Raw genomic sequence first — 63,142 nt, 5'->3', positions numbered from 1 at the left:
TCCCCTATGACCCAGCAATAGCACTGCCAGGGGTTTACCCAAAGGATACAGAAGTGCTGATGCATAGGGGCACATGTACCCCAATGTTCATAGCAGCACTGTCAACAATAGTCAAATCATGGAAAGAGCCTGAATGTCCATCACTTGATGAATGGATCAAGAAGATGTGGTATATATACACAATGGAGTACTACATGGCAATGAGAAAGAATGAAATCTGGCCATTTGTAGCAAAGTGGATGGACCTCGAGGGTGTCATGCTAAGCGAAATAAGTCAAGTGGAGAAGGACAGATACCATATGTTTGCACTCATAGGTCTAACAGGAGAAACCTAACAGAGGACCATAGGGAGGGGAAGGCGGAAAGAGAGTTGGAGAGAGAGAGAGGGACACAAATCATGAGAGACTATTGAATACTGAGAAGGAACAGAGGGCTGAAGGGGGAGGGGGAGGGAGGAAGGGGGTGATGGTCATGGAGGGGGCACTTGTGGGGAGAGGCACTGGGTGTTATATGGAAACCAACTTGACAATAAACTATTAAAAAAAAAAAAAAACAGGAGCCCAGGGGGCACCTGGTGGGTGAGCTGGTTAAGTGTCCAACTTCAGCTCAGGTCATGATCTCACGGTTCGTGAGTTTGAGGCCCATGTTGGGCTCTGCGCTGAGAGAGGAGAGTCCTCTTCATATCCTCTGTCTGTCTGTCTGTCTCTCTCTCCTTCAAAAATAAACATTAAAAAATAAATAAATTCTCAGTATGGGCCGCCTGGGTGGCTCAATCAGTTGAGTGTCCCACTTTAGCTCAGGTCACGATCTCATGGTTCCTGATCTCATGATCCCACATTGGGCTCTGTGCTGTCCATGGAGAGCCTGCTTGGGATTCTGTCTCTGCCACTCCCGCCCCTCCCTCGCTTTTGCTCTCTCTCCCTCTCTTTCTCAAAAATAAAACATTAAAAAAAATTAAAACAGGAGCTCCGAATTAGGAAGGTGCCCCCCAGCTTTCCTAGACCCCAATGCTCTCTTGTTGGTCCTGCTGTCATTCCACTGGTGTCCCCTCTGAAGAAGCCAGACCTTGGGCAACTAGAATGGGCTGGTGCAGGGCTGAAGGCTCAGGAGGAGGAGGAAGAGGTCTCTATCCGCATGGCAACGACAGAGGCCGTCTGGGTCTAGGGCCAGCCCTGGAGGGAGGTGAGCTGGCAGGCTGGGCTGCACCCTGGGAAAGAGGGAGTGTGCCGGAGGGAGCCAGCTGTCAGTCCCGGCTGTGAATAACGGGGACCTCATCACCACCCCGGAGCTGCAGGGGCAGGAGGACCCAGCACGGGGACTGACTAACAGAGCAGGTCTGGACGAGTGGGTGACGAGTCAGGGCGCCGGGCTCCTACACACAAGGCACATCCCTTGGCCTGCTCTTTGGGGTCCTTCCTTCCCAGGCCCTTTACCCCACATGACTCTGCTTCTCCACCCTAACGTGTCCTCATCCACCCCACTGTTCTCCTCTGTCTTATCCCAAAAGTCGGGTCACTGGACTCTTCCCTGCCTGCCCCCAGGCTTCAGACATCCCTTGGCAGGATGCCTGGTCTCCTTTGTTACTCAACAGACTTTAGGCACACCCCTCCTGGGAACTCCTTGTCTTGACAGCTGTTGTCCTTCTCCCAGACCAGACCAGAGCCCTAAGGCCCCTCCAGGGCCAGACCCTTATCTGCAGCCCCAGCACCTTTACGTCCCCTGAGGGCAGAAAAGGCAATAAAAGCCTTTCTCCACAAATGCCTGCAGATCCTTCCTTCAGAACTAGCTCACAGGCCTGCTCCCAAAGGGGCCTCCGGAGCATTTCACCAGGTATGTCTCCCGGGCAGAGGCCAGTTCTGGCTCCTCTGGCTCTGAAGGTGAGGACGGTGCCTCCATGCCCTGGACCAGCTTCTCGTGTCCCCTCTGCCTTCTCCACCCATCTCAAAGTCGAGCCTGAAGTCCAAGGTCAACAGATAACCAATCCACAAATGTGAACAGGGCACAAATACTGCTAAGTGAGCATATGGGTCAAAGGGCAGTGTGGTCCGTCACCAGGCAACTTGGGCGCAGGGCCTCAGGTGGATTCTTTCTAGGGCCATGAGATCCCTGTCTCCAAAAGCCACCTGGGGGTGGGGGTAGGGTGGGAAGAAGCACAGGGGTCTGAAATTCCCCACCCTTAGCTAGGGTGGTCTGAGGTTATAATCCCAATCCCAGAGGGGACCTAAGAAAGATCAAACCAAACCAGCATCCTGGGATACTGATTCAAGACTCAAATCATCGGAGATGGGCCTAATGTGAAGCCACTGGACCAAGGCACAGAACATCACAACTCCCAAGTGAGCGTGGCCTGCGAGGGTATGAAACAGTCAATCATGACGGCTTGAGTCAGAATCAGTTCCTTACCTTCCTGCTCGGAGGGCAGCAAGGTTCTGAAGAAAGGAGTCAGGAATGGGATGGGGAGTCGTGGGACATACTGAGGGAGGAGCCTGGACCTATCCTGGGTAGGAGGGTTAGGGTACAGGCATGGAGGGGACACCACGGGGACAGCTGTGTCGCTGAAAAACAGAATGGAGGCTGCTTAAGAGCAAGGTTTGCTGGAGCCGGCTCCTCTCATTAGCTGAGTGACCTTGAGCATGAGATCCAGCCCATCTCTACGTTGGTTTCCTCATCTGTAGAATGGGACAGCACCATCCCCAACCTCTGAGCCAGATGAGAATGAACACAGGTAATGAGTGGACACACTTTAGTCCTGGGTACCGTAGCAGTTCTGGGAAAGGGAGCTATTATTCCCTGAAACTCTGAAGAAAAGGCATGCAGACCCCAGCACTTCAGGAATGAAGAGATGAGCAGATCAGCAACTGCCTAAATAGGGGCGCCTAGGGGGCTCAGCTGGCTGAGCGGCTGAGTTGGGCTCAGGCCATGATCTCATGGTTCGTGGACGCTAACCCCACATTGGGGTCACTGCTCTCAGTGCAAAGCCCGCTTTGGATTCTCTGTCCCCATCTCTCTCTCTGTCCCTCCCCAACTCGTGCTCATTCTGTCTCTATCAAAAGTAAATAAAACATTTAAAAAAGAAAAGAAACTACCTAAAGAAATCGACAGACAGAGGCAACCACAAATCCGGACAGCCCGAGGCGAGTTTTCAGAGGCTCAGCACGCCCCAGCCATCCCAGCCTGGGAGGTGGGGTGCACCCTGGGGAGCACTGCAGCCCTGGTGAGGCGTTTCTGTCTGTCTCTTCCAGATGTCAGCTTCTTCTGGGCTCCGAAAGAGGCAGGAACCTCTCACTTGTAGCCCTGCACACAGTGGGGGCGGGGGGGGGGGGCGGCCCTAGGCTGGCCTCCACACTGGCTTGGCCTGACCTCCTTCATCCTAAATGCAGCTCTCATAGGCCCCAACCTCCGCAAATCCTGCCCTAGAACCTAGACTTGCCTTTGACTTGGTTTCTGGTAGCTGACTGGCCATTTGGGGCCGGGGCGATCCCAGCTCCAGCATGACTGGCCTTGTTTGCCAGATGCTGCTTCAGTTCTGCCTTTGGGCTCCCTGTGATCCTTGTGACCTTGGCAGGAGACCCTGTTTTTCCCCTGTAGGAGCTCATCTGCCTTAGAAGGCCAGAAAGGGTGCAGGGGACCATTTCTCCATTGTCCCAAAGCAGGACCGAGGCCTCCGGCCTTCCACGGCAGCACCCATACCTGGAAGACAGATCATAACGGGGCTTCCCTAGGCTGGGGGTTGTTTACCTGCTTGGGGCCGGAAGTCCCCGACCCTTTCCTTGCCCCCGTGCTCCCCGGAGGGTGACTGCCTTCAGCACATTGTTTTCTTTCCGGTGGAATTTCTGCTCTTGAGGACTCAGTGTTCTCTGCTACTCCCGCCGCCACCATCGCCAGACCTCATATCCTGGTTTCCTCCTGTCCAGACAGTGCTGGCCACTGGCCAGGACCCCGACCATTCGTGGAGAGGACAGGGGCTGAGGACAGCAAAGCAGAAAGCAGGAAGTGGGAAGCTGATGCTCCTCCTTGGTCAGAGCCTCAGGCTTCTTCCGGGGGGCCTGCAGAGCAGACACGGGGGGCGGTGTGCCCACTGTGGGTGGGTAAGCCTTACCCAGCCTTGCAGTGGGCAGTGTGAGCTCAGAGAGCAAGCCTGGGGTGGGCACATGAAGAAGTTTCCCACAGATGGGGACACCCCTTACAACCTGGAACTTCATGATCCCCAATCGGTTTCTCCTTAGATTTGGTGCAAGACCCGCTCTGGCTTTAAGGAAGACTGAGGCCAATCTCCAATATGGTCACAGGGCAGGGGATGGATGGTGGAGGTGACAGGCAAGACTGTCCCACCTGTGCCCACTTCCCCGCCCATGGCACTTCCCGTGCAGCTGCACAAGGTCGGGAGAAGGGGCAGGTGCAGGGGGTAGCTCATGCCTCCCCTTTCCTGCCCTAGATCCCAGCCCACACAGCAGCTCCAGCAAAGAGCCTAAGTCTGATTCCTGGGGTGTTAAATGTCCCATGGGGTCACCCTGCCCTGCCCCCACCCAGATCCCTTCTCAGGCCTGAACTGCCTCCTATTGCCTTCTCCGCTCCCCTCGCCCCAACAGACCCGGCTTCCTCCCCCAGCACCCCCACCCCCACGGCAGAGCTGCTATGTGAATAAGTTATTCGTTCTGCCTGCGTCAGCCTTACTCACAGTCCTGCTACTTCCTGACACACTTGTGGGGGCACGGCAGGGCCCCCCAGGCAAGGGACGAGGGAGGAGGGCATGTTATAATTCTGGGTCCTGGAACAGGATGGCCAGCAGACACTGATGGCCTGGAGCACCTGCATCAGATCCAAATTCTTTTTAAGTTTATTTATTTTGAAAGAGAGAATGAGCGACCATGAGGGAGGGGCAGGGAGAGAGGGAGAGAGAGAATCTCAAGCAGCATCTGCACTGTCACTGCAGAGCCTGACGTGGGACTCACTCCCCTGACCCAAAATCAAGAGTTGGACGCCCAACCACCCGGTGACCCCAAATTCTTAACATGGTGAGAATGCTTTCCTCTGGCATCCACAGGAAGCCTGGTCCTCTCCTGCCAGCGGCATATGTGGGTCAGAACCATTGGTGGCCTTCCTTGTCCCAATGGAGGACTTATCCAGCCCCACCCTGAGCTTCTGGGGTCCCCTACCTGAGGACCTGATTAGCTAACCCCCTCTGGCACTGGAGTCCCAGTCTACCCTCAGGAAGCCAAGGGGCTCAAGAGAGGAAGCATGGGGAAAAAAAAAAAAGAATGCAAGTTTTAAAGTCAACTGAGATAGTGGAGCCTGGGTGGCTCAGTCGGTTGAGTGTCCAACTTCGGCTCAGGTTGTGATCTCGTGGCTTGTGGGTGCGAGCCCCACATCGGGCTCTGTGCTGTGGCTGACAGCACAGAGCCCGCTTCAGATCTTTTGTCCCCCTCCATCTGCCCCTCTCCCACTTGCACTCTCCCCCAAAAAATAAATTTTAAAAAATACTAATAAAGTCAACTGAGACCTAGGGATCACCTTCTCTGTATAGACAGATGCACTCAGCCATTTTATCCATGCTGTCCTTTGAAATCCTAATAACACTATCATGAAAATGGCAACGTTTTCTCTCCAGAGGGAACAGACTCAGAGGAATGAAGGAAGCTGCCCAGAGGTTCCTGCTGGTCCTGGGGCCACATCTGCCTCTTTCTGCGGAAAAAGTCTCCTTCCAAGCCGTGGTGCCAGTCGTAGGGAGGTGGGGGCTCTGGGAAGGAAAAATGATAGCCAGAGCCAGGACTGTGCGGGGCACACTGACGACCATCAGAGGGTCCCGTGTTGAGAGCAGATACACTGGCCCCACCTTCCCTGGCCCTGACAGCTTCGAATCCTGGGGAGGTTATGTTGGAACCTGGTCTGTCTGGGCTCTGGGAGAGCAAAGAAGTACACGAGCAGCCGGAATGGATCACAGTTCATCAGGCCGGCTGCTCACCAAGCAGCCCAGGCTGACTCAGATGGAAAGACATGCAGAGAGCGCCTGCTTCCGTATGGCAAGGAAGTGAGGGAGAAGGAATGGTCAGTGACTCGGGAGGCCCCTCACTCTCCAGTGGCAAATTCCATCTGTATTGCATCACCCAGGCTGCTTCATCCCTGGGACCTCTGCCACCCACAGGCCCCCCACTGACCCAGGGTCACCATCTTTCTGGGCATTTGCTCAGCAGAACAGTGGTGTCCGGGTCCAGGACCCAGACAAGAGCAAGAACATCTGCAGCACAAAACCCGACAAGAGAACAAGGCAGAGACAACAAGCCTCAGCCAGAAGAGAAGTTGTTCCCTGGAGATGAAGACGTGGAGAGAAGATGGACACACTCTTCCCTTCCCCCCACACAGCTCTTCACCGCCTGGGCCCGCCCCATCCCTGCCAAGGCCATGCTGCCTCTCTCTCAGAACCCAGCACTCACTGTCCCTCTGCCTCTGGGAAGCCTTCCTTCCAACCCTGAGCCTAAGTCTCACAACTTAACATGCAGGCAGTTTTACGTTTTAATCTAATTGTCACATGTGTGTTGATCTTCTATTCCTGCCCATGTGTCTGTTCTCTCGGGGAGAGAGGAGTGTATATGTCTCTAGATCACACTATGGGGCATTCATCATCAACACTATTTGGCCGTCTTGGGGAAGCCAAGATTCATGCAACAGCCAGGGTAAAATAAGACAGGATGTGTTCTGGAGAAAGTTACAAAGGGAGATTCAGGAATTCAGAGAATGAGGAACAAGTTCTGGTAAAGATAAAAGAAGTGAATCAGAGTTGGACAATCTGCATTTGTGAGTAAAGAGAAATGGAAGGTGGCCCTGGGGTGTCCCTGGGGCGCCCCACAGGCGCCTCATTCTGGCTGACACCGTCAGACTCTGCGGTCACGGATCCCCCAGAAATTGCACACCCCACCCTTCCCTGCCCGCTAAACTTCCCCTTTTGGCCACACTGGGCCCCATTTGCTCTCTCTGCTTCTTTCCCCTAAGAGAGGAGGCTCATTCTTGCCTGGGGGCTGGAGGGGGCGGTCTTTGATGCTCACTGAACCCTGACATTATGAGAGAGCCCCCAAGGGGACACTGCCCCTCGAGCCCCCCAGACATAAAAATAAATGAGGTGTGACAATAGCACGATGAGTTTAGTAAGTATACACAGGACCATTGAGATTGGGAAAGTGTGTGTAAGCGGTGAAGGGTTATGGGGACTCAACAAGAGAGAGGGGACGCTAGTGGCAAAGAAGGGGTCAAGTGGGCCAGGACGAGAAGAACAGGTCAAACTCAGTTTGGTTTTTACCTTTTAGTAAAACAAGCCCTCTCCTTCCTGGTGTGCCGAGGGATTGGGATAAGTGTCAGATGCCAGCGAGGTCCACCTGTGAGCAGAGCCCAGAGAGGAGGGTCTTCCTAAAATCTAATCTGCCCGCCAGCTAGTGGAGCATTATCAGGCGGGGGTAGAGTGGAAAATCTGGCCTGAAGTGGACAAGAGGGGCTGGCAGCCATTCTCTCAGGTCACTGGCCACCCGGGGCCCCAGGCATTTGATGCCAACACTCAGTACAGGTCAAGGGAAGTGAAAAAGAACATCCACATCAAGGAACTTGCATTGTATCGAAATTAAGAGCTCAGGTCATCTGGGTTCCTTTTCTGGCTCTGTCCTGACCAAGAGTGGTTGCCACTTAGGAGACCCTAGAACATGCCATACACTTAGGGACAATATTTCATGTAACCCCAACAACCCTGAGGAATGAGGATCATTCTCAACCCACCCATAAATTGTCATCAGCATACCTAGCTGCAAAACAGCACTGAAGGGGGGTGCCTGGGTGGCTCAGTCGGTTAAGCATCCGACTTCAGCTCAGGTCATGATCTCACAATTGGTGGGTTCAAGCTCCACGTCGGGCTCTGCACTGTCAGAGCCTGGAGCCTGTTTCAGATTCTGTGTCTCCTTCTCTCTCTGCTCCTCCCCAACTCGTGCTCTGTCTCTGTCTCAAAAACAAATAAACTATAAATAAATAAATAGCAAGCCTGATTTAGTCAGGGAAGTTTGTTTAAAAAAAAAAAAAACCAGCACTGAAGGTTAGGTTTTACACAAAGATGCATGACCATCAAGGTGTCAGATCTGGGACCAGGTGGGTCCGTCCACTGCAGTGACCGCTGTTGCCCCTCACCGGATGGCACCGTGTGGCCTCAGACACAACATGAGGCTTCTGCGGACCTCAGGGCCCGTGCCTGCAAATTTGAAGGACTGCATTAAATGGTTCTTCGGGCCCTCCTGCTCTGAAACATGGGGATATAATTGCAGGAAAAAAGCAACTGTGGACAAGCAGGGCTGCGGGAGGGAGATGGGCTGGGGGCTGCCCGTCTGCCTTTTTCAAGCTGTCGTGTTACAGGCATTTAAGGAGAGAAGGCTGGTGGTGGCCGGGAAAGGAAGATGGGGGCTGTTATGCAGAGAGAGGAAGGGGGGACACTGGGAGTGGCATGAGAGTGAGGACAGATCCTGGACAGGCCAAGGTGGCCCATGTCTGTCGGGGTTCCGCGGTCAGGATCTTAAGCGAGGAGAGGCTGGGAGGGACACAGGGCATTCACCCCAGCTCACTCCTACGAGAGGGGCAGAGCCAGCCCAGCCTAAACACAGGCTATTTTTGGTGTTGTGTTGTTTGGAGAGCAACCAGGCCAGAAATAGTGCTGTGAGTTAGTAGGACCCTGTTCTGCTCCCACCCCCAGCTCTCCCAGTGAAATCACCAAGAATCGAGAGGCCGGCTCCAACATTCCAGGGAGCCTGTGTAACTGATAGGGGGAAGCGCTCTCCACCCCGCAGGAAGACTTGGAGCAGAGCATTTGACTGTAAAAGGGCTTCTTTAAGAGGGGAAGCCTGGGAAGAAGGACTGAGTCAGAAAGAGCGGAAGAGAGAGAGGGAAAGTGGGAGAGACCTCCCCTGGCTGGCCAAGGCTAGGGGAGTAGACCAGTTGACCATGGGTTGAACAGAGAAGTCAAGAAAAGGGAGTCTCGGAGACAGAGAGAGGGAAAGTGAAAAAGACAACAGGTAGTGGTGTTGGGAGAGCAAAGGAAAAGAGAAAGCAAAGAGGAAGAGAGGGGAGTAGGCAAGAGGGCAGCTGGAGGGCAGGAGGTGAAGGGTTGAAGGGAAGATAGGCAGCAGAGCACCAGGGCTGCTAGGGCCCATAGGCATGGGGTGTGGGACAGTCATGGAAAGTGTGAGTCTGGTCTAGTCACGAACCACCTGCTGGCGGACAGATGGAAACATCTTTCCCAGCTGGCCGGAACTGAAACTTTGCCGGGACTCCACAGTCTCGTAACTCATTCTCTTATCTCTGACCCTCTGGGAATCAGAGAGCCACAATTTCAAAAGCAGGGACTTTTCTCTTTCTGCTGTTTGACCCCTTACAAAAGAGCCACGGCTTGAGCAAGGTGATTGGATCAAGCCTTTGTTTGGGGATCGGGGAAAGGAGGGAAAGTGATGTGGCCCCTTGAGTCAGGCTGGATTCTGAGAAGGGCGTCTCAGGGAAGCCTGTCGGGGGCTGCGGGGCAGTCTGGCTGCACCGTGATGTGTGGAAGGTCTCCAGAGAGCAGACGGGGTGGAAGCAAGGCCTTACACACAGGAGCAACAGGCGACATGGTCACAGTCACGTCTGGGCTTTGATCATCTAGTGGCACTAGCTCACCAGGACATGAAAGGAAGAGTCGGAAATCCCAGCATGGGACCCAGTTACACTGGGCTTTGCCTCAATTTCTAATCTACACCCACCAGATACCTACATGTTGCCTCCAGTTTTGAGGGAAAAAACAACAACCACCCCTGATTAGGTCAGTCCTTTGTGTTTCCAAGGTAAACCGTGTCCCCTTTTCCCCCAACAGGACATAGAGCTGCTACCTTCCATGCCTGGGAACAGAGTGTCTTTCTGGAATGGCATCAAGATCATCCATCGGGTTGTCAACAACAGTTCCTGACTGGCCAACGGATGAAGGGAACGAGGGTCAGCTTAAGTGGCTGGGGAGGATGGGCAGTGGAACACCTCAAGGGAGCCCGTTCAGCCACGTCTGGACCCACTGCCCTTCTAACCCTAGGCGTGGCGCTCCCAACCTGGATGCCCATGTACCTGTCCCCCTGGGACCCCCAGGGGTGGAGGGCAGGGCGCTGGGGGCATTTTCAGGGGAGTAGGAGATGGGTTGGGGGCTGAACTTCTGTCTTCTCCACTTGAAAGAGATCAGAGGTAGCCGCCTTCCCATGCTTAATCACTCCCTCAGAAACTCCAAACGAGACCAAGAAAGGAAAAGGACATAAACAAGAAGTGGCTACATGGGAATAGTCCCGTAGTTGAAAAGAGTGGGTGATCCTAACTTTCCAACCGAGGTTTCCCCTTCTTTCCCTGCCACCCCCTCCCCACCTGACTCCCAGGGGCAACGGAGAAAACAAAGGCGGAGGCAGAGTAAAAAGTGGGAAAGCCGTCCAGCTGTGGTTACCCTCGGCATCTGCTTACTGAAAAAATCCAAAACAAATATCTCAATGCTTCCACCCACTTAAACTTCCTGTGATTCTGCTATCGGCTGTCTCCATGGATACTCTCAGTTGAACCCCACCACCTACACAAAACAAGACAGTGTGTGGAGCCCAGGGTCAAGTGCATCGTCTCCCCACCCAGCCACCGCTCTGTCCACAACACGCTAGGCACATGACCTGACCCCGCCAAGCCCCCAGATGCAGGAGTCTAGTCCCACACACCAGCCTCTGGCCAATTCCCATTTTCTGTAGAATTATTTGGTTGCTCCTCCACCTCCATGCCCGGTGTCCTGGAAGCACACCCCACAAACCTGCCACGAATCGACTCTCTCACTGGCTGCTCCCGCCCCCAGTGTCTGCGTCCCGAGAGAAGGATAAGGTGTAATTCCCCCAGGCACAGCGGGCGGCTTAAAGAAATGAAACTTACACATTGGGCTCCTAATTCCTTGCCAAGTCTTTACCCTGTTAACCCCTGGTTCCCTTTAGCCTCCATTCGGCATCACCCCATCCAACACACCCAAACCCCCTCCAGACATGGCTGTTGGCACAAAAGAGAGCCTCAAGGGCACCTCAAGAGTCTGGACCCGTGGGACAGTCAGCTGTGTATCATCAACCAGCGGTCGGGCGCGCACCTGGCAGGGAAGAGGGAAAAACGGAAGGGAGTCCTCTGCGTGCTCGTGTCCTAGACAGTCAAAACCCAGACAATCACATGGCACGCTCCGTGCCCTCTGGCCCCTGGAATGAGGCCAAGTGGAGGAAGGGGCGTTCTCCCTAGGCTGGTCAGCACGTACAGGCTGGCCAGCGCTGGTGGACAATAGTTCACAGCTTCTTTGGTAACTGTATGGTCACCCGTTTCTCCAAAAGAAGGATATGTAAACTTTTTCTCCAGCTGAGCACTCGGAAAAGTAATCCCAAACTCTGGGTATTTTGGGCCATCTGGCACTGCCAGGGGTCAAGCTGGCAGATCCTCCAAAACGACGGGGACACTGGCAGAGGGCAGCAAGTCCAAGGCAACCGGGGTTTGCTCAGTTGTTCCTGACCCCTCTGACACATGCACACACAGGGAGCAGCACGCGCACACGCCTCTGCAAGTTGGGCAGAGGGAGGTGCAGAGGGGGCCTGGCCAGCTGTTCAGAGGGAGGTGCAGAGGCAGAAGGTGGGTGGGGCTGAACCATGAGTTCATCTATTTCCTGCCCACATCGGGTATAAAGGGAGGCGGCAGCCTCTGGAAGAACACAGCTGCGACTGGCTACAGGGCCAAGAGCACTGTCAAGAGAGCCACGCCCCCTCTCCGGCAACAGAATCGCCTCCAATCAGCAACAGCAGGACAGACCACCAATCACAAGGCGCCTTGGAGAAGTTCAGGTAAGAGGGAAAAAAACTCCATCTCTTCCTAGAGTTAAGGCAAAGAACGCCCCTCCTGCAAAATGGTCTCTGTCCACGATCCCTACTTTTCTGCCTTTTCCCCCCTGGAGACCTGCAGACCTGAGTTGGTGGAAGGTGGCCAGACCCCACCATCAACCCCACCACACAGAAACAAGGGCTTCAAGTCTGTCTAGGACACCCGGCTCACTTCTGGGAAGGAGCTTTTCATGCCCACTCGCTTGAAAAAATGCACAATTGAGAAAGCATTACAAGAGAATTAAGAGCATTATGCAAATCAAAGTGCTATTACAGTTTAGTCTTCTTGGCCTCCTGGAAAGGAAGGGACATACACTGTAGGGTGCTGCCAGGGGTTCCTCAAAGTCCCACCAGGGAAATGCACTTAAGACTCCCTGGGGCTAATCGTGATCTCATGGTTGGTGGGTTCAAGCCCCGCGTCGGGTAGAGACAGGAGCTGCTTCAGTTCCTGTGTCTCCTTCTCTCTCTTTCTGTCCCTCCCCTCCTTAGGCTCTGTGTCTCTCTCTCTCAAAAATAAATACACCTTTAGAAATTAAAAAAAAAAAAAAGACTCCCTGGGGCTGTGACAGAGGGGAAAGGCTCAGAATCAGAGCCTATCAGGGTTTCTTAAGGACTCTGTCTTTGCGTTTACATATCACATGCCAGCAGTGATCCTGGGAGCCTGGCCTGAGGCTGCAGGAGATGCCTTCCAGAACTCTCCTCTGACCACATCCTTTTCCACTTGCTCTAGGATGCAGATGTCTCCAGTCTGTGCCTGCCTGGCCCTGGGCCTGGCCCTCATCTTTGGTGAAGGGTCTGCCTCCTACCACCGCCAGACTCGGGCAGCCCGACTGGCCACAGACTTTGGAGTGAAGGTCTTTCAGCAGGTGGCATGGGCCTCCAAGGACCGCAACATGGTTTTCTCACCCTACGGGGTGGCCTCGGTCCTGGCCATGTTGCAGCTGACGACAGGAGGAGAGACCCGGCAGCAGATCCAAGCGGCCATGCAGTTCCAGATTAACGGTGAGAGATGGGCGCTCATATCCTCTTCATGGGACAGGGGTGTAAGCAAATGGAAGCAAAAGGCAGGCCACCGCCAACTGAGCTGAGCTAACTCCTGTGCAGCCATGTCACAGGGCATCTTCACTGGGCTCTGGGTCAATCACAAGGGGCACAGGCGGGGGGATGTGGTGTAACACAGATGTGCCTCACCACTTACTATCTTAATGCCTCTGAACCTCAGCTTCTGCACCTGCAAAATGGGGACACTAGAAGTATCTACCACACAGAGCTGCTGTAAGGATTAAATAGGGTTATATGTGTGAAATGCTTAGCATAACTAGTCTTATGATAAGAAAAAACCTAGGGTTCCTAACTTAAAAGCAGACAGAACTTTTCTAACTCAAAAAGGGGTTAGATTTTTGAGAAAAAGAAGGAGATGCTGAAGAGATTAAGGTTTGGAAGGGAATCGCCCTACAGAGCCCCTGGGAGAAAAGAAGAGCCCCATCCACACGCGCAAGGCTGGGCCTCTCCTGGGGGAAGGCTGGGGGCCCTCGGCTCAACATAAGCTAATGTGTCCTCTCGGCCCTGCCTCGGCACAGATAAAGGCATGGCCCCTGCCCTCCGCCATCTGTACAAGGAGCTCATGGGGCCGTGGAACAAGGATGAGATCAGCACTGCAGATGCTATCTTCGTCCAGAGGGATCTGAAGCTGGTCGAGGGCTTCATGCCTCACTTCTTCAGGCTCTTCCGGACTACGGTCAAGCAAGTGGACTTCTCAGAGGTGGATAGAGCCAGGTTCATCGTCAACGACTGGGTGAAGAGACACACGAAAGGTGAGCAGGCAGGAACAGGAGGCCGGTCCCAAGGGCCTGCAGAGGAAGGGGATCTGGAAACAAATCCCCAGAATCCCAGGCTCTCTCCATCAGCAAGCTGTTCTCTGTAGACAGGGCAGGTGCTGTAAGGATCAGAGCATCTTAGTTTTCACCGGCAGGCCCTCTCATGAACCAGCTCTAGGGCCTCCCTACGAAGTGCTGTGAGATGTCTTGAGAGCAGTAACAACCACAAGAAACATCCACAGCTCTTCCAGACTGCTGCTGAGGGAGCAAAGTAAGGGAACACTTGAGTGTCCAGGTCTGATCCCAGAGTGTGTGATGAGCGGGAAGCTTTCCTGAGACTCTTAGGAAGACAGAACAGGCTGAACACAGCTAGACTGACTCACTTACACCCTCCCCTCCATCTGCCTCCTGACCAGATCCCCTCAAAGGACTGAAGGGAACCATCTAAAAGTATTAAAGCATACTTAGCCTCCCACTCATTGGCTTTCCTGTAGGCATGATTGGCGACTTACTGGGCCAGGGGGCCGTGGACCAGCTGACGCGCCTGATGCTGGTGAATGCCCTCTACTTCAATGGCCAGTGGAAGACGCCCTTCCCAGAGTCAGGCACCCACCACCGCCTCTTCCACAAATCTGATGGCAGCACCGTCTCTGTGCCCATGATGGCTCAGACCAATAAGTTCAACTATAGTAAGTACAAGACCTCCTTCCCCAAGTCCCACAACTACTGCACCTCATCCCCAGGGTGTTCTCCTCTCAGGGAGGAGAACCCCTCGAATATTGCCCATCTTTGACAAAGACTCCCTAAGTAGGAGCTACTGGGATAACTGGAGCAGCAGAAAGTAGCTTTAAATGACACGAGATGAAAGTGCAGGGCACCTGGGTGGCTCAGTTGGTTAAGTGTCTGACTTCAGCTCAGGTCATGATCTTGCAGTTTATGAGTTCGAGTCTCACATTGGGCTCTCTGTTGTCAGCTCAGGGCCTGGAGCCTGCTTGAAAAACTCTGTGTTTCCCTCTCTCTCTCTCTCTGCCCCTCTCCCGCTCATGCTGTCTCTCTCTCTCAAAAACATTTTTTAAAAAGTCCCTCTAGCCCAAATATGACCACGTGACCCATGTGTTTCTAGTGTGATTACTGGAGGCTCACAGATCCTGGTGGGGGAAGGCCTATGTGGAAGTTGAGATTTAGGAGACGATGAGACGCCTGGGTGGCTCAGTCGATTAAACATCCGACTTCGGCTCAGGTCATGATCTTACAGTTTGTGGGTTTGAGCCCTGCATCGGGCTCTGTGCTGACAGCTAGCTCAGAGCCTGGAGCCTGTCTTCGGATCCTGTGGCTCCTTCTCTCTCTGATCCTCCCCTGCTCATGCTGTCTCTCTCTCTCTCAAAAATAAAAGTAAAAATAAAACATTGAGATTTAGGAGACAAGAATTGGGATAAATTAGTGGCTGGGTGTGGGGGAGGAGGGTGAAGGCAAAGAAGGCCAAAAGGAGACAGTAACCAGAAGACACAGAACTGGCCAAAGAGGAGGGAAATGGGGATAAAAAACACTGACTAGGGAGCCTCAAAAGCCAGGGTAGAGAGGTGGCTTCCAGAAAGAATGGAGGAGACAGAACTAGTTGAAACCCCAGTGCTGGGTCAGAACCAATGAGAGCTGAAGCCATTTTCAGTGTGCCATCTTGGTGTCTTCACAGCTGAGTTTTCCACCCCCGACGGCCATTACTATGACATCCTGGAATTGCCCTACCACGGGGACACTCTCAGCATGTTCATTGCTGCTCCCTATGAAAAAGAAGTGCCTCTCTCTGCCCTCACCAATATCCTGGATGCCCAGCTCATCAGCCAATGGAAAGGGAATATGACCAGACAGCTCCGCCTCCTGGTTCTGCCCAAGTAAGCCACCCCCCTTGCTCGCCCCTCACTTGCCAATGCCCTACTCCCCTCTACCAACCCCTTCCCTCTCCCAGGGATCCCTGAAAGGACCACCCCCATGTTTCCCAAGTATGACATTTGCAGGGCAGGGACATGTGTGGGAAGCTGATGGGAAACACTCTGGCCTGGGTTTGATTAAGATTCCTCTCCTCATCTCTGCTCCTGTTTCTGCTGGAGGGCAGCAGGGAATTTTTCTAGACCATTCCCCCACACTTACCACCCTCAGAATATCCTCAGCCAAAGGAAGAGACACAGAAATGACGGGGGAGGAGGGAGGGGCTGGATCAGCCTTCTGGATGACCCTCTCCCACCCCCATCTGCTCAAGTCAACATCCAAACAAGGAGACAAAAGGAGACAAAGCAGCCAGATCTACAGCTTCTAGTTGGCTTTCAACACAGCAGATTTTAAAAATCCTTCCGCAGAAGTACAGAGGGCGGAGAAGGCCGAGGCTGGGTAATTCCAGAATTATAAGGAAGCCTCCCACCACTCTTACCCCAAATTTCCAGATACTGTAATGCCACGCTTGGGGAAAGAGGAAGATTTAGTTGATTAGGGTCCTCTTGGGTTCTCTACCCCGCCCACCCACAAAATGAAACCCAAGGTGACTTGTGCCCTGATGGGAAGGAGAAGGTGCTCAAGGCCTCTCTGCTGGAGTCCTCTTCAGAATTAGCTCCCAGTAACACAACCCACAGACAAGATTTTTGTTGAAATATCTTACAGGAGAACGTGCCCTCTGTCACTGCCCCCCCCCAAGATTCCAGGGGGTGGGGGAATGTTCATTTACATTAGACCTGACCCACAGATTTGAAAAAACAAGGCTCCCCCCTCCACTTTCACACCTGTCCCCATCCTGTCGGCTGAGGGGGATACGTGGACAGGGCCTGGCAGAGGCAGCAAGGGGCAACCTGAACTTGAGCTGTTTCCCACTCCCATTTACAGGTTCTCTTTGGAAAGTGAAATCAACCTCCGGAGGCCGCTGGAGAACTTGGGGATGACAGACATGTTTAGGCCAAACCAGGCGGACTTCTCGAGTCTCTCAGGTAAGAGATTTTCCTTCCACTTTCTTATGCTGGTGGACTGTGGGGGCCCCTGAGGGGACAAAGGAGTGTGTCTCTCAGAACCCCAGCTGATCTGCCCCCACTTGTTTCAGATCAAGAGGCGCTGTACGTGTCACAGGCGCTGCAAAAAGTCAAGATCGAGGTGAACGAGAGTGGCACAGTGGCGTCTTCCTCTACAGGTGAGTTCGAGCTCAAGTGGGCCTGGTGAGTCTCTCCCAGGACTTCCAAGGAGGGGCCCACATCTGGGACCACCCCGCGGACCTGCTCCAGTAGCCTCTCCTCGCAGAAGGGCACCCCCTACACTAGGTGCTCGGGGCATCACCCTTACCCCACCAGAGTTTCTCAGCCTGTTGTAGGCTCACTTTCCCTGGGACCCCAGTCCCCCACCCAATGGCTTCTGAGGTCCTGTGAAGGTGAAAAGGCCCCTCAAAGGAAGCCTGGCTTTGTGTTCATGGAGGCCCCTCAGCTTAAGGAACTTGCTTATCAAAACATTCTAAAAAGGGTTACATAAATAGCTGTTTGTGAGTAGCTGATAAATCTCTCTGAAATGCCTGGAGGCAGTCAGGCCTCAGAGAACTTCCCTAAACCCTTAAGGTTCTTGACTGGGAGAACGACCAACCCTCTTGGTTGCCCTCCAAAGCTGCCATCAGAAGGCTGGTGTCACTGGATCACTTACGATCAGTCCAGACACCAGGGCCCAGGCTGTCTGTTCTAATGTCGTTTCCTCTCTCTTAGCCATTATCGTGTCAGCCCGAATGGCCCCCGAAGAGATCATCATGGACAGACCCTTCCTCTTCGTGGTTCGGCACAACCCCACAGGTGAGCCAGGTCCGGGAGGCTCCACTGCCCCCTGCCCCGTCTGCTTGCCTCAGATGCCAGTCCAGACAGGTGTAGATGCTCCCGCCTGCCCCGGTCCATAACTCTGCCCCTCCTCCTCCCTTCAGGGATGACGCTCTGTCACAAACAGACCCTGGCCCTCGCTTAGTCACTCCAGCAGCTGGGACTTCAGACAGCTCACTCGCGTTCTCACATCTCGGCTCATCCATAAACATGGGGCTGGGCGAGCCAGGCCATTTCTCCCCTTCCTCATCTCCTGTGATTCTTCCGTCCACAGGAACGGTCCTCTTCATGGGCCAGGTGATGGAACCCTGACCACAGGGGAAAGCCGCCCTCATCTGGGACAGAACTGGAAAATGTATCCGAGAAGAAAGGACTCCAAAGGAAGAAAACTTTTATTTTAATTAATTTTTCTGGAGAAAGAGAAGGCCTTTGCCTTTAAAAAAAAAAAAAAAAAAAGAAAGAAAAGAAAAGAAAGAAAGAAAAAAAGAAAAGGGTAAATCTTTCGAATCTGCCTCCTAGACCTCAGCCTCTCCCAGGAGTGCTGAAGAGAACCTTTCAGTAAAACTCCCTTGTGGGGCCCCCTGGGGAGACCTCCGAAGCTCTGCTGAGTCTCCGGAGCAGACTGTAAAACACACGTGCGCAGCTGCTTGTGCCCATCTGGGGCTTCGGACCTGGACCTCACCGAGACCATGGCAGGATGGCACCAGGAGGCTTTACGGGGGCTTTTGTGTGCTTGGTAGACAGTATTTGTGTTCCAGTCACGTTGCTGTCACTCTTGCACTGTCTGCCACTGCCGAGGAGGCTGGCGGCGGGCCAAAGAAGGCCAGTGGAAGAGACACCCTTTCCTCTCGAGGCCTGTGCTCCCAGCTCGGCGGTCCTGCAGACAGGCAGAGCATCTGCCGAGACCCACCCTGACCTGGCCGCCTCCCTCCCCAGAAACAGTGCGCAGATATTATTTTGGAGTGTAGGTGACTTGTTTACTCATAGAGGCAGGCTTCTGCTTCCCACAAACTTTATTTTGCAGGAATAGAGGCGGGGCGGGAGTCAAGATGTGTGCCTGGCTCTCGGCCCTCATCTCCTGGTGGGGAGGGTGGGATGCTGGGGGTGTGCTTGAGTATTTATCACAGCCTTGTCCCTGTGTGCTTGTTAGAGAGTAGGACTCTCAAGAAAAACGTGCTGTCTGAACTTGCACGCAGTGTTCCTCGGTGGTCTTCGTCATTGCAGGAGTCTGGCCACTTGGCTGGCTACCCCTCTGGGTGGCTAGCGCGGTGGGGCCCACACTGCCACCTTGTGGCTGCCTGAGCCTTCTTTTCCTCATCCTTCTCCACTTGAGGGCTGAGACCCCCATAGGGCAAGATGGTCTAACTTCAGCCCACTTTAGGGACCAAAAGGATGTGGTGGGTAAGAGAGATGAGAGCGAGGACAGAGTGGTTTCAAAATTTTCCAATATATTTAGGAACAGGAGAGCCAGGGGCTGCACGACCTAGAAGGACAGAACTTTCCCCAATTACAGGGTGATTCATAGCCGCATTGGTGACTCACTTCAACGTGTCATTTCCGGCTGCTGTGTGTGAGCAGTGGACACGTGAGAGAGAGGGAGAGAGAGAGAGAGAGAGAGAGACTAAGAGAAAGGAGGAGGAGAGAGGAGAGAGACCATGAGCTTGGACTCAACTACCCCAGCTAGATAATCTTTCTGAAAACCAGCGAGCTAGGGGGCATGGCCTGAAGACCGATTAACTGAAGAACTGCACATGGATGTCAAATGAATGAATGTGAGCCAGGAGGACCTTAATCATTCCACCATGCTCTTCAGTGAAAAATCTTTGTTCTTTGTGTGTCTGTCTGTTTGTTTCTCATAATGCACTGGACAGTGAGAGCCGCACACAGTACCCATAAGGATACGCCAGTGTGGGGTCCAACAGTCTTGAAACTGTGTTGAATTATATGCTTTTTCACTTTTGATATATAAACGAGTAAAATATTTTAAAAAATAATAAATAAGTATATAAAAATAGTCCAAAAGAGTCCCTGCCTCTATTTCCAACATTTCGCACAGTGCAAAATCATCCCATCAGCTCACAGCCCTTTTCCGGTGAAGGGATCTTGATGAGACACATGCCTACAAGCCCAAGGACGAAGACCTGCCACGGACAGGTCCACAGGGCTGACCGCCAGCGACGTGGTGTGCAGGGCATAACTCCCCCCCCACCGGGTGCCACCCTCAAAAAGGAAAGGGGGGTCCCACAAACGCCTGCCACCTTCCCTGACAGGCCTGCTCATGCTTGCTGCCCCTGGGAATCCCCGTCTCTGCTCACGCCATCTCCTTCCCCACCAAACGCCCCCACCCCGCACCTAGCCCGCTCCCCACTTCTCCAAACCCCGACCCAGCCTGTTTCCTTCACCTGGCATCCTCCACGGGCCCAGTCCCCACCGCCCCTCTCTCCTTGGCGTTTACCAAGATTTCGTCTTCCTGGTGTGTAACAGTGCTTCTATTCACGGATGCTCTTTTAGCTCTGAGTGTGCGTTACACTCACCATCCCCGTCTACAGATCAGGTCCCTTCGAAAACCAGGCACTTTTGTTATACAGGCTCTTAATATCCTCCTTAAAATGGCATCCTGAAAAGTCTTTTACTCTCTCTCTCTGGTCTCTTGTGGGCTCTTGCCAGAGGACATATTTCCCTTGAGTAAGTTCTGTTCATATATTCAAAAAATAATATTTTAAAATGAAAACAATTCCTAGACTAGCTCTCGAAATTGTATGCTGTCCAGCCCCAGAACCCTAAAGATAGGATCGACAGATCCAGCCTCCTGGAAACCTAGGTCTTGTCTTAATAGGAACTAATTACCTTCTAGGAGCTCATGGTCAAAATGCTGCCAGTTAACAGGTAGTGATTCTCCATCACTGGAAGTGTTTAAGGACCGCCAGGATGACTTCTCGCTGGTGATGCTTCTGCAGTCAGGGTGTACTTTTTAAATGTGTATTTTAATCAAATTTAACTTATTTTTAAAGTTTACTTATTTGAGAGAGACAGTGGGAGCTGGAGAGGGACAGAGACAGAGGGATAGAGAGAGAGAATCTTGAGCAGACTCCACACTGCCAGCACAGAGCCCAATGCGGGGCTCAAACTCACAAACCATGAGATCATGACCTGAGTTGAAACTGAGAATCAGAAGGTTAACTGGGTGAGCCACCCGGCACCCCTTGCAAGCATATTTAAAATATTCTTTACTTTCACACAGATAAAATCATCTTTCTCTCTCTCTCTCTCTCTCTCTCTCTCTCTCTCTCTCTCTCTCTCTCACACACACACACACACACACACACACACACACACAGTTCTGAGGCTTGCTTTACTTTCTACACACCTGTCCCTCATTCTTTCTACCAGATGCATATATAGATATACTAGAATTTCTTTTATAGGATTTTAGATGCTTCATGGCTTTTTAAATTGTCATTGTCACCAACAATGCTGAGACGAACATCCTTGCACATGTGTCCCAGTGCACTTGTGCTTGTGTGTCCATAGGAACTAAGTCCTGAGGAACTAAGTATCTTTGAAGAACCTCCCAAGTCTGTGGTCATGGGACTCCAGTAATGCATTCTCTTTAAAAAAATTTTTTTTAAACATTTGTATTTATTTTTGAGGGACAGAGAGAGACAGATATTGCACAGGGGAGGGGCAGAGAGAAAGAGGGACACACAGAATCAGAAGCAGGCTCCAGGTTCTGAGCTATCAGCACAGAGCCTGACGCAGGGCTTGAACCCACAAACTGTGAGATCATGAGCTAAGCCGAAGTCAGATGCTCAACCGACTGGGCCACCCAGGTGCCCCAATACAAACATTTTCAAATGGCACAAAACAGCCAAAAGTGAGCATTCTGCCTGGTTAGAATCTTACCTTTTCTCAAGCTTAAATAAGCTCACTGCCATGGATAAAGATAGATTTGAGGTCTTGAACTATAAAGGAACCTTCACGTTATAATTTTCTCTAAATTGTGTTAGACTTCCTTGGAGCAATTTTAAATTATGACATAAATTCAGAGAGGGTATCCATTTGTCTACTCACCCCTCAATCACTCAACAAGTGCTAAAGGCCTTTTCACTGCCCCTGCCGTTCCTGTGTCCCTCTTGAGGGACAGTCAGGGACCTTGTTGGAAGCCTCCAACATGGTGCGCAAACATGCTCCAAGTGGATACTAGATGTCTGGCACCTTCTCTTTATGGATTCATCTCTTTGGATTCATCTTTTTTTTCAGGCTTTCAGGCTTTCTCTTCCCCCAAGAGGGTCAATATAGTAAGAGGGGCCCCAAAGCCCAATCAAACCTGGAAGGAAAGTCTTCTTCTCTCCTTAGAAAGCCAATGGATTAACTATACTGGAATTAAAATTTTAAATTTAGTGGAAAGAAGGAAAGAAGGAAGGAAGGAAGGAAAAGAGGGAGGAAGGGAGGAAGGAAGGAAGGGAGGAACCAGAGCAAGATCCAGAGGAAAGGAGAGCAGAATGCATAGCCCACTAAAGCTACTCCAGGCTTTAGAGAGATGCCTCAACCTCAGTGAGTGCTTCCTCTTCCCTTTCCAATTCTCTGGCAGCCCCTGAGGGACCAAGGTATGGTCACTGGACTAGAGAAAAGGAGCCACAGAGGCAACTTGGATTGCTTCTACCTGGCTCAGACCAGAGCTACCCAAACTAAACATGACCTGACCCAGTCCACGAGATCTCTGAGATTTGTAGCCAAAACTTCAGCTGGCACTAAAGTACTCCTCTTCCTGCAAGAATACTCCCTTCCTCTCTCATGGGTCTCCCTTTGGGCTCAGAGGGGTAGCTGGGTCATGAAGGCAATGGTCCAAGAATTCAGGGATACAGGGACCCAGATAGATCTCGTGTCCTCCTTACACCCCACAAATCTGACCAATTCCAGGCACTGAGCTAGCTGTTGAGGGTTTACCCATCTGTAACAGATTTGCTTAGAAACTTCAAGAGCCTCAAAAAGCAGAACAAGTTAGCCTGATTCGACAGCGGACAGTTCAGAAACCATCCATACATGCTGAGAAGTCTCAGAAGAAAAGGGTTCATCGCAAGGCCTCACCCCCGCAGAGAGTGTGCTCCAGGAAGTGCCCCATTTAGCGGTGCCCTCTGCTTTTCTTGGATATTTTGAGGACAGAGATGACGACACAGCCTCACAGCGGAAAGCCTGCCCAGCCCTGCTTGGCTTCGCCCGGGCCCCCTCCTTACCCTCCCAAATCTCTCTTCCTCTATTTCTTTAGAAATGAAAAGCCAACAAGATCTGCTTCCAGCCATCATTACATTTCTCATAAGCCTCACGCAGTAGGATTATTTATCTGCCCACGTGTGGGCAAGGGGTATGACTCATTCTGTAAATCCCTCAATGGTAAAAAATATTCCATCAGAGTGAAGCTTGTCAAGGAGACGCCATCTGTTTTCCAGGCCGCTTTCTTTGAGGTGGTTCCTCAAAGAAGTTTCGGGGTGAGCCTAGCAAAACTACGTATGTGGAGATGAGGAAACCAAGGCAGAGAGGGGCTGAGAAGCCGGCCGCTGGGATTACTGCTCTTCCACAACAGCCCCAGGCGCCTCTGCGCTCCTCGGGACACTGTGCCGCCTCTCCCGGTGGCGTTTGTGAACAGGGGTCTCACGTGCCAGTCACCAGAGGGTCCTGCGCTCACACCTCTGCCTTTCAGCCTGCACACCGGCGTCCTGCTGCCACATGGCCTTTTATTCCCCAGCCACCAGGTGTCGCTTTGACTCCAGTAGAAAGCTCTTCTTAAAGCACAGCAGCTGTGGCTTTTGCCCACATCTGTTTGAGCCCCATTCAATCAAACAACTGTTTATTTAAAAGCCTAACTTGCTACGGGGTGCTGTGAAGCACTTTTGCAAAGTGTAAGTGGTCTTTCTCACTCTCCAGTACCTAAGGAGGACAGACACCAAAGAGCTGAAATGCTATGTGAGTCGCTGCAAAAAGGGCCGAAGGAACATTGTCAACATGATGGCAATAGTTTGCACTAGAGCGTGAGGCTCACTAGGAGTGGGGTGTTTGCTGTAAATGTACAAGATAGAGAAGACGGATTTGGGTCTGTGGGGCAGGAATGCTAAGGCATTTCAGAAAACAATGTGCACAAAATGACAAAGGAAGAATAATATCAAGGCATGTTGAAGGGACACACCTGCGGAGGAAGTCCCAAGTCACCTTGAGACCATTGCCTCCCTCCTCTGATAACCCAGCCAGTCAACTCTCCCCCTCTCCTGATCTGGTCAGGCAAGTCTGGACTATGTCTCTTGAATAAGCCAGGCCTTCTTGTTATCCTTCATGTCCCAGGCTTATAGTTAGCAAGCCTAGGAAAAGGCAGTGATACTGCCTATGGTGGGAAACCGAAAGATGGGATGGTTTCAAGGGAGGGTGAGGTTTTAGCAAGTGAACTTTGAGATGACATTGGGATTTTCAAATGAGGGATCTAGTAGACACTTATTCAACCAATGATGGGTAGCTGCTGCCGTGTGTCAGGCACTGTGCCGGGCACAGGAGGGACAGCAAAAGAAGACAGTTCACCCTCTAGCAGAAACAATACATGTTGAATATGCTACCACTGCATACAAAATTAAAGTTGAGAATATTTTGGACTAGAAGACTTAAATATCTAGACTTGATAACCATGGATACCAATCATAATTGAAGGTGATCAACAAGCACTATGTTTGATGTTGTGAAGAAACAGAAGGTGAATAAGATACCATCCCTGAAGGGAGCACCTGGGTGGCTCAGTCAGTTAAGCATCTGACTCTTGATTTTGCCTCAGGTCATGATCTCATGGTTTGTAGGTTTGAACCCCGCCATCGGGCTGTGTGCTGACAGCATGGAGCCTGCTTGGGATTCTCTCTTCACCCACCTCTGGCCCTCCCCTGCCCAAGCTCGCTCTCTCTCTCTCTCTTAAAATAAATAAAGATACCACCCCTGAAGGAGCTTCCAATCCAGCTGAAGAGACAAGGACAACTCACACGTCCAGCCAATGGACAATACGGCGTGCTTAGTTACCAGGTTCTTAGTTACCAGGGATAGAAACCAACTCTAGCTAAGGGAAGCACCTCAGGAAACTGGGGAGCTCAGGGAATTGTCAGGAGGGCCAGAGGACCAGAGGGAGATCTCGCACTAGAGGCAGTGCCCCAAATCACATTGGTGCCCCTGCCCTAACCTTCACTCGGCCCAGGATACTGCCATTGGTGCTCCTGTACTGGCACCCCAGATTTTGACTCTCTGCCCCTCTGCCAGAGCCTTATTTCCCCTCCATCACCTCATTCCTTCCTGGATCAAAATCCCAACAGATGCACAGACCAGCGAGTGCAGCAGACATGCCAATGCTGTGGGCACAAAGAAGGCTACAAAAGTGAATGTCAGGAAACCTCTCTCTCTCTCTCTTTTCTTAATGTTTATTTATTTATTTTGAGAGAGAGAGAGAGTACAAGCAGGGTAGGGACAGAGAGAGACAGGGAGACACAGAATCCCAAGAAGGCCCCAGGGTCTGAGCTGTCAGCACAGAGACTGACGTGGGGCTTGAACTCACGAACCATGAGATTATGACCTGAGCTGAAGTTGGACACTTGACTGAGCCACCCAGATGCCACCCAGACACCCAGGAAACTTCTGATGTTTCACTGGGAGGTTGTTCTGTCTCCCCCTAGACCCATTAGGTGGGATTCCCAAACCCTAGGAAGTGGGGTTAGAGCCTGGGAAGTGAAAAAGAATGGCAAACATCTACCACAGAAGGTATTCTAATTGTCTGAACTATTACAGCACATGGTAAGGTGCCGACTACTCAGTTAAAAGAAAAGAAAAAGAAGAAGAAGAAGAGGAGAAAGAAGAGGAAGAAGAAATAAAGATAACTACAAATAACATCATCCAGGAACTATGTACTACTTAAATAATATGCAAAAAAAAAATGGGTGCACAGGGCATCACAAGAGCATAAACTCATAGAGATGAAAAGGCTTCAGCCCACCCTGCTACCACCAGATGACAGAAGGCTCAGGGAGTTGTCAGCATGGCATGCAGGGTGACAATACAAACACCATCTGCACCTGTGAAAGTGAACCTCCCCTCTAATCCTCCAGGCCTATCTTTGACTCTTCCTCCTTCTCCTTTACTTAGAGGAGTTATCAGCATCAGTTGACTGGCCCATTACAAGAACCTCTCCAATTTATAACTCTCCATTTCATCTTTGTGCCTGGATTCCCAAAGTGATCTTCCGGGTTTCCATTCATCCTTTCGAGTTGTCCCCCAGATGATTATAGATGAACCTTCTTAAACATGCCCTCACCAAGTTAGCCACCAGCTCAGGCAACCATAATGACTCCCAGCTGCCTATGCCTCAAATCTGAACTCTTCTGCAGACACAAGCCACACTGGGTCCGCTAATTCATAGCTTTGCTACATTCACCGTTTGCTAACAGTGAAGAAATCCAGTCTGCTGTCTTCAAAGTGATGTAAACCACTTAAAGTCTAGGACTCTACAATGAGCAAAACCCATATTTCTATCAATTCTGTCATGAATCTTCTCTTTTCTGCCGCGAGGCAATGCCACATTGCGACAAGGAATTCTAGAAAGTATCAGCTTTCCAAGGAGTGTAGGAGTTCACATCTCTAGAGCTTCCAAATTTCCACAGGCTGTTGCTCAGCTCTCTGCTTTACATCTTTGCCTCAAGGCTCATTACTTCCTTATCTACAACCTTCTCCTCTTCCCCCCAGGAGCACATTTCTTTCATTCCTTTTGGCTTCTGCCCTTCTTACACATTCCCTTTCCTTCTTTGCACTCCCTAATGATTTACCCTTCCTACCTCCAACAGCTTGCTTTATTGATCTTATTCTTGACCTAAAAAAAGATACCAAGATAGTTCAGCCAACGTGTGTGTCATTGGCAAGCCGAAGCCAGAGGAGAAAGGGGAGTGAAAAAGAGGAAGACAAAAGAGTAGAACATAAAAGTTGAAAATGGGAGGAAATGATCAGCACCCCCATGAACAGATGTTGATAGTAAGGCAGATACTCTTTACACATCCTCAAAACAATTTTGCAAGACAGGTGTGGCCATTCTCCGTTTCCAAACGAGGAAACTCCGCTTAAGTGACTCACCTGAGGCCGCACACCCAATAAGAGTCAGAGACCACACTATATGCCAGGTACACTCCCCTGTCTTGTAACAATAGCATATTGCTTCCACACCCAAGAGTAAGAAAAGAACATAAAATGGACACAGGCGAGGCCTTCCCAACAATTGTTTCAAGGGCTACCCGAAAATAAAAAACGTCATTTTCCACTTGACAAAATTTAAGATTTTCTCTTCTCCTGACGTCCGAACCCCTTTGCTTGACCGCGAGGAAACACACACACACATCTGCCGCCGAGAAGCGCGTATCCCAATCCACAGCCTCCTCATTTTTAAACTTATGTCTAGGTTACAGGTGTCCCTTTTCAGTTTCGACCCATGCCCACCTTGTAAGATCCTCTACATTTCCTCCCCTCTCGCTTTCATTCATGCCCCTCTCCCTTTTCTTCCCATCGCTTAAATATCAGCCCCTCCTTTTCTCTCGTATTTCCCGTCTCCCTCATTACCTGTACATTTCTTACTTAGGAGAGTGCTGCATCTAGCACGTTCTCAGTACACATCGATTTTGGGCTCCATACTTATGTCAACCCCATCACCGCGCTCTGTCTAGCCTCTCCCAAGTCATCGCTCCTATCCCAAATCCAGTTCCCACCCTGCCCGGTCTCCATCGCCCCAGCCCCTCCATTAGCCCTTCCCGCTTCCTCACAAACTCCAACGGTCGTCCCTTCCACCTCTCACCCCCTTTCCCGCCTTTTTCCCCCTCAAGGTGCAGAAGCGCGAGTACCTCGTTGTCCTCCCCCCACCCCCATCCTCCAACCAGCCTACCCGGCAGCCTTGTTACCATGACGACAGAGCTACTCAAGCCGAAGTCGGGGACCTGGTTGCCATGGCTTCTGCTTCTCCGCCTCCAGCCCCGCCCGCGCGCCCAGCAGCGCTAGCGCCTGCGCAGTACGCCACTCGAAGGGCCTCCGAGCCGGGGCGGGACGGGGCGGGGCTTCAAGAGAGAGGGAGGGAAGGAGGCGAAAGGATAAGAAAGGGAGTGGAGCTGGCGCGTACGGTGGCCGAAGAGGGACGCGCCGAGCCGGAGGCTGCAGGATGGTAGGCTGTGTGGAGAGGAAGGGGAGGGGAGGGGGAACCGAGGGGCGTGGGTTGCACCTGCGGGGGTCCTTGGGGGCCGCCCTCTGTGGGGGCCGCCCTCTCTTCCTCCGGTCCTCACTGGCCCCACTTACCTGGGCGAGTGGGCGAACCGGCCTCGGAAGGAAGAGCAGCTGGAAATGGCTTTAGGGAGAAGGGGCGGGGAGGGGCGCATTTGTGGGGCGAGACGGAGGTGACTAGGGGGCGGTGGGACCGTCCAGAGCCGGAGGCACGGCGCGGGTGGCAGTCCAAGGGGTCCCGACCACTGCCGCAGGGAAGTGGCCCGAGGAAGAGGGGCGCGGGGGCCTACCGGCGGAGGGAGGCGGCGGGGTTGGCGGGTCACCAAGACCCTCTGTTCCCGTGCAGCCCAGAGGAGCGGCGGCCAGCGGGGAGAGCCGCGTGTGGGAGGGGAGCGTTTCCGGGTCCGAGGAGTGGACGTCCTGCCTCGGTTTATCTCCCTGCTAGCCTACAGGCTGGGGTGAGGTGGGAAAGCCAAGTGGGCTCGAGGTCTTGCTCTTCAGAACCCAGGCTTCGGATCCCTGGCTCCCGTGTTCTTGGCTCTCCGCCTCCCATCCCAGTCTCTTTCCGGAGCCCAGGCCTTCCGTCTTCCTGCTGGCTTCCCGCTCCCCCGCCCCCCAATCTCACACGCGTAGGACTCCCTTGCGCCCCTCTGTTGCCTTCCCACCACACCAGCAGCGTTTTCCCTTCCCCACCACCAAAAACCCTAAACTAGTGTTTCAAACACCCACGGATACCAGCCCCACTGATGCCCAGGGAGAGGGGCACTGCCGGGACAAGGCGATAACTCCAGGATGTATTGACTGGACTCCCTGGAACTGGGAAGCTGGGGGTGCACAGGGTAGTGAGGGCTCTGCTTCCCCTCTCTACTCAGCATGTACTTTGTTGCACAAAGCTTCAGGAACCACCCTGGATGGCCGTGTCCTAACTGAGGAACTGAAAGGGAAATTGTCACCTGGTGTCTGGAGGGGTGTGCATGCCTAACAGGAGGCACCCTAAAATGGAAACAAGGGAGGACGGTCAGATGCCTGGTTGGCTAAGGGGAGAGGAGGGTGGAAATTGGGAGCCCCCATGCCCCTGGGCATATGACTGGCATTTGAAGGCAGTGCACTGGGGACATCTGCAAGAATGTATGGCCAGGATGGGGTGGAGAATTGAGGTAGCTTCTCCAGAGACAAAATACCCCATTTCAGAGTAGTGGTGGATAGAAGGACCATGGAAGAAAGCAGACCTCTCTTTGACTTCGGCTCTGAGCTGCTTGTCACCCTTCTAGGCATTTTACTGACCTCTGGAAGACAGAAATAGGAAACAAAGTGAAGGAATAAAAATCCTGACACCTAATGTGTTTCAGTGCTTACCGTGTGACAGGCACAGTTGCATAGATCAACTCATTTAATCCCTCTGAACAGGAAGGTACTTTGATCACATCCGTCTCACAGATCAGGAAACTGAGGCCCAGAGATGTGAAATAATTGTCCAAGGCAAATGACTCAACTAGTAGAGCCAGGATTTGAACCTAAGTAGCAGACCCAGAAGCTCTGACATATTCCAGAAGGAAGGTCACCTGCTCGTGGGAATACCGAGGGGTGACAGCAAGGGCTGATTTTCGAAGCAGGCAGGAGCCATGAATAGGAAAGAGTTAGATGTGTGTGTGGGATGCATGTGCTGCTGAGAACCGAATCTCTGACCCTCGGCTCTGCCCCCTCCCTGTAGATGCGATTCATGCTGCTGTTCAGCCGGCAGGGGAAGCTGCGGCTGCAAAAATGGTACCTGGCCACGTCGGACAAGGAGCGGAAGAAAATGGTTCGGGAGCTCATGCAGGTCGTTCTGGCTCGCAAGCCCAAGATGTGCAGCTTCCTGGAGTGGAGGGATCTCAAAGTCGTCTATAAGAGGTGACTCACCACCGACTCTCAGACGGGTCTGGACCCTGCTTGATTGGGGCCCGGCAGTGGGTACAAATGGCTGAGAAATAAGGTGTCCCTCGGGTCAGGGAGGATTGGGAGCTAAGGGCATCTGGAGGGCAGAGATGAATTTCAGCCTCCTTTACTTTCCAAACTTCCCTTGAAGGCATTCTTGTTCCCCACTTGTATTGCTCAAGCCTGACCCCTACTTCACCTCCGTCGCAAAGGCCCTCTTCTTTTCCGTTGCACGTGTCCCTTGCAGCCTCATTCAGCAATCCTAGATCCTGCACCACCTTTCCCACCACACGCACCCCCTGTCCAGTTCCTTCTCTGAGCAGGTGGATTAGTTGGCTCAGGTTTTTGCTGAGTCAAACTGAACAGGTCAGAGGGCAAGAGGGAAAGAGTGTGCCTGCGTGTCTTCGCCTGTGTTTGTGAGAGCCACCAGGAGGTCTAGTGACTTACTATTTGCATACCCTGGGGCCACGCTGCCTTTGTCCAATAGGGACACAGACCCTGAGCTGGGAATGAGGGGAAATGGGAGGTTTGAGAGCAGAAAGCTGGGCCCAGCAGGCCCTCCAGCTACCCTGCCTGTGCCTCCGTCCACAGATATGCCAGCCTCTACTTCTGCTGCGCCATCGAGGGCCAAGACAATGAGCTCATCACGCTGGAGCTGATCCACCGATACGTGGAGCTCCTGGACAAATACTTTGGCAGCGTAAGTGCCCCCACCCACCCTTTCCGCACCCAGCAGTTCCCTCTTCCTACCAAACCCTGGGACCCTCCCAGGCTCTGCCTAGGAGATTTGGGCGAGGTGAAATTGGAGCAGTGAGAACAGTAATTAATTTCCCTTTTTAAGCCTTAAGCCTATTAGCCATATCCCTTAATCGGCCCAGGGAGGGGGTGCAGACCAGAATCTGCCACTTAATCAAGTGGAGCTCAGCTCAGACCTCTCCTGTAAGGATGGAGGCCAAGTTCAGATTTTATCAGTGGCTCCTGACATTGACTTTGCATTGGAATTTCCTGGAGAGGTTTTGTTGTTGTTTTTATTAGTGATGCCTGGGTCCCATGGCTAGCAATTCTGAATTAACTGACCTGGGGGATAGCCTGGGCATTGACAGTCAGCTCAGATCTTAGTTGGTGAATAGTAATAACTCTGTAATTTGTATCCCACTTAACAGTTTACAAAGGACTTTCAGGCCCTCTTGTTTGCTCCTTATTCTATTCTGTGAGTAGGTATTGTCGTCTCCATTTTCAGATGAGCAAATTGAGGCTCAGAGAAATGAAATGACATGTCCATCCAACTGTCTAGGGCCAGCACCCTGCTTGGAACTCAAGTCTTTCCACCTGTGATTCAGAATTTCCTCCTTCCCTGCGCCATAGTGTCTAAGGAGGGAGGATAGCCAGGCCTCTGGTGAGAACAGTGTCACAGATTTTGAGGGAAAGGCAGCAGGAACCACAGTCCAGAAGGAAAAGTCGAATGAGCACTAAGGCCTAGGGGTTGGGGAGGTCATCAGCCTGGGGCAAGAGCCCGAGATGGGCGATGTGGTCCGGGAGAGATGACTGTGGAACCATGATGAGAAAAGTTGGTTAAACGCCTGACTCTTGATTTCAGCTCAGGTCATGATCTCTTAGTTGTGAGATCAAGCCCCACATGGGGCTCCGCACTGAGCATGGAGCCTGCTCTAGAGTCTCTCCTTCTCTCTGCCTCTCCCTGCCTCAAATAAACATTTAAAGAAGAAAAAAAAAAAGATGGGCAGCTGGGGTACAGGTGGGGTGGGAATGCACCTTGACACCCAACCCTGCCTTCTCCCCTTCCAGGTGTGCGAGCTGGATATCATCTTCAACTTTGAGAAGGCCTACTTCATCTTGGATGAGTTTCTGATGGGGGGTGACGTCCAGGACACCTCCAAGAAGAGTGTGCTGAAGGCCATCGAGCAGGCAGATCTGCTGCAGGAGGTATGGGCCTGGGACAGTGAGGAGGAAGACGAGTACCATGGTGGAGGGTGCCCTCCCTGCCCTGGACACCTTGCCTGCCAGCCACGGCTGCCCCCTTCCTGCTGCCAAGGGGGCCTCCCTCCCTGTGGTGTCCCGCCCCCACAGCGCCCAGTTGGCCAGCAGGCCCTCAAGCACTGACTGCTCAGGGTGGGAGGTACGGGTGACAGTCAGCCTGCCAGGGCCCACTCTCCCTCCTCCCAGGACCCAAGATGTCTCATTCCAGCATTCCAGCTAAATGTCCGTGTCCCATACTCCTCTAGGCATTTAGGATTGCTTAGGGAATTGGAGAAGGGGCACATGATTCTTCCCTCCCCTTGATGTCTTCTCCTTCCCCCATTTTTTAAAAAGCACACATACACTCCCCCTCTCTCTCTCTCTCTCTCTCTCTCTCAAAAGCCTCTGCTCCTCAGAAGCGAAGGGTGGTGGGGACTCGGGGGTTGAGGTGGCGATGCCTGACTGGGGGTTCTCCTGCTCTCTGACGCCCCTGCCCTCACCCTATCACTGCCTGCCCCCTCTCTGCTGTGCCACCGCTGAGACTTGGTGCAGGGAGATGAGTCACCGGAATCTGCAATGACAAGCAAGCTGGCCTGAGCTGGCTCTGAGGAGGGGGAGAGATGGGGGCTCATCTCTGCAGGAGAAGGAGCAGAATCGAACTTGCCACCTCACTGGTCCGACTTTCCCTTCACACACACACACACACACACACACCCACACACCCACCCACCCTGGCACACACCACCCCTGTTACTAGTGCTCTTCTCAGACCCTAATGACTCATTTCTCTGCAGTCTGGTTCACCTTCCCTCAGGGACCTGATGCCAACTTATTACTCCCTGCCCCCACTCTGAATAAAAGAACCCAGCCTGCTGGCACCCCCCCCCCTCCCCTGCCCAAGCTTCACACCCTTCCCTCTCAGATACTGAGACCCCACCCCCTGCTCACCAAGCTTCTGGTTGGGGATTTCCTGGGCAGTGGTGGACTCAACCTGAACCTCCTTCCTTGCCACAGTTTGCCTCTGGGGGGTGGCCCCTGGAGACTAGGAAGCTCTCCCACAGGGTCCCCAGTTGTTCCAGCCTTGAGCTCATGTTGGCTTCTCTCTCCCTCCCCTTGTCTCTCTGTGCTTCCCCCACTCATGATGTTGTCTTGCCCCCACCATCTTCTGCCTCTCCCGGTGTCTCTGCGTCACCCTCTGTCCCTCTCTGCCTTAGGAGGATGAGTCGCCTCGCAGTGTGCTGGAGGAGATGGGTCTGGCATAGCCCCCGCCCGGGATGCCTGGAGATGTGGGGAGCTGGTGGAGAGGCAGGGCATGAGCGCCTCCTTTTCTTGATGGGACCCAGCTGCCCCTCTTCTGCTGCCTCACCTTCTATCGGAGTGAGCTGTGGGCTCAGGACCCTCAAACGTTCCCTCCCTCCACCTCTGTCTCCTGTTTCCCCTTCCCCCAATGAAGGTTTTAGGAGCTAGGAGGTAGGCAAATGTGACCAAAATGGGAGTGCTATTTGGCTTTCATTCCCTGCCTTTGAAGAACTAATGTTACCCCAAACTCGCTCCCCTCCCTTATAACTGTAAATATATAAATATGTCAGGTTAAAGGGAAAAGGTTTTCAGGGTTCTTCTCTGCTCCCTGCCCCGTAACCTACCTCCACCCTGCCCCGTAGCCAGCCAGGGCAGCCTCTCTGCCGGGGGCAGGGGCGGTGGAGGGGAGGGTTCTGTGGATTTGAGAGGGAAGTCCTTTCCCCTCATCTGCCCTCCTCCTCACTCCTCCTTGGCTACAGTGGGGACTCTATCCAGTGCCAGGGAAGGGACAACACGGTTAATTTTTTTCTAACCTTGCCACTTTGAGGGAAGTGAGCTTTGGGGGAAGGGCAGGCTTTATGGGAGACTGTGCCTCCTTCACTCCGTGTTCTGGGTGAGGCAGGAGCTAAGGGGTGGGGTGTGGGAAGTGGCTGACTTTATTTCCTTTCCTCTGAAATAAAAGGAAAAGCATTTCTGGACTTTGCCTGCTTAGGTTCTCTGTGAAGGAAGGAAAAGCTTCTGGGATCAGTCAGGAGGGGACAGGAACACTGCCTCTTCACCTCCACAGAACTAGAAAGAGGGAAGAAAAATAGCGGACACCCAGTTCAGTTTGAGTTATCAGTCATAGTATATGTGTCCTATGCAAACACATCCGCTGTTTATTCCAAATGAGATTTTAACCCGGGGTCCTGTACTTTATCTGGCACCCCTATTCCAAATGGGTTTGTGAGCTCAATGCCTCTCATCTGAACATGGTGTCTCCACTCTGGAGCTGCCTTCAGCCAGGGAGGAGCGATGTCTGGGCACATGATTTTACACCTCTGAGGTTTCTTTGTGCAAGATTTCATTCAGCTGATTTAGTTAGTTTTTGTTTTTGTTTTTTTAAGTTTTTAAGTTAATTTATTTTGAGAGTGAGCGAGCCCTGAAGCGAGGGGCAGAGAAGAGGGCGGGGAGAGAGAATCCCAAACAGGCCAGGTGCTGTCAGCACAGAGCCCAGACTAGGGGCTCTATCTCATCATCCATGAGATCATGACCTGAGTCAAAGTCAAGAGTCGGACACTTAACCGACTGAGCCACCCAGGCGCCCCTCAGCTGGTTTAGTTTTATCTGGAGAAAGCAAACAGGAGTTCATCAGTATATCCAACCCTGTGTGCTTTGCAAAGGGTTGAGAAGTAGCTAAAAGCAAAGTGTTTCTATAGCTGGAAGTCATTCCTCCCAATTTGTTGTGAAGTATGTAGGACTCGGGAATTTAGGGGACAGTTAAGGGAGGTGAGTAGATGGAACAGGGACTATAGGGAGCCACCAGTACTGCTTAAGTGGCCAGAGGATCATGGACAGAGGAGCCTTCAAAGTGGCCAGGAGCTGGGACGCCTGGGTGGCTCAGTCTGTTAAGTGTCCGGCTTGAGCTCAGGTCATGATCTCATGGTCCCTGAGTTGGATCCCGGCATCAGGATCTGTGCTGACAGCTCACAGCCTGGAACCTGATTCAGATTCTGTGTCTCCCTCTTTCTCTGCCCCTCCCCAGCTCATGCTCTGTCTCTGTCTCTCAAGGGTGAATAAACATTAAAAACTTAAAAAAAAAAAAAAAGTGGCCTGGAGCTGCCCCACCCTGGGAACCAATGACTTTAACCCCCACCACCGCCCCCAAAGTGGGGAACTTAGACTTTCTTAATAGATGTGGACCATATTGTACTCTTGAATATGATTGTTAAGTGATTCCACTACCCTCACTTTTGAACTGGGTGTTGTGGCTGGCGCTTCCCTCACCGCCCCTTGGGAAGGACCACCGAGGCCCAAGGGGACGGGTGAATAACGGAGAACAAAGTCCTAATAAAATAGTCACTTTTATTTCTTAGCAAAACTATTTCCTCCGTGAGGGGTATTTACAACAGAGAAGGGAAGGAATAGGTAAATTCACAGCGAACCGGAGAGGGTGGCGTGGCTCCTGGGAGGCCCAAAGGGCAGGAGACAGACACTTCTTCACACAATTAACTGGAATAGCCTTTTCTGATTTTGGACAGGGACGTCCCGAGAGGGACTAGTGGGGACAGAGGCCCGTGGGGTAGGGAATTCGCACAAACCACCCGACCGCCTGGGGTGGCCCCGGGAGACCCCTTGAATGAATTTGGGGAGTTCGGGCTTCGGATCCGGGAAGCGGTCTGACAGGTCCCGGCGTATCCCGTGGGCGGGGCGACCCGGGGTTAGGGGCGGGGCCGGACGGCGGCCAGGGGCGGGGCTGGGGTGCATGCAAACACCTAGAAGGGGAAAGGAGCAACACGGAGGCGGGTGGCAGCGCGCGCGGCTTCGGCGCGCGGGGGCGGGACCGGAGCAAGTCACGGGCGCCGGAGCAGCACGTGCTCGATGTAATTCTCCAGCTCCTCCTGCTCCTGCATCCGGCGCTCCTCCGCCTCCGCCTCCTCCTGCGCGCGCCGCGCCTGGGCCTCCCGGCCCGGATAGTGATGCGAAGGCGGCAGGGCGTGGTGGTAGTGGCGGCGGCGCGAGGCAGCGGATGGCTGCAGTGTCCGCGGCCGGATATAGTTGGGGAAAGGGTGGTAGGGCCCCGGGGGAAACAACTCGTCCTCCTCGCGATCCCAGGGCGGGAGCACCTCGTTCCAGTCGGGCAGCTCCTCTCGAACGGGGGCGGGGGCGGGAGGCGGGGGCTGCGGGGAACGGACGTGGGTGGGGGCGGGGGCAGCCCGGGGGTGCGGCATGGGCTCGGGAGGGGCGTTCTTCTTCCGCTTCCGCTTCTCCTCCACCTCCTCGATGATGCTGACCACGTCGTCCGCTGGCAGGTGGAGTTTGGTGGACAGCTCAATGAGGCTGTCGATTGTCTGAGGGTCCATCTCTTCGTCGTCGTCGTCCTCCTCCCCGCCCTCCTCTGCCCCCTCAGCTTCCTTCCGACGATGGCCGGGCATCTCCTCCTGGGAGCGCTTGTCTTCGGCTCCGGCTTCTCCGTCCTCCTCCTCTGCGAACAGCAGCGAGTTCTGCCGCGCCCTCTCCGCCTCCTCCGCCTCTGCCTCCGCCTCCGCCGCCTCCTCATCCTCTTCCCCCACCCTTTCCGCCCCGCCGCGTCTCTCCTGCTCCGCCTCCGCATCCTCCCTCACGCTCTCTCGCTCCTCCTCCTTCTCCTGCAGCCCCCGACCCCCAAGGCCGCGCTGCCGAGCCCCGCCCTGCAGCAAATATTGGAGCAGCAGGTCCGAGGCGAGGTCTGCCAGCCGCTCTTCCTGTGCCGCGGCCTGCCGTGTGGCCTCTGCCTGCCGCCGCCCAGCCTCTACCTGCGCCAGCCCTTGCTGTAGAAGGCGCTCCCCTGCCTCAGAGCTGCCCAGGAGTGAGCTCTCCGGACGGCGCGCCTTAGGGAAAGGGGCGCCCAGGCTTTGGTACGCCTTGGATAGGGGTGCCAATGCCTCACGTAGATGTGTTTTGGGGGAGGACACCCCTTCCCCGAACTGGTGGGCTTCAGGAAGGGGCCCGCTCTCGGGCATACGCGCCTGGAATTGCGGGGGAGCGGGGGGTGGCAGGGGCGCGCGCTCCGGGACGCGCGCCTGGAACTCTCCCCAGGAAGCGCGCCACACGCGCTCTGGCCCGGGGCTCTCCAGGTTGACGCGGGTCAGAGTGTGCGTGCGAGTTTCCGTTTCTGCTGCCGCCGTCTCTTGCTGGCGCTTGGCGCTGCTCGGACTGAAATCTCGCAGTTCCTGGAGCAGAGAAGCTAGCGCCTCGAGCTCCTCGGAGGGGTCTCCAGCCTCGGGACCGTTCTCCTGAGTCTCAGGGCGAGGCGGGGCCGCAGGTGCCTGGGTCTCCGGCGCCGGCAGGCTGTGGGTCTGGCTGCGCACAGTCTCGGTCAGCAGAGCTTCTGCTGCTTCTTCTTTTGGCCCCTGCTGGGAACCGCCGGACGCCGGGGGCGAGGCCGGGCGGTCAAGTGCCTGCAGCAGCACCGCGGCCAGCGCCCGGGGATCCACGCCCTGGAAAAGCTCTCCCTCGTCCTGCGGCTCAGAATTTCGAGCGGCTCGGACCTCTGGGGCGCTAACATCGTTCGGCCCGGGCGCTGCATCCCCGGCTACCGGCTCTTTATGTTCAGAGCTGAGGGGAGGTGGCTGCGCCTCGGGGTGCCCCGGGGGCGCTGCTCCCAACCCCTTGATCAGTAGAAGGAAGCAGACGAGAGTGGAAGCCGGCAACCTGAGCGATTTCATGACCAAAGGACTGCCGGAGACTGTGAAAAATAGAAGGGGCCAAAGAAAGAGAGGGTTTCTGTAAGAATTTTCTGCTCTCTGATACTATACCCCCTTCCCCCACCTTTAATCAGGAAACCCAGGGCTTCCCTCATCCCCCTAACCTTACCCAGAAGAGGGATGTTTAGGAGCAAAGGAGGAAGATGTTGTGCCGATCTCTGGAGTCGTGTAAATGGGAAAACGCCCGCAACCCTCGCTCCCCCAATGCCTCTTCGCCCCCTTGCCTAAGCCATCTCACTTCCAGCGCCCACGTACTAAGCAGCTAAAATAAGGGGGAAAAAATCTCTGCTCCCTCCCCACAGGACTCCCCGGATGGTGCGTGGGCGACTTCAGAGGCAAGAGAAAAACGGCGACTCCCCCATTTACCGGGGACCCTTACCGGGGTCTCCCGCTGTGTTTTTAACACCCCCATCCGGGAGGAGAGAGAAACCCTCCCTCACGCCCACGGCTGCCGAGGGTTTGAGGGATGGACAGCGGAGTATTTACCAGCTGGTGTCACGATGCGGGAGATGGAGAGGAGGGTCGGGGCGGGGTGGGGACAGGGAAAGATCGGGACGCGTCCGCCTCGGCTCCGAGCAGTGGCTGGGATAGGAGCGACGGTCGAGTTCTGGCGTCCAGTGGGTTGGGCTCAGCTGGGTCCGCGCGGCTCTGGGCGACTCGCTCGCTCCGGCTTCAGCACGCTGGACAGCGCCCGCGCCGCTGCCTCCTTATAAAGGGGAGCGCTCAGGGTCACGTGGGCTAGCCCCGCCCCATTGACGTCAATGTTCATTCATGGGGAAGCGGGCGGGTGCCTCGAAGCGGGGGGCTGCCCAGTGATTGGAGAATGTTTTCTTCTCCCGGCCCGCGCCTGCGCACTGGGAGGCTCGGCTCGAGGGGCGTGCGTTAGCCTAGCATCGGGGAAATGAATGAATGAATGAATGAATGAAATCGCTGAGGCGGGCGGGGCAGGGGGCTATGAATGAATGAAGGAGGGACGAGGAGAAAAGGATGAATGAATGAATGGAAGAATGAATGGAAGGGTGGATGCGGAGACGCTGCAAGGAGGGAGGGTGGGTTACAGAGCAACTTGCAGCTGCGGGAGCCCGCGTCGCTGAGCAGAATAGGAAGGGGACACTCCCGAAGTCTGACTGGGTATCAGTAGGAGATCCATACTGGGGAGGGAGAGGATAAGGATTCCAAAGCCGAGGAGGGGGCTGTACTCCGCAACCCCCGACCGCACGCACGGTCCATAGGGAACACACCCAAGGACGGCGTGAACCCGAGAGGAGAAACGGATCTGCGCGCCTGCGGGCGCTGTTCGCGGATCTACGGTGCGGGGTGCCAGCCCTGGGCCGGGGCAGATGGGTAGATGTTGCGGTTTTGGTAATCCCGTTGGAAAGGGTCCGAGTCAGAAGAAAGGAGAAAGATTGAGATGTGTGTGCCTCTGTCTTGTCTTTTCACAGTCGGTGCGTGTTTGGAGAAAAAGGTGTGTCTGTCCTTCTGTCCATTTCACTCTGTAGCGTATGTTGGCGCCCCCGCTTGCCCCTTGTCAGCCCACCTCTCCCCACCCTCCTCCTGCTTCTTTCCCTCCCTCTGCTTCCCCCCCAAAGGACGTTTGGAGGGCGAGAGCAGACCAGGTGGGGAGGGGGTTGCGCAGGTTGGGGGGTGACTCAACTCCAGCTCTCTCTACTGCTTAAAGGGAAGGTTTGAACGCGTTGCGGAGGGGTGCGGGTGGGTGTGCAACGTCAGAGACAGCCCCTTCCTACCACCAGACCCCTCGTCCGTATCTCCTGCCAGAAGGGTTGGGGTTGGGGGCTTGGACAACTAGAGGTTGTTGAGGGGGGGGACGATGACGCACAGATTGCGCAAAGAGAATCCATCAGCGAGCCGGGTCCAGTGAAGGGAGACCAGCCGTGGGCGGGGGTGGGGGGGGAGGACGGAAATGGGGAGGGGGTAGGGGAGAAGGGAGGGAGGCAAGGGGAGCAGCCACTGCAGGAATGAAGGGGAGGAGGGAGGCCGAAGGGGGCTGCAGTGCAGGCAGAAAGCTGTGCGGGGGCGTGGGCAGGGAAAGGGGGGAGTGACAATGACACATGCCAAACACACAAGAACTGCGGACACAGGGGTGCCTATGGGCACACGCAGGGCACCCGCGCCCTAAGACTCTGGAAACCGAGATCAGGGCAGTCTGTCAGGGCTCTGAGACTCTTCTGAGCCAGTCCTCAACCCCCTCCTCATCTCTTTCTAGCATTGACCCTCCTTCTCTCTCTCTGTCTCTCTCTCTCTCTCTGTCTCTCTCTCTCTCTCTCTCACACACACACACACACACACACACACACACACACTCACTCACACTCACGTGCTTTCCCTCTATAGCCAGCAGTGACTTCTCGGTTCCATCAGTGGCTCGACTTTCCCAGAAGAAAGCCCATCAGCTCTGCAGGGAAAGAGGTGGGGAGGAGTAGAGAGAGAGGCAAGAGAGAGGAGATGGGAGCAGGAGAGGGAGGGAGGGAGGAAGGAATCTGGAACAGGTAGAAGGAACAGGCTAAAGGGTCGGGGGGAAGCACTGAGAACCAAGGTGACTGTAGAGATACCAGAGAAAGCAGAGAGAGGAGGGGGCAGCAGACCACAAGGCTATGCCTAACCCCCCACCCCTCCCAATACACATAACTATCTAGGACCACTCCCTAACCCTGTGGGCTCCCTTTATTCCTCTTTCTCCTCCTCTTCTCTACTTTATCTTCCCAGCCTGTACTGAGAGCGGTGGAATGGGGAGGGGGTCACGTTACCTTCCTGAGGAGGATGAATCAGAGAGATGGCTCTGACATCTGGAGGGGGGAGGGGAAGCCAACCAAGAGAAAAGAAAGGGAGGAGGGAAGGAGCCAAGGGGGGGTGCAGACTGAGAGGCTGATGGGGCTAACAACTAAGTGTGAGAGAAGGGAGACAGGCACCTAGAGAAACGGTTTGTGTTCCTGTGGGCTTGTGTATGACCCCATCCAACTGTGTGTGCATGTACGTATGTGTGCATGTGTGTTTGTGTGTGTGTAGAGATTAATGAAACATAAGGAGGTGGGGAGAAAGGGAATCCAAAGACCAATTGTGTATTTAATCAGATACAGTGGATGGGCATGGTAGTGTTCCAATTTAAATATGAAATCTCCTCCGATCTGCGTGGCTGTGTTTTTGCCTGTTTCCAGATGTCTTTGTATAAGTACGAGTGTGCAGGGGGTTCTGAACCTTCTGAGTGTTCCTGTACCTGTGTGGCTGGGAGACTTTGAGTGCTTCCAGGGTGGGCATTTGCTAGTGTCTGAAAAAGTGAGCCTGGCTTGATGTGTCAATAGTGTGTGTGTGTGTGTGTGTGTGTGTGTGTGTGTGTGCGTGCGCGCGTGCATGCACACACGCACTTCTCTGGATCCTTCCATGCCTTTTGATATATGTTAGAAGTTATGTGGATGTTTCTGTCTTTGCTCTTGCCTGCCCCTCCCCCACATCTGCCATCTCTAGATTTCTGTGAAGTAAAGCCACTCATCTGCAGCCCCAAGTTTGAGACCTTGCCCCCCCCCCCGTTTTCAGATCTTTCCTCCATTCTTCCATTCTTCCCCAACTCTTCATCCCTTCATTCCTTCAGTCAGCCTACAAGCTCAGGAGAGCTTCTCAGACACTGACATCCCAAGAATTTCAGTCAGCATGGCGTGGAGTAGGGGCAGCAAGGTGGAAGCCAGGGCACCCAAGGCAATAGGCTTGGTAATTCCCCAATCTGGATCATGTATGCATGGACTCAATGTCTGGATCTGTTTGTGCCTCTCTTCGTCTTAGGTTCCTATGTGGGTCTGCTTATTCACACACACCCCACCTCTCAGAGATGTGCTGCACCCTTCATACCCTACTGCCTCTAGGGGCTTCTAGAAAAGACCTGGACTGGGGACAGTTTCCTGGAATCGGTAGAGGAGGGAGGTGGCAGGAAAGAAAGAAAATGGAGAGACAGAGCTGGAAAAGGCATTGCTGAGATGGGAACCTGGAGGGGATGCCTGGTGCTTGCTCTGAGTTATTTGTATAAATCCATCTCTGTCTTTGTTTCTGAATCCCTCATACTCTCCAAGAGGGTAACAGGAGAAGATGGGGTCCAGTGGAGTAGTGATCCAAGATGAAGATTTGGAAAGCCAAGAGAGGGGGGACAGAGCACTGTGTCTTTTCCCTGAGAAGATTTGGAAGGGAAAAACAAGGCAGGGGCTTGGGGACCCTGCAGCTCACCGTTCCCCCCCATCCTTCCCTTCCCCCCAACCGGTGACTCACCTCTGCAGCCTTTCATTGCGTCAGCAATGGTGGGGACAGGCAGGAAGGGGGGCATTTTATGAGAGGGGCAGGGGTCTCCACTTTGAATTGAAAGAAGGTGCAGAAGGTCCCCCTGAAAATGGCCCCATTAGAAAGCATCATTGCCTTGTCCCCTGCCCACCCCAGTTCAGTAGGGTGTAGGGTGGGGAGTCCCGAGAAGGGGACTGGGAGGGGGCTGAGGGCCACTGGTGGGACTGGGGATGATGAGTGACAGGAAGGGGGTGCTCACCCTGATTTTCAGTTCCAGGGTCCCATTCCCTCATACCCCCACCCACTCCTGAGTGGGGGATGGGAGACCCAGCAAGCCGGGGGAGGGCAAAGCCGCAGAGATGAGTCACCAAGAGAATGAGAGAGAGAGAGAGAGAGAGAGAAAGAGACAGAGATGAGGGGAGACACAAAGAGAGACAGCTTCTGGAGAGACTGAGAAAGGAAAACGCACACCATGAAAATGATATCCACAAACTAATCAGAGAAAGCAAATTACTTTCATAATCCTGAACCAGCCTCCTCCAACACCCACCTGTCACATACAAACATACTATTATTCAGAGTTACACTGATATTCTGAGACACACCCACTTACACAAACAATATCACACCTAGCCTAGCAGTGTCACTCAGACACATGCTCAAGATGTGACCAGGGTAATGGAGATTTGCGTTGAGAGCCCTTGTTTCTTTTACATGGGATGGTGGCAAGGGGTAAAAACCCCGAGAGAATGTGACTTCAGAAATCCAAGATGCGGCTTCAGGGACTCACAGGCTATGCCTTGCACACACCACGATACACAGTTGCCTACCTCCCCATCCACACATACATAGTAACATATCAAGCATCCTCCTCATCAAAAAGCCACTTGGAGTACCTGATTCTGGGGTACACCAGGCACGTTGTCCCGAATACATCCCACCCGGACACCCTCTGACACGTACACACATGTACAGAAACGCAGACACACAAAGACGCCCATGGACACACTCACACGGACGGAAACCACCTTGCGCTGCCTCGCCTGCGTCCGCACGTCCTGGCGCCCCCGCGTGTTACTTTTCGGAATCGCAGTCTCCGGCGCTCTGGAGCTCGGCTCCCGGGGGCGGTGCCCAAGCTCCCTTCACCTCCTCCCCCTTCAGCGCGTTGCCCACCCAGGAATCCGGAAAGCTAGCGCGCAGGCCAAGAGAGCTGGGAGTTAGACGCCTGGATTGTGGAGCTGAGGGAGGCCGGTCCTGGATGCCAAGGGGAACTTGGGAGAAAAGCCCGTAAAATTTGGATAGCAGCGGACTCCCAGGCCCAGGGGAAAGCGAGACCCAGGCTTGTCAGGGCGCCGCGCAGCTGCCCGCTTCGCTTCTGAGCAACCGCTTCTTTCTGCCGCTTGGCTGGGGTGGGGGTGGGGGCGCGCATCGGCCAGCAGCCCTCTCCAGCTCCAGGAAGTCATTAGCCCCATTGCCACAGGGCTTAGAGATCCTCTCTAATACAGGCTGCTGGGGAAGGGGGTTGGATAATGCGCCTCATCCCTCCCCTACTGAGAAGTGAAACAGACACAGAGGGTGGGCTAAGGGTCCTTTTTATTGTAAGACAGCCACGGTTGAAGTGACAGGGAAGGTGGCAGCGTGGCAGGGCGCTGAAGGCAGACAGACAAGCAAGGCAGTGCAGCACAACAGCAACACCGGAACTGGGGGAAGTGATGGAGCAGCGGCTGTCCTCTGCGCCCACCTTCTTTCACCTCCTGGTGCCCTCCTCAGCCCACGTCTTTGATTCCATCCCCAGCGACCCCTGTACTTACTGTCAACAAATCCCCAGCAACTATCCACCGTCCAGCTAGAAGTTCAAGCAATCACCGCCACACCGAGTGAGGTTCTGAGGCATGCTCTGAGCTTGGGACACACTAGAACTCTAGTCCCTGCCAGGCTCCCAGCTACTCTGAATGACTTGGAAGTCACTTTGATCTTTCCAAGCCTCTGTTTTCTCCCTCGGGGATATATGTGAGGATCCAGTGTAGAAGACAGTCTGTGCAATTGCAGCTGTTACTACTTGCATTGAAATAGAAAACTGTCAAAGTCCAAAAAAAACCCCCAAAAAACCCATAAAGGAACCAGAGGAAGGGAAGGATGTTCAGAAATATCTGGAGGTGGGGGTTCCAGTGGCACTAGAAGGAAGCCTGGTGAGAAGCAGAAGACAGCCCCATACTGGGCTGAGGAACCTACCCTCCCCAGCCCAAACCCCCTGTTTCGTGTCCTGGTTCGAGCCACTGGCTGGGGGCACGGGAAGGGAGCCTGTGAAACAGCAACGTTGTGCAAATTTGGAGGAAATCCGTCAGAGGGGGCAGACTTGGAAGGATGCATCACCAGAAAGATGCATCACCAGAGGGTCAACAGGGTATTATAATTCTATTTCATTTACAGGCTTACTCCCCGTACTGCACACAGGTCAGGTGATGAAGAGGTCATGGGGAAGAGGAATGGAGGAGCAGACAAATGGGCAATGAGGAGCTAAGTGTCTGGGAGTTCCGGGGAATAGGAGGATAGGGGCACAGAGAGAAGCAGGGAGGGGACACTGACGTAGAGGCACAAGAGGCTTAGAGGGAGGCAAGGAGGGGAGCGCGAGCTGGAGAAAGGACGGGAGGAAGGAAAGTATTATGTGTTGGGCAGCTGGACGTTGCACATCCCTCTACCCGCTTCCACCCAGGAGAAGGCAGAAGGGAGAAGCCAGGAAGGGCAGAGATCTCCGCCAGGCCAGAGCGACGGACAAGGAAAGGCACTGAAGCCTGTGAAGGGACCCATTCTTTGGGGAAAGGGCGGACGATAGCAGAGCAAGGGCCTCCCCCAAACCCGGAGGATCGGATCCAGGTGTGGACAACAGAGTTTGGGCGCACTAGAGGCAAGATGGCAGACTGAGAGGTAAGGCTAAAAGTCGGGGAGGGCGCTTGGGTAAGGGTAGGTAGGCTACCGAGCCGACCGCGGAGTGTAGGGGGTGGGGCGGAGCTTGCAAACACAGGGGGCGGGGCTTTCTGAAGATCAGCGGAAAGGGGAGGATCTAAATGCTCCTCTCCCTTCCCGGAAGAGAGGCCCTAGATGTCAGCCTCCAGCAGGTACTGACCAACTCGAGCCCCAAGCCGGCCTGGCAGAAGTCAGCCAGCTGCGACCATAACTGGGACGCCAGGAAAAGCTGGCGCACGACATTGAGATGGGCGAGGCGCGGGGCCTGGCCCGGCAGGTGCCACAAAAGCTGGCTCTGCACCTGCGCACCAGCGCTGCGGAAGGCGTCGATGTTGAGGCAGCGCCACGTGCCCTCAGCACCGCGCAGGACCCGGCGGGGGCGCGTGCACAGCGGAAGTAAGCGCAGGCGCGTACAGCTGTCCACGCGCCTACCCAGGCCCTTGGCCGCCAGCAGGTGCAGGCTGCTCTTACGTGGCCGGTGAGGCTGCCAGTCCCGGATGTACGTCGCGCTGCACGGAAGGCGACAGTAGTTGGCGTGCCACGTCGCCACCAGCCTCCCGACACGGCCTCAGTGGGCAGGTGGGCAGTTGTGAGAAGGTGACGGAGGCCCGCAGCACCACCAGCTGCACACGCCCAGCCGCGCCAGTAGCACAACAGGCCTTGAATCAGACCCAGAGGATGCTACGATGGGGGACGAGAGTGAGCGCGGAGTGGGCAGCGGAAGGGCTGGAGAGTCCAGCGCCTCAGCATCTTCACTCCCACATTCACACCCACGGGCTCCCAGCAGCGCCCTTCAGAAAGACCGACTGTGCCCGGCCAAGTGGAGTGGGGTATGTGAAAGCCTGCCCCTGCCTCGAGCGTAGCATGGAGGAACCAGGGTAAGTCCTCAGAATAGGTAACTGGAGCCCCAAAAAGGGGCGGGGTTAGTGTGGGGGAGCCAGCGGACTTGGGGGTGTGGGCCCCTGGGTGTGGGAGGGGATTGGGAGGGAGGGAAACAGGTCATTCGGCAGGATAGGGGACCCAACGGGAAGGACAAAGGTTCACATTAGGTTGTCTGGCACCCTGGAGGGAGGCAGGATCAATAGAGGGGAGGCAGGGTCACACGGAACTCCGGCCTCCGGCCGCTTAAGCTGCTCAGCCATCTCGAGTCAGGGTTTGACAGCTGGGAGTCGGGAACTTTTTGACTTCCCCTGGGCAAAAGGGCCTGGGGAAGGACCAGGAGCCCGGGGGCGGGGCCCACAGGCGCCCCAACTCGGTAAAGCCCACAGGGAAGGAAAGCCTGTGACTGGGCTAAGGGGGAGGACGCCCAGCTACCTGAGCTCCCTAATCCTTCTCACCTGTTTGGTGATTAGGCCGCATTTCTTGAGCTCCCGGGGGCCCAGCTGGTCGTTCCGGGTGGGCCGTGCCACCTTGACCCCCGAGTTCTGTCGCTTGACCACGCCCCTGCCGCGCTCCCAAGGCGCCCCGCGCAGCCCCTCCACCGGCGCCGTCTCTCCCGCGTCGATCACGTGCACCGACGCCAGCGCGATCTGCGGACCCTAGCGGTCAGGGGGCCCTCCGCCCCTGCCGGGGCCCTCGGCTCACAGGGCTCGCCTCTTCCCATACGCTGAGCCCTCGTAGTCACCGCTCCGGGCGCCAGGCCAGACCCGGGCCTGCCGAAGGAGATCTCAGTACTTCGGTCTCGAAGTCCAGAGCCGGCAGAAAGCGCATTCGCTGGGGTTTTGTCCACCTTTTGAGATGCTCCAGCTCCGCGTGCACCCCGTTCCTGAGCTCTGGCCACGTCCCCTTTCCTGGGATCCACCCCAGGAGCTTGCTACGCCCTCCCGCCCGGGGCCCTGCCACGCCCCGCTTCTTCTTGGCTCCGCCCCGTACCCCGTCTAGGGGCAGGTCCTGCTAACTGCTTCCAGATGCTCTTCAGAGCAAGTTCAGTCTATCAGGGGTCCTGACCCCACTCTTGCTCTCACCCCCAGTCTACCCTCTCTTGCCTGCTCTCTTCTTTTTGTGCTCCTGCCCCCAGAAACTGCAAATGAATGTTCAAACACGAAGCTCTCACCAGGCCCTCCCTTCGGTTCCTCAGCTACTCCCAGTCCTACACGCCCTCCAGCCCACTCTCATTGGCTGGGCCCCTGGATCCCCACACCTACTCTTTGGTTCCAAAGCCAATTGGCTCCTCAGCATCCTGACGGGGTTTGGGGGAGAGGCTCACCTCCTCTTCTTCTTAAGGTCCACTCACCCAAACATGGCTTCACCACCTTTTCACCTGGGCCCTGGCTCTCCTCACTCCTCCGTTTTGCTGGGCCAGTACCACGATGCGATTGGGGTCCCAGAGCCAGCTGTCCCAGTGGCTGGGAAGGTAGTCGAGGCCATACCGGATGGCCAGCACCTCCTCAAGTTCCTGTTCTGTGGCCCCCCAGGAAGTCCGATGGCTGGGCCTTGGCCTCAGGCCCCTATCTGGACCTAGGCTTGGCCTCCAAGGACTTGGACTTGGCCTCAGGCCCTGATTCAGCCTCCAGGGACTCAGTCTCAGCCTCAAGCCCCATCCAGATCTGAACTTGGCCTTGGCCTCCTGTCTCGAGGTTTTTGAGTATGGCCCGGCATCTGGCTGGGCCTCTTTTTCAGGCCTAAGGACCTCTGAGCTGGCTGTATCACAATGGGCTTCAGCTTCATTACCCTGCAGAAAAGAGACAGCCCAGTATCATGGTCAGAGCCCCTGTCTCCACATATAGGCCCCCCCCACACACAGTCCCCGCAGCACTTGCCTATACAAATACCTCTTCTCTTTCACTCTCCACACTGACCCTGGGAATACGGGGCCTCTATCTCTGGCCAGCTCCCAGACATCCCAATCCTATGCTGCCCCGCCCTATTAGGGTGCTCCTCAACAGTGACAAACTTAGGAACCCCATGAGCTCCTCAGAGACTGGTCCCAGATCTCCTTCAAACCCAGTCACCCTCAGGGACTCAGACAAGGGGCAGAAGGTCCTTGGAGGGGTAAAAGATTGAAGAGACATCCCTCCAGGGTCTCACCACCCCTCTAAGATCTCTGCAAGAGCATGGAAAGCCCCCATCATTCCCACTCCTTCTACAGGAGGGTTCCCTGGGAAAAGCAGAGGGTTCAATCCCCCCCTTCCTACCACTGCACTCACAATCCCCAGGGCAAAGGGAGGAGGATGTAGACTCCAGGTCTTCCCCCGTGTCCATTCCAGGGCCCTCCACTCCCCTCCACCACATACTTTCAAATATAAGCCAGAGGAGTGGACAGATGGACAGCTCCACTAGAAAATTTCAACTGGGTTCTCCCAGGCTAATCAAACCTACCTTTCTCTTCCTTCTGCTGAAGTTTGTTCCCTCCTTTTCCACAGGAAGATCTGGCTCCATTCTAGGCCTAGATGATTGTTTGGAAGTGGGCTCTGTTGGAGCTCCTGCAAACATGATGTCCAACAAAGATCACCGATGCCCCTCTCCCCCTTTACCTTCCCTGCAGAGTCTCTGTGTTCTTCTCTTTCTCTGTTCTTCTGCTTTTAATTTCTTCCTATAGTTCTTGCTCTATGTCTTACTCAAGATTTCTGTACCCTTCCCCTTCTCATTTTTGGGTCAACTCCTATGGATCTGGTACCATTTGGCCCCCAGGTCTTCTGTTTTCCCTGCCAGAGACAGGGCCAAAGAGAAAGGCCCCTCTCCAAGTCCTGATGGCTTCTCATTTCCAGACCCCTCTCCTTCAAACCACCCAAATCAACTAATCATTATTATTTTTTTTATTTGATGGGGGGCGGGGCAAAGAGAGGGAGAGAGAAAGAGAGAGAATCCTAAGCAGACTCCGTGATCAGCACTGAGCCCAATGCGGGGCTTGATCCCACAACAGTGGGATCGTGACCTGAGACAAAATCAAGAGTTGGAAGCTCAACCGACTGATGCACTCAGGTGCCCCCTAAATCCTCCCATTAAATCTTCCTTTTCTCTTTCAGCCGATTATAACTGTCCCTTCATATAACCTACATTAAGCCTCATTAACCAACATCCCTGGGGACACATATACCAGCTACTTTGTGAGTATTGGTTTGGTTGGCTATTTATTTATTGTTAACAAGAACATGACCTAGGTTTGGGATAGAGGGCAAACAATGACACCAAGGAGGTTTAGGGATGATCCTAGCTTCCATGGAATAAACTTAGCTTATGAACACAGCATTCCTGTCATACGGGCAAAGCTTCAAAACAAGAGTCCCATCTCCCTCTTTCTTTTCAGTCTGATGCTGATGTCTACAGCTCTCCCAGGTAAGCCTGGATGAGGTAAGACAGCATCAGGCCAATGTCATCTGAGGGCTGGGGAAACACAGACTCAGAGGAGCCTAGAGCCCCTGCTAGAGCCATTGGGGACCATCAGGTTCAACCCACTTCTTTCATGATGAGGAAACAGACCCCCAAGGAGGCTAAGGGCTTGCCTAAGGTGACTCAGCTTGGGCAGAGCCAGGCTAAAAGTTAAGCTTTCCTGGCCCCTAGGCCAGTGGTGGGGAGACCTCTTTTTTGGTGTATTTGGATCTCCAAACCCAGCCTGAAGAGCAAGCGATTACTGGGTCCTTGGTAGGAGTCAAAGATCCCAAGGGCTAAGGGCTGAGAACCAGAGATGAGATCATGGGAGGGAACCCCACTGCCTTCTGCCCATGTGAGCAGTTTCTATGCCAACAACAAACCAGGGACCAGTTCAAGCATCAGATTCTTTGCGACAGGCAGGAATGATGAGTCTCAGAGATAAAAGCAAGTTAGCTTGGGGCTCCCATCTATATCGCCGGGCAACCTCACCAGCTGTTCCCGAATCCCTGGAAAATAACAAGCTGGTAGTTCTGTGCTGACTCCAGCAATTCCCCACTGCCCCAAAAAGGGACAGAATGTGAGCAACTTGTAGACTGGGACACATCCAACCAACAATTCAAGATATGAGGCTTCACTTACCCTCCTTTGCTTTCAAGATGGGGGAGAGTACTTCCAATGGGTGTGTCTATGTCTTGGATAAAATTGTCTGTAAGGGGGTCACGGGGAAGAAGGAAGAGCCTGCATATTCATCTTTTCCATTTCCCCCCCCCCCACTTTTCTAAGCCTGTTCCCTTTGGCAGGGGGTGGGGGGGGGCCACAAAAGTTCCAAATTCTTTAAACCCGGAGGTGGGGGCGGGGAGAGGGACTGGGAAAAAAGCAAGTCAGAGGTTCCAGGCCAAGCCAAAGCTACTGGCTAGCCCCACAACCCTGGTCCACACTCTGATCCCTTCCCATTCCTCAGAACAGCGCCCTCCAACCTGGCTCCTTGAACTAGCATTCCCATAAGGTGTCCAGGCAGAGGAAGGGGCAGCCCTGTGCCTCCAGGGCACTGTGGGAGATGTAGTTCAGGCACCTCCTGGACCAAGCTCCAGAAAGAAGGGCAGCATTTAATTTGCCCTCCATATCCCCGCAACCTTGGATCAATTCTTTCAGTCTTATAAATATGAATAATCACTCTGGGAGGGTATGATTATAGTCCTCGCTGGGCATGCTGGGAACCCCCCTACCCCACCTCCACTGCACCTTACACACCTGAAATATTGATGCCCTTGAGGTCGACAGCTTTTCGGAGCTGGAAGAGGGAGGAGAGGGAGCAGAGGGAGCAGAGAGCGGAGAGGCGGAGACAAAGAGAAGGCAGCTACACAAAGCGCCCGAAGAACAGAGTGGGAAGGACAGGAAGGGAGGCAGGAAGGAGACAAAGGCAGACCGGGAGATGCAGGGCAGAAGGGGATGGGAGAGGGGAGTGGCAGCAGGCACGGATATCAGACACAGACATGACACCTCGTGACTCTGATGCCAAAAAAAGTCCTAGCACTGCATCCCCTCTCCAGAGAGACCATAAATAGAAAGCAGCGACACACCCCCTTGTCCCCATGGTGTGCGATGGGGGTTAGGGGTCAAGGGGAGGAGAAAGCCAGAAAAGAGTCTGGAAGAGAACAGAGACCTCGGGGACAGAGGCGAGGAGACAAGATGAAATGGGGGCAGAGGCAGGGGATGAGGAAGATGGACCAACGAGCAGTGTGTGTGTGTGGGGGGGGGGTGCCCCAGGGCCACAGCCATGGTTTGTGGACTGTACTGGAGGGTCTTCCCCAGTGTTCCCTTTGCCCCTTTCCAAGAGTGGGGGGTGGGAGGATGGGGGCGGCAGGGGCGAGAGATTCGGAAGGAAGCTATTTGACAGAGGTCCCCCTGGGCACCAGGTTCTGGGGACAGGTCGGGGCGCAATGACGACGTGGTCGGGGAGGGATGAAGAACCGGGAAGTGTCTCTCAACATCTAGGCGAAGTCCAAGTCCCACTTATCTAGGTCACCGGACCCGGAGGGGTTGGGCTGTAGGGGGAGCAGCGGCTATCTTCCCTTGGGGGGGGCGGTGGCCTTCTGCTGCCCCCATTCCACCGTGGAGGAGCACGCCAGCCCCCAGCCCCCAGGCCCGCGGCCTCCTACCTCGCCGGAGCCGGAACCCGGGGCGGGGAAGCCGAGACACGGAGCGGGGCCGGCCACGCGCACAGCGAACGGTCCCGGTAGAGGGGTCCCTTAGGAGCCCCGAGGGTCGAATTCAGGTGACGCGCGGGACCGGAGCAGTCCCAACTCGGAGTTGGAGTGTGAATGTAGGGTCTGCGCGCCGCGGTTCAGTCGGCACACGGGCGCGCGCGGGGAGATTCGGGTTCGGCGCTGCGGGCACCTCCCGCGGCGACGCTCTGACCGACCGGGGCAGCGGCTCCGAAGGGCGGAGACCCCAGCGACGCGGAGGAAACCCGGCCCGGATATGGAATGGACTCGGGGCGGCTTGGGGGAGGGCGGGTGGAAAGCAGGTGCCCGGGCAGGGCGGGGGGGCGGGAGGCTGGGGGTGGCATGCGGACTCGGGTGGCGGGCGCAGCTGAGTGGCCTCAAGCCTGGCGGACGGGACTCCGCCCCTTGTCCTGGCTAGGGAGCTGGACCTTAGGTGGGAGGTGCCTCGGGACTTGGGGGGGGGGCGCTGAGGACTGCTGGCTTAGTTATCGCCCCCACGTCCCCAGCACCTCTATGCTCTGTCTCGACGCCGTCTCCCCTCCCCCACTCTCGAAGTCTTCTCTCCGACCTCCCGACGCCCCCTCCCCTCCCCCACTCTCGCAGTCCTCCCTCGGACCTCCCGCCGCCTGATAAGTCAGAGCTACTGGAAAGGGCACCCAGAGCCCTGGGGACCAGGTCAGAGAAAGAAATTGGAAAGCCGTGGCCGTGAAGATGGAGATGCGAGGGGACACCAGGAGAAGGAAGCAGAGAGGCTGAAGGGAGCAAAGCGAGGCCAAGACCGGGGACAGTGTCCACCATTCCCCGGAGGAGCGCAGGTGCACCAGAGGGCTCAGCTCACGCTCAGCAGCTGGCCGGCAGGCAACCAGGCCCCCCGCAGGGCAGCAAGAAGAAAGAAAAATTCCTGGTACACCCACGAACCCACTTCCTCACCCCCAGCACACCAACACAGACCTCTGCGCGTTCGCGCGCGCGCGCGCGTTCTCTCTCTCTCTCTCTCTCTCTCTCTCTCTCTCTCTCTCTCTCTCTCTCTCTCTCTCTCTCTGTCTCTGTCTCTCTCTCTCTCTCCCTCTGCACCCCGTGCTAAACCGGGTGTGGGGGGAAAGGTGAACTCGGAGCACAGTGAGCTGGTGGCCCAGGCTCTTACTCCTGAGGGGCTCCTTCCCACCCCCCACTCTCCCAAAATGAGGTAAAAACCAACTACTGATACCACCTGTAAGGAACCAGGTAACTGATGATGGATGGTGAAAGCCCTTTAGTGACTGTAAAATGCTGCAGGGATTATTGAGGTCTGTTGGGGGTAAGAAACCCTCTCCCTTGCCCTCCCTCCAGGGTCTGCCCGGCACCCATGCTCCCCTTTGTCACCAGAGTTAATTTCTCACCTATCTCATTCCACTTTTTTATACTTTCCAACGGGCTGTGATCAGATGAAGGTTCGTGTCATGTTCCTGGGCTCCCACACACATGGCCACGCAATAAGTAACTGACAAGTCACTCAACCTCCTCCTCCTCCTCCTCCTCCTTAATAGGACTTCTCCCATTTCTAATTTTCTTCCCATTTCTGATTTTTAAAACTGCTAACACACTGCACATTTCACAAAGCCACAGTTAAGGTGGGAAATGCTCAACTGTGGGATAGCACCTCAAAAAGTTACAGGAATTCGAGGAAGAAAATCACTAGTTGCAGGCGGGAGATGCTACCGGGCTCTAAGCCCTCCCTTTTCACCAGAAGCCCCGCCTTCTGCTACCAGAAACTCGGATTGGTCCAACGTTCTCCACTTCCAGATCTGCCAACCAATCAGAATAGAAAGTTTCCCCTGAACCCTTTCAGGTCCAAACCACTCATAAGGAAGAATTCAGTGCTCCTTGGGCCTATCAAAAACAGTCTGATTCCCAAACCACCAAGCGCAGACTCCTAAAGTCTCAACTCCCCTGAGGGGCCAGCGGGTGGTAGTGGTTGGAAGATGACTAGCCTCCCGGCTGCTCCTCCCAGCAAGGAAGAACAGGAGGCTTTCTATCAGCACCGTTAAGGGCTCAGAGGGAGTAGAAAGGCAGAATATCCCCCTGTGCTACTGTGCTTTAAAATCCGCCAAGGTTAAGACCGTTGGGGATGAAGAGTGATGTGCTGGTAGAGAGGTAGACCTGGCTTCCTAGGTCTGGGTTCCAGGGTCACCCTGCGCCCCCTCCTGATGGCGAGCCACAGAACCACCCAGAATGTTTACAGAACACTTTGACTCAATTCTCACAGCGATGTAGGATGGGCGAGGCCTTATAGTGGGTTCTGAAAGGTAGGTCCCATAATGTGGGCTAGGGCCACTGTGAGGTTTTCTTACTGCAAACTCAGAACCCACGGCCCACTCACCCCTCAGAGGTCAGATGTACCGAGCTTTGCAAGCTGTAAAGCAGAAGCAAATGCCAGTGCTGTTAATGCTGGAGATTTCCCTTAGTTGCTCTGAATTTTGTAAACACGCTTATACCTTGAGGTCTGTATTGGCTTTGACCCTCATGCTGGCCTTTTTATGTGGGCCTTTTATTTGGGAGAGCCTGTTTTTTTGTTTGCCTGCTCTCTAGGCAGGTGGGCCTTACCTTGGGCAGGCCAGGACTGTTGCTGTCTGCTATTCCTTTTGGGCCCATCCTCTGCTGCACCGACCTCCACATTCCTGTCTTTTTCTCCCACCCCTCCTCCCTAACAGGCCACCTTGGATCTTTCTCCCCTCCTTTGGAACACCTCCACACCCCAAGTATCTTGTGTCCAGAACTTCCTTCTCCATATTTTTGGGTTTTGACTGTTCTCTCTGACCCCTCTTCACCCTCTGACTTTTCCAAGCTGTGAGATCAAGGCTGAGACCCCGCCCTCGCCTTGATCCCGTGACCCCTCTATCTGGGAGTTCCCTAATCTACAAGTCAAGTCTTGACTTCCCAAGGTTGTCTCCAGCTATCTGTGGGACAATAGCACTTGGCTGATAGCAGAGAAATAAACTTTGTTTAACAGGAACTGAGCTGGGCGCCTCATATGCTTTTTGTCGTAAAACCTTCACGACCAGCTCATCTGCAGATAAGGAAGGAGACCAAAGATCAGAGGGCTAAGTAGTTGGCCCTGAGTCGCAGAGCCAGAGAACGTATAAAAGTCTTACTCAGGATTATAACACTGAAAACAATCATCCAGATCATCTCAGAAGGCAAAATACCACAGATGCCACATACTCCCGGTGACTCACGGTTTCCTTGTCTGTAAAGAGGGCATAGCGCCTAACTTCCAGTAAAGGTTGAATAAGATAATGAATAAAAAGTGCCTGGCATCACATAGAAACTCAATTAAACGTTTCTATCTAGCCCACTGGAACAGCAATTCTCACATGTGGTGTATTGTAGCTTAGACACCAGAATTTACACCTAACCAGAACCCTGTCTTCAGTGTTCTTCCTTTGGGGCTGGCAGACTTTAAGAAATTCATGAACCAGGCGATAGAAAGCTGGGAAACCATTGAGCTTGACAGTGAACTCCTTTAGAGCAGGGTTGATGTTACAGTTAACTTTATACCTTTGGTATTTTGTTCAGGTCTTGACACAAAGTAAGTGCTTAATAAGTGTGATAGGAATGAATGAATGACTTCAACCTGTTTCTGGAGTGGGGTAAGGCCAGACCACCTTTGGTCATTTATCAAAAGTCGCCCACTGGGTAGAGGTAGGACCAGACTCCCGGTAACCTAACCCCATGCCAATGCATAACCCAGCCTTGAACTACATTTAAAAAAAATTTTTTTTAAGTTTTATAGTTTATTGTCAAGTTCGTTTCTGTATAACACACAGTGCTCCTCCCCACAAGTGCCCTCCTCCATGTTCCTCACCCCTTTACCCCTTCCCCGCTCCCTCTTCAGCCCTCAGTTTGTTTTCAGTATTCAAGAATCTCTCTTGCACTACATTTCTAAAGGTTCAACGTGACAGCTGTGCTTAGAAGTCCTTGAAATGCTACCTCTTCTCTCTCCACCCATCACCAGGCTCCTCTCTCCAGTCCACATCAGCCAACACCAGCTGTAATGTCAGTCATTCATTCAGCAAACATTAATAGCAGCTTCTATGCGCTTGGTTGACCCACTTCTGCTCTCAAAGAGCTCAGTCCAGTTGGCCATCCACTTTGATTCTGGACAATACCTCATATAAACAAAAATAGAACAGGGGCACTTAGGTGACTCAATAGGTTAAGCATCCAACTCTTGATTTGGGCTTAGGTCATGGTCGAGGGATGGAGTGCTGAATCGGGTTCCTCATCGAGTGTGCAGCCTGCTTGGGATTCTCTCTTTCCCTCTCTCTTTGTCCCTCCCCTGTTCACACACACACACACACACACACACACACACACACACGCTCTCTCTCAAAATAAATAAATAAACATTATAAAAAAAATAGAAAGGACAGTATAATGAAGCCCCACTAGCCTATCACTAGCTTCAAAAATTATCAACAAACTCAACAAAGACCTGAGGCCTCAATCCAACCACTGGGAACTGAGGCCCGTCACCAACCATGTGAGTGAATTTGGAGGCGGATCATTCACCTGCCAGCTGATCCTTGAGATTCTGCAGTCCTGGTCAACAGCTAGAATGCAGCCTGAGGACTCTAGGCCAGAATCTCCCAGCTAAGCCCACCCCCCAAACTATGCCATAAATCTTTGTTCTTTTAAGTCGGTGGGTTTAGGGGTTATTTGCTCTGCAGGAACAGGGAACTGATAAAGTTGATATGTATTTTAGACTTATTTTAATCTATAGATCCCCCCCATCTCTCCCTTTTTGCAACTGTTTGTTGAAGAAACAAGATTGGTTGTTCCCTATAAATGTCCTCACCAGCTGGATTCTGCTGATTACACCTCCATAGTAGTGTTTGCCGTATTTCTCTCTCCTCTGCTTTTCGTGTAGCCTGGGAATTAAGTCTACATGCCCTGTCCAATATGGTAGCCATTAGCCACTTGTGGCTATTGGGCACCTGAAATGTGACGGACGCAACTGAGGAACTGAGCTTTTTATTTCATTTAATTTGAATTAAATTTTAAAACAGATCATTTATCTAGTTATTGGAAAACCTTTAAAAACATTTTTTTAAGTAGTCTCTGCACCCAGTGTGGTGCTCGAACTTACAATCGCAAGATCAAGAGTTGCTCACTCTTCTGACTGAGCCATTAGGCAATCCTGGAAAACTTTTAAGTATGTTCAGAATTTTATAAACTTTAAATATGGATCAAGCATTTCCAGTGCTTGTTTAGCATGTAAATTGAATTTTTTTTTAATTTTTATTTTTATCAGAGAGAGAGAGAGAGAGAGAGAGAGAGAGAGAGAATCTTAAGCGGGCTCCACACTCAGCACGGAGCCTGACATGGGGTTTGATCCTATAACCCTAGGATTTCTTTCTGAGTTGAAGTCAGGAGTCAGACGATCAGTGAACTTGGCCACAAGTGTCCCTACTTGAAAAATGTTCTAAGTGTACGATACAAACCAGACTTCAAGGACGTAGCCCCAACAGAAAGTATGTAAAATATCTCATTACTATTTTTATTACATATTGAAAGAATATGTTGGACATATTGGGTTAAATAAAAAATATTATTAAAATTAATTACACCAATTTCCTCTATTTATTTTATTTTATTTTATTATTTAAGTAGGCTCCACATCCAAAAGGGAGCTTGAACTCATGACCCTGAGATCAAGAATCATAGGCCTGGGGAGCCTGGGTGGCTCAGTTGGTTGAGACCAGCTTTTTCTCAGGTCATGATCTCATGGTTTGTGGGTCTGAGCCCTTTGTTGAGCTCTGTGCTGGCAGCTCAGAGCTTGGAGCCTGCTTTGGATTCTGTATCTCCCTCTCTCTCTCTCAAAAATAAATAAACTTGAAAAAAAAAAAAAGAATTGCAGGCTCTACCAATGGAGCCATCCAGGCACCCCTCTTTCGCTTTTAAAGTGGTTACTACCAGAGAAGCTTAAGCCATACACGTGGCTCACAATAAATTTCTTCCTGAGGATCAAGTTGCACTTTTTTGGGAAAGACTGTGTTCTTCCATCAAAGGCTCCAGTGTAGTTTATCCTGTGGGAGTCTTATCAGACACTGACGTTCAAGGCTCCAATCCAATGAGTTATTAGGGGTTGCAAAATATTGATAATCTTATTCTGTCGTTCTAGCTGTTTCTCTCTCTCTCTCTCTCTCTCTCTCTCTCTCTTTCTCTGTGTGTGTGTTTAACTAGTTGGAATAGGCCTATAAGAGAAAACTTGTTCTCCTGTACTATGATTACCTTGAGGCTAGTTTGTGAAGGACAGACAGGGTGAATGCTAAAATGTTTCCTTTTATTTGTTAATTTTCAAAAGAACAAGTTGATGCCTTAAAAACTTTCAGTGGTGATCAACTCTTATTTTTAGAACCACTGTGACCTCAAGGACTTTTAAACACTGAGCCATCATGTGATACAGTTACCCTCCCTTCCGGAAGTTTCAAGGTATCCAACTGCTTGGATAAACTGGTGCTTTACAGTGACGCAGAAGGGTCATGATGGATGAGCTCTGGGGATACAGAGGTGGGATGTACAGAACCAGCCTGTCAGGCTGGTAGGTTAAGGGAGGTGTCCTGGCAGTGGGACTTGAACTGAGTTGTAAACAATTCCCTCCTGAAGATAAAGAAGGACAAGGTCCCGCCAGCAGGAGGGGACAGCCTAAGCAAAGCCCAGAGCCAAGCAGCAGCGTATTTCACAAGAACCGCAGTTCTGGGTTGTATCCATCCCAAGGCGGGGGCTGACCAGCGGGGGCTGACCAGCGGGGGAATGGTGGGGGAGGGCAAGGAGGGGGATGGGAGGAGAGGGTGGGAGAGAAGAAGGGGAAGGAGAGGGTTTTAAGCCGGAGTGACACATTTGCCTTGTGAGTCGAGAGAGCCCTCTGGTGGCCACATGGAGGATGGCAGGGAAGGAAAAAGCCCTGAGAATAGGGAGAAAGCTGAACTCATAAGGTTTCTTGAGTTCATATATTTGTAAGTTAGACTCTTCCAGATCAGGAGGAGAAATCACAGTGTTGGGGATTACTATCCAGCTACACGGGAGGAGGAATGGCACAGGGAAGCTCAGTGAGGTTGAAAACAGAATAGACCCTTCAGGACAGTTTAGTGATGCATGTTCTCTCTGTGCACCTGCCCCACACACTTCCCCAAGGAATGGTGAATGCTCATCATTTGCATTGAACATAATTTGCACAAGAGACCACCGCTGGGTAGGAGCAGTCCCCAGGCACAAGGAGAGAGGATTTCTGCATGAAAAAAATTTTTTAAAGTACACTCCACGCCCAGCATGGAGCCCAATGCAGGGCTTGAACTCACGGCCCTGAGATCAAGACGTGAGCTGAGATCAAGGGTTGGATGTCCAGCTGCCTGAGCCACCCAGGCACCCTGGTGTGAATTTTTAAAAGGAACCTGTTGTGGGTTGAGAAAGATATCTGGAAGTCCTAACCAACCCCTCCTACCCATGAAAGAGACCTTATTGGAAAATAGGTTCTTTGCAGACATTATCATATTAAGCTGAGGTCATCCTAAGGGTGGGCCCCAATCCAGTATGACCGGTGTTCTATAAGGAGAGGGAACTTCGGACACAACACAGAGGGGAAGTCCATGTGACAACAGAGGCAGAGACTGGGAGATGTAGCAGCGGCCCGAGGGCTGATGACACCACCAGGGGCTGCAAGAGGGGAGGGAGGGTTTCTCCTCTGCTGATGTCAGAGGGAACAGACCGCCTGACACCTTGGTTCTGAACTCCGGAACATGGAGACAATAAACTTGTTTTAAATCACCAAGCGAGTGGTACGTTGTTACAGCAGCCCTACAAAACCAGGATAGCTCCCTTCCTTCCCATGACCCATGCCCTGCCCCGCTCTGGCTCTGTGAGGGGACCCCCCCCAGCCCTCCCCTGCCCTGTGCTGGGCTTTCTGGTGCTGGGCACAACCTGCACACCGGGTGGCTGGTCCCCTCTCCAGCAGGTCTCCTGGACCAGGTCGCGTCACCTGTTCAGTTCTCGCCCTGCGCCAGGCATGGTGATCACCGTAACATGGTCAAAATGTAAAAACGAACAAGACACACTTCCTGCCCTTAACATTACATTCAGTAATATGAGATTAAAAGATCATGAACAAGCCCTGCGTTGGGGTGACAGAACCACGGTCCACCTAATGTGATCACGTAATGTAACAATGTAACGTAATGCAATGCAATGTATTGTGATTACACTTGATGTAATACTTGTGAGGTGGCAGTGGTCAGGAAAAGATCTTGTGTCAAGATAATAGTGACACTAGCTAATGTTTGTTGAGCCCCCTGCCAGGTGCCACGCTAAGCCCTTTACCTGCATACCTCATTGAGAGCTCAGTGTGGACACTGGTGTAGATGACAGGATTAGAGGGGGCATGTGGCCCTGCCAATATCCACATGCGGTAAGTGCTGAACACCAGGGGCTGAGCTATGACTTGATGGTAGGGGTCCCGGCTATTCTCCAGACAGGGAGGAAAGCCAAGTCAGGCCCGGTTGGGAAGCTGGGCTGGGCTCTGTTTGAGGGGAGCTTCGACAGCTGTGCTGGGGATTTTTGCACCTTCTAACAACAAAGGTCCAAAGGCAGTGAAGATCCAATAGGGAGAATTATGTGATGAAAACAGCATTTTAGGAAGAGCGTCTTGATAGCAGGAGAAGGTGTTGGATGGAAGACAAGAGGCAAGACTCCTGATGGCTGAGGAGTGGTCCCAGAGGGAGTCCATGGAGGGATGGGGGCATGGAAGGGAAGGCGACGCTAACACCCACTTAGCAGGAAGACACAGAGGCCAGGAATTTTGAGTGGGGTTTGGCAAGGTGGGGAGGGAGGAAGGATGTGGAGGTCATTCGGGCGTCTCCAGCGTGTAACTGGGGGAATGATAACCTGGTGGACCCAGGAAGTTTGGGACACGCGGAGCTCACTGAAAACGCAGATGCTGTGTTCTGTCTGCAGAGAGCCTGGCTTTCAGGGCCAGAGAAACAAGGAGGTGGGGAGGATCCATGGTGGCTGGAGCTCGGGAGGAAGGACTGACAGAAGGGCCGGAGGAAAGCTGACCCCTGAGAAGTGACGGCCAGAATCCCAAAGCACATTAGGGTCTGCATAGGGGGCGGGTGAATGAGCACTGGGCACAGGGCTCAAGTCAGACCCTAGCATGATTCTCTCTTTTTTTTTTTAATGTTTTTTTAAATTTATTTTTGAGAGAGAGAGGTAGCGTGAGCAGGAGAGGGTCAGAGAGAGAGGGAGACACAGAATCCGAAGCAGGCTCCAAGCTCTGAGCTGTCAGCACAGAGCCCAATGCGGTGCTCGAACCCACGAACCGTGAGATCATGACCTGAGCCGAAGCCGGATGCTTAACCGACTGAGCCACCCAGGCACCCCCCTAGCATGATTCTCACTGGGTCTGGAGCTCCAAAACAGCCGAGCAATGGCCTAACCTCCTCCAGCCTGCTCTTCTTTCTCTGGAAAGGCTTCCAGATGTTTCCTCTATGAGCAGGCACTCACCCAAGAGAGAAATACGAGGGTAAAGAACGCTGGGAAGCCGATGGGTGATAGTTTTCCTCAACTAAACACAAAGGCGTCTGTACAGCTGTCCTAGGCCTTGCGTGTGCATCTCACCCACTTCCAGGAAACCCCTGTGTATGTTCAGTCGATAACAATTTGAGCTGTGCCCTTGTGACTTGTACACTTGTCTGTGAAGTTTTTAAACACTGTGTCTCTGAAGTAGGTAGCCCCAGAGGAATCTAAAACTGGATGGTCTGGAGAATCCGTGAGAGCCCCCCAAGAGGAAAAGGAATCAGTACAGCAGTGAGGGAGGGGAGGGACAGGAAAAGGAGTCAACCTCGCTCCTTTCTCCTCTGCCTTCCTGGGCTGGGCTGCCCCGTCTGGCCAAGCAGGCAGCCAGCTTGCCGCCCCTGCTGGAGACCGAAAATTTCTACCCTTGGATAAAGGTCAAAGTGCAGATTACTACCCAAGCTACAGGTCTGTGTACCAAGTTTTTTTTAAAGTTATTTATGTATTTTGAGAGAGACAGAGAAAGCCCGAGCAGGGGAGTGGCAGAGAAAGAGGGAGAGTCCCAGGCAGGCTCTGTGCTGTCTTGTCAGTGCAGAGCCCAATGCGGGGCTCGAACCCACGAAACGGCAAGATCATTTCCTGAGCCAAAATCAAGAAGTCAGACGTTCAACTGACTGAGCCTCCCAGGTGCCCCTCTATGTCCCAACTTAAGGTTAGTGAAGTTATCACTTGAGAATGACTCAGATAAGTCACAGGACTGCCCAGATTTTCATCCAAGAACAAGAAAAAATGCTTCCACTGAATATATTGTATAGGACAGTGAGAGGCAAGTAAAGTTGCCTCCCAATTACATTTCGACAAGGTATTCTTATGTCCTGGATTCAGCCCTGGATACAGACCGGCCACAGCCGATCAGCAAGTGGGACTGACATATCAGAGGATGCTCTGACCACATGAGGTCCCCCTAGACTGTTCGGTCTTACCCTCTGGTTGGACTGATGTCATGCCCGTGATGGGGATGACAATATTTTGGCAATCTCTGTTCTAAGCCCTTAAATATTTTTTTAAAGTTTATTTATTTCAAGAGGGACAGAGAGAGTGCAAGCGGGGGGGGGGGTGGCTAAGAGAGATGGGAGGTAGGGATGGGGTGGTGAAGAGAATCCCAAGCTGTCAGCGCAGAGCCAACACGGGGCTCAAACTCATGAAACTGTGAGATCATGACTTGAGCTGAAATCAAGAGGCAGACGCTCAATGGACAGAGCCATCCAGTGTAGGAGGCGGATGCAAGACCCTGCCAGAGCACATGGCGAGGTACGGCCTGCCAGCCTCTAGTGCTCCCGCCCCCCGGCCAGATACCGCGATGAGTGAGCGACCAATGCGAGGCCATGGAATGGGTCAGCCCTGCCTCTGCCAGCCTATCATGAGCTGCCGCGCAGCCTGGGCGGCAGGTATATATGGGGGAGCAAGGAGCGGGGAGGGGGAGGAAGAAGGAAGAAAAGAACCAATAAAAGTCTCTGCAACGAATCCCGGTGTCGTCAGTTCTTCAAACTGCGGGCAGTTTGAGCGGCTCCGGCAAGAGTTTGAGCGGCTCCGGCAAGTGGTGGCCCGTACGGGGAACCTCTCATCCTCTTCAAAAGTTTGCAGGTAAGTGTGAAGTGCTAGCACCTAAGGATCCCGGGGAGGGACATAGAGCAGTAAAGTTCCCGGTTAGGGGAGGGACATAGGGTAGTAAAGTTCCCGGTTAAGGGAGGGACATAGAGCATTAAAGTTCCCGGTCAAGGGACAATGGGGAACAGCTCGTCCTGCGAGCGAGCGACACAAGTTATGCGCCAGCTCATGAGAGCTAGAGGTTTAAATCTGAAACAAAAAACATTAGAGACATTCATTACTGCGGTGGAGGAAGCAGCCCCGTGGTATCTGGACACGGGCCATTTGACACCTGGCTCATGGAATAAGCTTGGGAAAGACCTAGAAAGGGCTGATTCTGTAGGTTCCTTACCCCCCGGGCTTATAGGGTTGTGGACAGTTGTGAACACTTGCCTTCAAGACCCAGTAGAGGCTTTTCAGAGCACTCTGCGGGCTGCTGCTGAAGTGCTGGAGGAAGTGAAAGAACTTCGATCAGCAATCCAGGAGGGAAGTGCCTCCAGTAGTGACTCTGACTCCTGTGATGACTTGGAGACCATTTCCAAAGCTGTAGGGGCCCTGAGGGTTCGTCCTCAGCCCTCAGCCCCAACTCCACCTCCATATGATCCAGGTGGGGAGAAGCCGGCTCGGTATGCATATCCTGGGGTTTGGGCTCAAGCCCCTCCGAGCCTTGGGGCTTTCCCTGTGTTTCAGGATCCTCAGGGACAGAGGTTTCATGAACCCCTG

General features: G+C 53.5%; 4 protein-coding genes across 5 annotated transcripts; 2 read left to right on the top strand and 2 right to left on the bottom strand.

Annotated features, from left to right (window-relative positions):
- The first annotated feature begins 11,756 nt into the window (after positions 1 to 11,756).
- SERPINE1 (serpin family E member 1) lies at positions 11,757 to 19,567 on the top strand. Its single transcript, XM_029950101.1, has 9 exons — positions 11,757 to 11,873; positions 12,640 to 12,911; positions 13,490 to 13,723; positions 14,221 to 14,415; positions 15,417 to 15,615; positions 16,595 to 16,695; positions 16,806 to 16,892; positions 17,449 to 17,532; positions 17,828 to 19,567. Exons 2-9 carry the CDS (start codon positions 12,641 to 12,643, stop codon positions 17,863 to 17,865), a joined length of 1,209 nt encoding a protein of 402 aa, XP_029805961.1. The 5' UTR covers positions 11,757 to 11,873; position 12,640; the 3' UTR covers positions 17,866 to 19,567.
- An 8,109-nt stretch (positions 19,568 to 27,676) lies between these two features.
- On the top strand, positions 27,677 to 33,701 carry AP1S1 (adaptor related protein complex 1 subunit sigma 1). Its single transcript, XM_029950103.1, has 5 exons — positions 27,677 to 27,760; positions 29,528 to 29,706; positions 30,322 to 30,430; positions 31,534 to 31,671; positions 32,919 to 33,701. Exons 1-5 carry the CDS (start codon positions 27,758 to 27,760, stop codon positions 32,964 to 32,966), a joined length of 477 nt encoding a protein of 158 aa, XP_029805963.1. The 5' UTR covers positions 27,677 to 27,757; the 3' UTR covers positions 32,967 to 33,701.
- A 1,346-nt stretch (positions 33,702 to 35,047) lies between these two features.
- On the bottom strand, positions 35,048 to 38,148 carry VGF (VGF nerve growth factor inducible). Of its 2 annotated transcripts, none has more exons than XM_029947811.1 (2): positions 37,935 to 38,148; positions 35,048 to 37,429 (listed from the first exon to the last, which is right to left on the bottom strand). In XM_029947811.1, exon 2 carries the CDS (start codon positions 37,407 to 37,409, stop codon positions 35,556 to 35,558), a length of 1,854 nt encoding a protein of 617 aa, XP_029803671.1. In that variant the 5' UTR covers positions 37,410 to 37,429; positions 37,935 to 38,148; the 3' UTR covers positions 35,048 to 35,555. The 2 variants fall into 2 exon arrangements, with proteins under 2 accessions (XP_029803671.1, XP_029803673.1); XM_029947813.1 differs by lacking the exon at positions 37,935 to 38,148 and adding an exon at positions 37,558 to 37,652.
- A 5,154-nt stretch (positions 38,149 to 43,302) lies between these two features.
- NAT16 (N-acetyltransferase 16 (putative)) lies at positions 43,303 to 51,068 on the bottom strand. Its single transcript, XM_029949965.1, is given in 11 exon segments — positions 43,303 to 44,850; positions 44,853 to 45,190; positions 45,192 to 45,250; positions 45,252 to 45,371; positions 46,028 to 46,219; positions 46,972 to 47,100; positions 47,102 to 47,158; positions 47,248 to 47,361; positions 48,009 to 48,112; positions 49,641 to 49,707; positions 50,253 to 51,068. Coding segments are annotated over 9 exon segments (1,098 nt in total). The 5' UTR covers positions 48,069 to 48,112; positions 49,641 to 49,707; positions 50,253 to 51,068; the 3' UTR covers positions 43,303 to 44,821.
- Between the last annotated feature and the right edge of the window lie 12,074 nt (positions 51,069 to 63,142).

The sequence above is a fragment of the Suricata suricatta genome, chromosome 8, assembly GCF_006229205.1.
Source record: "Suricata suricatta isolate VVHF042 chromosome 8, meerkat_22Aug2017_6uvM2_HiC, whole genome shotgun sequence".
Lineage (NCBI taxonomy): Eukaryota > Metazoa > Chordata > Mammalia > Carnivora > Herpestidae > Suricata > Suricata suricatta.
Note: the sequence above shows the minus strand (reverse complement) of the source record. Positions and strands in the feature narration are given on the sequence as shown.

Coding starts and splice junctions, on each gene's coding strand:
- AP1S1 (XM_029950103.1), top strand. Junction 29,707..30,321: donor CTCAAAGTCGTCTATAAGAG/GTGACTCACCAC, acceptor CTCCGTCCACAG/ATATGCCAGCCTCTACTTCT. Junction 30,431..31,533: donor TGGACAAATACTTTGGCAGC/GTAAGTGCCCCC, acceptor CTCCCCTTCCAG/GTGTGCGAGCTGGATATCAT.
- VGF (XM_029947811.1), bottom strand. CDS start 37,409: ATGAAATCGCTCAGGTTGCCGGCTTCCACTCTCGTCTGCTTCCTTCTA.
- SERPINE1 (XM_029950101.1), top strand. CDS start 12,641: ATGCAGATGTCTCCAGTCTGTGCCTGCCTGGCCCTGGGCCTGGCCCTC. Junction 16,893..17,448: donor AGTGGCGTCTTCCTCTACAG/GTGAGTTCGAGC, acceptor CCTCTCTCTTAG/CCATTATCGTGTCAGCCCGA. Junction 17,533..17,827: donor GGTTCGGCACAACCCCACAG/GTGAGCCAGGTC, acceptor TTCCGTCCACAG/GAACGGTCCTCTTCATGGGC.